Genomic DNA, 72,089 nt, shown 5'->3' on the forward strand with positions numbered 1-72,089 from the left:
CAGCAGATGATACAGAACAGGCTGAATTCTCGCACGGTGATATGCAGTATTGTAATGGAGAGGCAAGAGTCTCTGGGGCAGGAATATGCAACAGGCTAGATACTTTGAAGATGAAATTTAGACCACTTTTTTTTTCAGAGCTGAGGACCAAGCCCAAGTCCTTGTGCTTGCTAGACAAGCACTGTACCACTGAGCTAAATCCCCATTGCCTGACTTTTAAGGACATACTTTAGAGAAAAGTCAGAGGGAAATGGAGGACTTAAGACTACCAATGTCTGATGCCATCTCAAAGACTTCCCTAGAGTGTGTTGGACTGATTGTGTTTGTCTTTGGGGGATGTTATTTTTATAAAGACAACAGACTTAGTAGGGGGGTTGCTAGCATTGAACTCACCAGCACAAGGACACACCACTCAATGATTAGTCTGGAATTCTTTTTTTTTTATTTTTTTTATTTTTTTTTTTGGTTTTTCGAGACAGGGTTTCTCTGTGTAGCTTTGCGCCTTTTCCTGGAACTCAATTGGTAACCCAGGCTGGCCTTGAACTCACAGAGATCCGCCTGGCTCTGCCTCCCGAGTGCTGGGATTAAAGGTATACGCCACCACCGCCCGGCATAGTCTGGAATTCTTTAAGGAAGGAGGAGATGCAGCAAGTTGATGAAATGAAATGAGGAAGTGCCTGCAGTTGAGAAGTGAGTATGAGGTGGGTCACTCCAGAATGTTAACCAAGAAAAGTCAGAATAAGAAAATTTAAATATGGGAGGAACTCTGACAATATGTGGGAAAAGTCTGTATTTGTTAATGCTTTGGTGATTGGCATTACACATCATCCTGGGAATTTAAAAACTAATACGATGGGATCCTTCATTTCCACAATTGCCATAATATTTTATGTTAAGTTCATCTCTCTGAAATCTTATAAGAAAAGAGGAACATTATGGACCATGTTTCTATTAAAAGAAGTAGAAAAGAATTAGTGAAGCAGATTTTGGGTTAATCCGGGCTTCTTGGTAGGAAGGGTTATTCCTGTGTTACTTTTCAGACTTGTTTGTTCCTAAAAATATCACCTGAAGTAAAGATTTGGAGTTTTATCAGACCAATACATCATGCAGTATAACACAATTTGTATTATGCTATGTCCCATCATTGGTTACTCAGATGAGAGCTTGGATCATGATGAATAGCACATCCTGGTTTGCATGTACTGAGGATGATAAGTGTAAATGGAATGTATGTGATCCACACAGTTGGTACTCAGGATGTCAACTTATATCTGTACATGAAGTCTGTGACTCTAAGATCTTCAATAAACATTCTACTGTGTGTCCCTTTTGAGGCCTTGATTGGCTGTAAAACATCGAGTGAAATTGAGGTCTGGGATCAGTGTGCCTCAAGGTTCCCTCTAACTACCAAATATGTTAATGATGTCCATTTGCTTTCATCTGTAAGGGAGCCATCAGCTCAATTGACAATAATTGAGGTGTTTCTGGTTCCCTTTTGTTTAGGGTGTTGGATGAATAAGAGAATATTCTGCCCACACATCCTTAAAGTTCAGGGATTCTGAGTTTAATTCTTCCTCAGTAGGCTGCAGGTCTCCACTGACAGCAGTTTATGGTCAGGATGTTTCTTCTCTTGGATTGCCTGGACTCCTTTCACACAGGGCTTGGTCCTTGGCTACTTGATATCAGGGTTTGGCCTAGGAAGAGTTCTCCATTGTGGTTGGAGCAGGTTCCATTTAAATTGTCTCTTCAAACTGTGCTTCCTAGGGTCAACATTAAGTCTGACCATGTATCTCTCATTGGGTTGGCAGGAGCTCCATTGATTTAAGAGTTTGTGGTTGACCTTCATGAAGGTCAATTGTTGGCCTGTAACATTTCCACTTTTGATTTTGCCTGGCTTGTTCTATGAGTTTTGTATGAGCTCCTAATTTTTCCCAGTCAAAATTTGCCCCAGACATGCTTCTTCATTTGGTCCTTGGAGAATGTGCCAGGTCATCCTCTCTCCCTGTTTTGGTTCATGCTTTTGTCAGGGTTAGTGTTAGCACTCTTGCATTCTCCTTTTCCTGCTTTGCGCCCCGCCCCCCCCGGCCTCTTTCATTTGAGGGATTGGTCCTGGCCCACGTCCTTTCTTAGTTTGGCCCAGTCTTCTTCAGGGTCAGAGGTATGCTGAGGCCAAATTCTCATCTTGGTGAGGGCCCTGGCTTCAGTCCAGGTAAAGTTGGGGCATGGATACTCTCCTTTTCTTTCTTTGAGCCAGGTCTTTTTCTTCTGAGGGATAGCGTAGGACTCATCTCCCTCTTGGTTGGGGCCAGCCTTCTTCAGGGTCAAGGTTAGGCATGGGTGTTCTTTTCTTTTCTTTTTGTTTCATTTCATTTTGTTACTTTTCCTTCTTCTCCTTTGCCCTTGGCTCTTCCATTTAATGAAATGGCCCAGGGATACCTCTGTTTTTCCTCTGAGCCAGAGCTTATGCAGCTGCAGGTTTTGGTGAAGGCCTCTTTTAGGTCAGGTTTGGCCTTTTCATTCCTAGGGTTGGTCCCTGGTCTTTCTGGTTGAGGGAAGCCATTGCTAATGTAGGCATTATTTTTGGTCTTCATCAGGTTCATTCTTAGGCCTTGGAATACTTCTGTCTTGACATCATGGTTTAATGGTTAATCCTGGTCTACTTTCACTTTAGGTGCTTAGCATGGGTCTTTTCAGGGGCCGTGTTGGCATGGGGTACTTTAAGTGTGTGGCTGTGTCCAGGCAGTTTTTGTGTTAGAATTAAGCCTGGTTATATTGATATTCTGGGACTGTTGGTACCTGTTTCTCTTCAGGGTTGAAGCAACAGATACTTTTGAGTGGAGGTTTGACTGAAGCTACTTTTTATTTGTAATTAACCTTGGATTATGCTCAGCCATTCTGAATAAAAATAACATGTGGATATTGATAGAGGACTGTATTCATTGTGCTTCTCTTACATCTCAAGTATATTCTGAGGAACATTGGCTCTTTCTAAGGGAAATGGGCACAGGCACCAACACACAGCACAGACTCCAGATGAAATAAACTACATATTACACAAATAGAAAGGGGAAGTAGGGAAGAGACAGTGGTGCTTGGGAGAGTCCTTGCTGTTGCATTGGTGACTGTGACCATGGTAAAGAGGCACCATGAGATCGTGTGGAAAATTGTTGCTTCTCAATAAAGATAACAAAATAGTGTCCCAACAAGGTCCCTGCTACCTTTCCTTCTGTGATCTGCTCCCATGAAGGGATATCACAGGGAGTTAATATAACAGCAGATGCTGGTCCTCCATTGATCTAGATGCTGCCTTGATAGGCACATGAGGGTTATGCAGATCTTAATGAGACCTCTTATGCAGTGTGGGCATTGTGTCCTCTCCTGTATGTCATTCATGGCATGCACTATGAGCGTGTTCCTATTGTCCTTGCTATGGAAACACTTCTCAAAATGTCATTTGTCTTCTACCTTGAAAACCCCTGGAACAATGAACCATGCCTTCGTGATCCCTTTCAAGAAGGCTCCTTGTCATGTCCACTCACTGATATGAGATCACGTCTTCCCACAAAGAATGTCTGCATTGACTTACCAGATTGATTCCTGCTCATGTTATTATTGTGAATCACAGCCCACTTTAATAGAGTGAGCTGCCATCTTGTCAAGGGCACACATGTAACCATGACAATGATTCCTTGTGTAGTGTCACAGAGGCCAGGCCTCGCTCTGCTCAGGGAAGCACATAGTTGGTGAAGCTATGCAGATGTCTTTGGACTGGTAATTAGGGGAGGTGCCTGAAGGCTTCAGTTATCATCATTCCTTGGGAACAATTTCCCATCCAATCATCATTTCCTACTACAGAACTTCACTGCTGAGAAGTCGAGGGTCATTGGGGAAAGGTCAGACCCAGTCCATATGTACACGGTTCAAATATTGGTCTATCATTTCTGAAGCTCAGTTTATCATTAAGAGTCTCTCATCATGAGGCTTGTATTGTGCCATCTCCAGGACCTGGGTTTGGGGAACAGAGCTGTTTGAAATTTGCCCTCCATCCTGTCCCTTCACCATCATTAAACACACCTTGAAGTGGATTGACCAGAAAGCAGAAAGCCATGAGTTTTTCCCTACCTCCTCTGATCATGGTAGTTGATGACTTCTGAGGCTGTCACTGACTGGATAGCAGTGTAACAGCAGTTCATCCTGTCCCATTTGGAAAGTGGAGTCCTGGGACAGGTGCTGACTCTGCCTCAGCTGTTGTCACCTTTTCTAACAAACACAAGTGGAGATTAGTAGTAGAAAATAATGGACATATCCTACTCTGAGCATATTCATTCCTAATCTCCCACTGTCATTTGCCTCATGCCTCTCTCCTTCCCTGAAAGTTTATCCCTGAAGGCTGGTCTCAGATTTCCAGCAATCCTTCCAACTCAGGGTCCTTTATTGTTGGGTTCCCTTTTTATTATTCTTTTCCATGGATGCTTTTTTCCTGCCCTAACATGACATTTGAAGGCCAATGGGAAGGAGGCATATTAGAGATCTGAGGAGTTAGTCAAGGTATCACAGTGTTCCATTCCTCTATCTTATTGTGGATGGAAACCTACACTTAACAATTGTGGCATGCAAAAAGAAAGAGAACAAAACTAAATTAACATCTTTTTCTATTGGTCCTCAAACAATCAAATCTCAGTTATAAAATAAAAACTGTGGGGAGATTCTTCCTGTGATTTCTAGATGAAGTGTAAGCATTGTGCTACCCTCAATGCCAAACAGGATTTAGGGAAGGGTGGCCTCAATTAAACCAGCTATCTAATCACAGAGCTTGAAATACTTTTCCTGTTTGCAGCAGCAGAATCTGAAAGAGAAGTTATACAGTTACCCAGCAGGGATGCCTCTTTGCTGTCTCAACCTGGATGCCTGTGGCAACAGTTGCAGTAGGAACACCCTACCTGGAAGTCTTCCCGTCAGCATCAGTGGATCCTGGGCACCCACAATTTCTTGCTCTTCACCAAGTTCTGGATAGCCAGTAAGCATAGTTAGACTTACTTGATGGGGGTGATTTTCTACAAAATGTGCAGTGGAAGAGGAAGGAGAGACTGAAAACTTATCTGTGCTTGGTGTCAAATGGTATCTGAGGGACTTAACATGTGACATAGATTGTAGATCTCCATCTAAGAAAGACGCTGAAACATCGACACATTGTTAGTAACATCTTAGATAACAGTGTTCTAGAAGCATGGAAGTTCCATGCACAGAGTGAAGCATGATCAAGCATGCCCCACCTCAATGTAATAGTGCTACTACCCCATCATAAAGCATGAAGTCACCATCAGTGTTGTGTCACAATACACACATGCTTGTTTCCATACAACACACACAAATGTGTGCCCACATTCATACATTTAAGAACATGTATGTGTCTACACCTTTGCATGCACACACACACACACACACACATACACACAGAATTATACTTTGAATTTCAATTAGATGTACAATAAATTGGCATAACAAGAAATTAAATATAAACAAACAACCTTTGTGGCATTGGTATGCATGTGTATGGTATGCAAGTTGTATGCAGAACTATGAGTATAGTTATAAGCATATTTTTATAAGTATCTATATGATATACCTAATATGTACAACCATATCTAACTGCATATACATGTGTATATAAATATAAAGATAAACTGAAATCCCAACTCCCGGACACCAGCCAAGGAGGCAGCAGAACTTTCCTAGTGGCCAGCTTGATGTGTCAGCTCTTTCCTGCCTTCAACTCTGAGTGCCTGTTACGTTTATTAACAGTATCATTCATTTGAAACAAAATTATGCACACATTTTTCATAATGCCATTTAATATTAAAATATTCTCTAGTTTTCAGAACCACAAGAAAACACTCTAAGGCAGAAAGCCACGAGTTGATCATAAAAAGTACCAGGGAAGGGCCAATGAGATGGCTAGTTTGGTGGAAGGAAAACGCTTACTCTTCCTAATTTGTTTATTGACCTCCATATGAACAGAATGACAGAATGGCATGGAGTGTATTGTATGTTCATTCTTTCTCTACCATATGTAGGTATTTATTTCCTCATCACAAAATAGATAGATGTTATTATTTTAAATACCAATCAGAAGATTTCTATACACTTATATGATATAATTAATATTTAAAATAACGAAAAAATCTCATGAAGCTCACAACTGTTTGTAACTCCAGGACCAGAGGAATTGACACTCTCACATAGGCATACATAAAGGCAAAACACCAATATACAAAAAATAGTGAATAAACAATTAAATATTTCTAGGAGCTAGTGGGGTCAGGAGCCCCACAAGCATCCCACAGAACTAACTAACCTAGGCTCATAGTGATTCACAGAATGAACCACCAACCAGGGAGCATGCATGGGACTGACCTTTGTCCTCTCCATTTATTTTACAGTTATATAACTTGTTATTCTTGTGAGACTCCTAACGGTGGGAGCAGGGCTTGTCTCTAATCCCTGCTTTTGGGACCCATTCCTCCTACTGAATTGCTGTGTCCAGCCTTAATGTAAGAAGTCATGCCTAGGCTCACCACAACTTGATATAACATGGCACGCAGATATGCACAGGAGGCCTGTCCATTTCTGAACAGAAAAATACAAAGGAGGAATGGATGGGGAACAGGAAGATTAGAGGGTGGGGGACTGAGAGGAGAGGATGGAGGGGAAATTTTGGTTAGGATGTAAATACAAAAATAAACAAATAGATAAAACTAAATTGATTCCAAAAGAGGGAGAATATTGATGGTTACCATATTTAAATTTGAGATACTAAAAAAAATGTCCCTCCAGGGACATTGCCACTTATTCTAGCTTATGTGTTTGCAGTTGTACAGGGATTGCTGGGGATGTCTTTCTGTATGCTGTGAATGTGTTGCTCTGAGTGCTTGAAAAATAAATGGTGATTTGACACTAGCCAGGCAGGAAGTATACTATAGGCAGGATTAGCAGAGAGGAGAATTCTGGGATTGGAATGCTGAGTCAGGAGAAGCCACCGCCACCATGAGAAGTAAAATGTAAAGTACCTGTAAGCCACCAGCCACGTGGCAACTTATAGATTAATAGAAATGGTTAATTTAAGATATAAGTACTAGATAGTAAGAAGCCTGCCACAGCCATACAGTTTTTAAGTCTCTGTGTGTTTAGTTGGGTCTGAGCAGCTGCAGGAGCTGGATGGACACAGGAAAACTCCAACTACAAGGGATAATTAAATCATGTTAGACATAATTTTGAGCTGGTATAATACATAATGTCTTTGTGTTGTACTTGCAATAATTATATAATATTTAGTCAATATTAATACATGGTTATTGTACTACATTTGGAAATTAATCATGACATAAAAAGATACAATTCTGTGTCAAGTTGACAAAGGTGCAGATGTGATATCTATTTTTGTTTGTCACATTTATTACATCTGGAATTAACTAAAACCCCAAAATGGAGGGGCACACCTGTGAGGTACTTTTGCTTAATTTGAAGAGAGAAGATCCACATGTAGTCCTGATCTTTGCATTAGGGAGATACTCTTTTAATCTGGATATTGATGAGAAAAGAAACACCTATAACTCAGATGTTTTGAGCCCCAAAACCCCACTTGTAATCTCAGCCAGGTCTTGTGCTGGAGGCCCATATAACGAAATGGAGGAAGGGAGCTTTGCTCTTTACCTGCTTGCTCTCACCTTGCTAGCAAGTCCATGCCTTCACTGGCATTGGAGCCAACTTCGTTGGAATTCCAGACTATACTGCTGATGGGCTGAGACATCAAGCATAGTGGACTGTGCAAGTATTGGATTCGAGGACGTTGCCATTATAGCCAGCCAATGTTCACTTAGCTGGACCACAGCCTCTAAGTCATTCTAAAATATAGCCTTTTGTATCTATAGAAATTCATTTTGTTACCCCATAAAATCCTGACCAATGCACCAGACAGGTATAGAACTTTTAGAGTAGTTTGGGCCTGACAACAGCCTTATCTCAGTTTTAAATTCCACATGGTCACATTCCCTTAACCTGCTTTTTAGATGATGCTTTGATGCTGGCCTACTAGGCTTCTATAGATTCTGGAAAAATGTAAAATAACACAATTCTGAAAATAATACAATTTCTCAAATGGAACACACAGTAATCTAACTAAACAAGTTATTATATGAGATGGAGAGATTCTAGCTTAAGTGAGGAATGAAAAACCAGATGTCTTAGCCTCTGTGGGCCAAGACCTGGCATAGCTCCACCACATGAAGACCAGAGGACATGAGGTTCTTTTTACTCTTGATATGACAGCTCCAGTCTGGAGAGCCACGGGATAACTTCTTTTACACATGAACTCTCTGACTCACTGTCAGTCTCAGGAGTCAGATCTATTCCAGAGGAGCTTCACAAGAGTCAATCAGTCATCTGGAAGAACTTTCTCAATATAATCTGAGATCTGCTGTGGTAAAAGAGCAGCATCAACTACCTCCTCCTGTTTTTAGTCTTGCACAGAATCACTCTGCACCAGAGACATGTGGACCCTGATGCAGGCTCCATCCACTCCACATAGTCATGAGGTTCCTCCCAACATTGCTTATCTGGACCATCAAGAGGGAGTCCTCAACCCACCTCCCCCCCAGGACAGTCTTCTAATTTCTGCATTTCATCAGACAGTCTTAATACATGTTGTCAACCTAGAAGAGATCTAGGAAATCAGTTCCAGTCTGACAGTGAGGGATACTGGGGCAGGATCTTGAACCTATGAGAGCCCTGCATGGATGTGTGGCAGCCTAAGACAATTAGCATGCCTATCCCAACAGGTTTCAAGAATCTTTTGGTTGGGAGTGATCTAACCCACCTAAGACAGCTCACCACAAAATATCCCAACATGTCTTGCAGGAAATTATCTCTTCTTCTCGGTTATCATTCATGTTATATTTCAGGAAAACTAGAGGCAGATTGCTTGTCATTTTCTGATTTCTTTTATACAATTTTAATGAATGTTCCTATTTCCTGAGAGGCCTAGAGAAATATACTTGTGTTTTCTTTTAATTTGGTCTACATGATGATTTTGTGAACATGTGTATACAGTGTACCACATTTACAGCTATATATATGATGTCAAGCATACAATATGTCTAGTTTTTCTATTATATAGTGGGTATCCATGGAGTAGGCTATTCCATCCACATCCAAGGTGTCATCATCTTGTGTATCCCTGAGACCCATGGCTGGGAAATCCTTATGCAGCCAAAGCTTCCTGAAACTTACTGAGATACATCTAAGCCTGTGAGTTCTGGGATTACAGAAGTGTGAAACCTCATCTGATGAAAGAAGAGTCTCAGAGTGAAATTTGAAAATGGATTTTATTCATAAAAATACATTCATTTTACTCGATGGGGGCATTCAAAACATCAGTCCTTATATACAATGTATAGCCTTATCAAACTATTAAAATAGTGACAAGAATAAAAGAAATAATGACAATTAACAAAACCTTAAACCAAAATGAAGAAAACCAAAATCCAAAGCATAAATATCCCAACATATAAACAAAAAAATTAAGCAAATTTCAGTATCCTTTAGAATTTCATTATGGAAGAGCAAATGAGGTGAGGAACTGTCTTATTCTCTGCAGTGAATTATCTTCAGCAACAGTAGCATATGACATGGTGTCAGCTTCAGCAATGCACCAGTGAGTATCTTATCCTTTGGGTGTGGTCTGTCTGGATGGCAGTGTGATGTTAACAGTCTTCCTTGTCAAATTTCCTTCACATATGGGGTCAGCTTGTCAAAGCCCTTGATAGGAAGCTGACAGAAGAACTCTTGCTCACCCACAAGTCCTCTTCCATGTTGTTTTGCCCCTCACTGGGGCCACGTGCTGATGGATGTCAGGGTTCTTAGTAATTTGTGTTGTGTCCTCTGAATGTCAGACTATTTCTGATACAATCCTTTCTCTGGGAATAGTGAGCCAATGGATGTGGATCAGATTGTGGCTGGATGGCCTGATGGTTGGTTGATATTTGCCTCACTAGTGAGTTCACAGCTGAAAAGAGGTGGCAATTTCTGAGGAGGCCGTGAACCTGGAATGTAGAATGTCAAGCCTTCAAGGTGTCTCTGCCTTCTTCCAGCCTTCTCAGTTTTCTGAAGAGGTGCTGTCATGGAAAATCAGTAAAGAAAATAGGATTTAGAAACAGTTTTGCTGTGCCACTGGCAAGAACAATCAGGGCCTATTCATCCCTAGTAAAAAAAGTTAAGGAAGAAAACTCACCCCATGAACACCCTGGCTGCTGGGATGGGACACAATGGTGGCTTACTTGCCTGGAACATAGTGTTTCTGCCCCTGCAGCTCCTTCTGCAGGAGGCTCTCTTCCTGGGCTGTGGTCTGCTCCAGTTCCTGCTGGAGATTTTCAAACCTAGGGAAGGAAGGCAGCTGGGGCACAAGTCTGGTGGGGACCTGCCATGTCAGCTTTTGAGACCCCCACCAGCTCTACTCAGCTAGACAATCAAGCATTACCTTTCAGCTGAGTTCATTCCCCGTTTCCCCAAGGGAAAAGGGTCAGAGAGCACATGGGCAAGATTTTTTTCTCAGCTTTTAAAAACTGATAGAAGTTGAACTGGAATATACACACTTTGCTAGATTAGAAAAAAACAGCATATTTCTCCAACAGTCCAAAGACATCATTTTGGAGAAATATTAGTATGTCAAGGTCTGAGGCACAGGTCAGGAAAAATACAACTGGCCTCCATTGGATCCAGGTGAATGTGAACCTCCTGGAAAACTCTCTGCCTGCCCTCTAGTGGAGCCTACACAGCAATACAGAGAAGGCTCTGGTTATTCCTACAGCTCAGAACCCTGCATGGGATTACCTTGTCAGCTCCTACTCTGTTTATGACCAGAGTAAATCTTCTCATGGGAAACTGATAAACACTGCAGAGAGCCTGCAGTCAGCAGGAGTGTGCTTTATGCAAATCTGCAAAGGGTGGACACTTCTCTCTAAACGTGATGTTCCTGATGGAAAAGATGCAGGAGGACACACTTTCCTTCATGATCAGAGATCCTCCTTTCCAGGTTTCTGGCTGCCATGGCAATATTTGTGGGGAGATTTAATCTAAGAGATGAGATACTCAGAGCATACTAGAGGTCTCATAATGGAAGAAGGGGGCAAGTCCCCATAAGACCAAGGAGAAGCATATTGTTTCCTGGTCATAATTCCTGTTGACTGAGCCAGCAATGACACTCTGAGGGGTTCTTTCCCTGGCTGTGGCTGGGAGCTTTGCCAATTGATAAAACTCAAATAGGATGGAGATCAGGTACAGCGGACCCACTTGGATCTACCTGCTTTTGGAAGCCTGGGCTCCTACCTCATCTGGGACACAGTGAAGTGATGCTGCAGCTTTACTGCCAAGTCCCTTTGGCGCGTGCACAGCTCCTTCTGCTTCAGCAGGGACTGAAGATTTTCCTCAAGTCTTTGATGTTCCTGTTCATTAGAAGATTGTGTTTTTAGGGGAGGTTTCCTCACCATGTACATAAACGTGTATGTGTGGGTGCACTCTCTTTGTCTCTGTCTCTGTCTCTCTCTCCAGCACACACATTTATATCCATGCACACATACAAGCACACTACATTCCATCCATGCTTAGTTTCTCAGATAACACTAATGTAAGAAGAGATCACCTGGGATACTATGGAGAAGAAAGTTACCTTTCATTAACCTACATCCTTTCTACCCTTATTCCAGCCCAGCGGCAGGAAACACAGGATGCTCTGAGCACAAGGTTGTGGAGAAGATTGTGTACTTTTACTTGGTTTTGATAATTTTTCAGCTTATTTTTAGTTTATATGTTCAGGTGTTCAGCCTGCCTGTGTGTGTGTATGGCACTGGCATGCCTGGTGACCTGGTACAGGAACTCAGTGGGCAGATAAGTCAATATAGTGCTTCCCTTGAAATCCTGTACACAGACAGGTGAACACCAGGGTTCCTTGATCTGTAATCGAAGCTCTCCTAGCAAGTTCCCCAGTCTGTGCATTGAAGGCTTAGTTCCCCAGCACAGGACCACTGGATGGCAGTGGACCAGCCCCTTGCTCTCACTCAGTGCTTCCCAGTGCCTCCAAGGAGGGCAGCTTCCTCCTAAAGAAGCTCTCTGTACCACAGGTTGCCTCAATTTAGGCCCAAAGGAATGATCTCAGAAAACTAGAAAATCTCTCCAATCAGGAGTCTATAGTAACCTTTCCTCCAAGTAAGATGATTGTGTCAGGGAATTCTATGAGTAAGAGAAGGTTGACTAACTCACAGCCAAATGATTGCATACATTATTCTATACTTAACAATATCCCAAGGACCACATTGTATGTTTGCACTCATCAGTGATGGGTATCTGAAGAGTTTGTATTTGGACTGTTCTGATGAGTCCTGCTGTATCTCTGTTGTCCCCTATTCTCTGTGGACATCACTTTCCATTCTGGAATCAATGCTCCACCCGAAGTCTGCAGTTCCACTTTCTGAATAATTGTACATAGCTTCTCACAGGGCTGCACCATTTTATACTACTAGCAATGTCTGAGAGTTCTCACTTCTCCCAACTCTCCTTCAGGCTGATTTTAACTCAGGATGAAGCAGTTTGGAATAAAAGCAGATTCTGAGTGCTGCAGACACAACATGGAGTGGGTGCTTTAGAGTTTAAAAGCATAAGCAGTGCCCTGAGACAGCCTCTCCTCACACCTCAGCATAGCTGTGGGACTTCTGCTGGGCTGGGATGCAGCCACAAGTACCTTTGCAGTTCAGAATTTCTGAGAATAAAGCCTAGGCCAAGCTCCTAGTACAGGTTAGCTGAACCAAGGTTAGTCAAAGGTGAAAGGAATATGGCAGCAGGCGATGAGAAGAACAAAACAGGATGCAGGGAAGTCATCAGTCGCCAGCCTCCTTTCACCCAGAGTAGAGAAGGACAAAAACCCTCAGGCAGCCTTTCCTTCCTCTCAGTAGCCTCGTTCTCACCTTCATGGACCCCAATTACTTTGTTTTTCTCCAGAGAATTTCTTTGTAGAAAAATAATTCTGTCTCTGCAAATACCTGAAAAAACTTTTAGCTTGCATCAATTTTCTGACTTTTGTTGTAGTTATCTCTGTGGACATGCAGAAGAATGGACAGCTCCATCTGTTCTTTGATGAGGCAACGTGGTACTAACCAGATGAGGCACAGTATTTTTTCATTGAAATCCATGTCTATGATTCTTAAAGATGCTTCATTGTTCCATGAGAGAGTGAAAATGCACATAGAGGCTCAAACACGTTTTCATTCCCCAAAGATACACACAAAAACAACGCACACACACATACACACACACACACACACACACTTTTCTTGAATCCAGGAAGGCAAGAGAGAAGACTAGAATGTTGCAGCACCTTTCCTACTCCGTGCGGAGGTAGTGGGTCCCCCCTGCTCTCTACAAGCCTCTTAGACCCAGCCAAGCTTTTCTGCCCTGGCCTGAACTTATTTCCCTTCACAGGGAAGTTCTTATCACCAGACTTATTTATCATAGAGATAAGTAACAACCTCTGCACCACTGAATTTGACCACACAAGACCAGGTGCTAGGAGAAAAGGGCGGGGCAGGAAGCCTCCTGATAGATTTAAGTTGAACCATCATTATCTCCTCACTAAACTTACCCAACTCTTCCACAGAAGACAGTGACCTCACCAGAGAATAGAAGTCACCCATTGTCATTACCCAACAACTTTTGACCAGATTACAGTGCACATTATATGAAAACAGCCCTAGGCCAGTCAGTGGAAGGCTACTTAGATCATCCACAGCTCTTTTCTAAACTGCAGCACTCCATCCAACTATCAGTTGGAATCTGTCCTAAGACACAGACACATACATGATAGAGTGAGCATCAAAATGTCAGGTTCCATGTTGTAAAGCCAGTAGACAAAACAGACCTTTCCTGGGAAGTTACCTTTATGCCGTGAAAAAAAAAAAGAAATCTACTATTTATTTTTAAATTAGCTCCATTGTTTGATTTTGTTATTTATTACAAGAGGCATTAATTCCAAAGTAATAAAAATGTTTAAAAATTAAGAGAAACCAACAAGTCAATTCTCTTTCTGACCAAATGAACCATTTAGCAAGAAGATGAAACAGAAAAAGACAGGATGCTCTACTGTGAGGAAACAGGAGATCCAAAGATCTGTGGCTATCCAGCTTAGACAGAACAGAAATTTTCAGGTTCAGTGAGAGACCTGGGATGAAGTGAATAAGGGAGAAAGCAACAGGGGACACTCAATTTCATCATCAGACCTTCCAAATCACCAACAGATGTATGCACCCTTAGACAGGCATATTCACACACAGACACACAGCCCTCAAGTAATCAGTGATCAGAATGCAATGAAGAGGACATCACACTGGATGAGGATGACATTACCAGTTGGATTAAGACTCCTCACACTAGCTTTTATAAGTGAGTCCCACAATGTTGCATCATTTTGGAACAAAAATGCCTGGAGAATCATGCTGTGTTTCTGCAGGCTATGTTGATGCAGTTGGCTCAAATCTGCCACCCTGACCCCTGCATGTCATAAGCCCTTGCCACATCCCTGGTCATCCAGTGAGCTTCTGAATGTAAATCCAGGATGGGAGAACTGGCCAAAGGCACTCACAGCAAACAGTACTGACAAACTGTTAATTTAGTTTCATCAACTGTGAGCCAAGGGCTTGGCCAGGTAAAGAGAACACCATGGCCGTCTGGGAACAAGAGGGAAAAATGCCACATGACACCCAAAAAGATGTCTATGAGCCCTAGTCATTTGGCTTTTTCAGGGGGTGTTCCTCGTTCCATGCTGTGTCTGCTCTGATTTCACATGACCCATGGCAAGCAAATTAGACCCAGACCCTTGACCTGACTCACACAAATCTGTTTCGCTCCATCATAGCATGGCTCCTCCCATACTGACATGCAGGTGAGTGGTGTGTGATTGACCTGTCTCCCTCAATGGACTGCAGCTTCCAGCAGAGCAGTAGAGTTTGCTTGCTCTAAGAGGCTAACTCCCAGAAAGACTTGTGAATGATCACAGAAGTAAACTAACTATTGGATGGGTCAGTTGGATAAGTGAGTAGATGGTTACATGTGTGTGTGTGTGTGTGTGCATATGTGTGTGTATGGTCAGACTGATGGCCAGGTTGGCCCTGCTGCTTCAACTTACCTGCAGCTGCCTTGTCCAGAGGTCATAGATCTTCCCATGGGCCTCTTCACAGAGCCTCTTTGCCTCCTCACAGGACTCTTGTAGTAAAATCTGCTCCCCCTGTAGCTTTTTCTTGTCCTCTAGCAACATTCTCACTTTTTCCTTCAGCTGAGTCTGTTCACTCAGGTGCTGACTGTAGAGGGTGCTGAAATATCACCAAAAATGATGAGCTCCACCTCCATCTGCCACTCCTGCCTCCCAATACCATGATTCCTGCAAGGTCCCATGTCCCCATCCCCAACAGCCCTGGCCTGGAGCCCTCATTAGCCATGGCAGCATCACTCAGGTGCAGGCCAACCCAGAGAATAGCCAAATTCCAGAGAGATTTACACTACTTCTGAAGACCCTGACAGCAAAAGGGATCCATCTACCTCTGAAGACTGGATCTGCTGCCTCCCGCACACACACCCTGGTGCTTAACTGTTCACAGTATTGGGAAAACATAAGCAGGTAGAGGGAAACCATGCTATGAGGGAGACAGAAGACCCATCGGGAATACATTCCATCCATGTGTCTCATAGAAAGCAGCTCTGTAAGCTCCTGCCAGAGCCACAGAAACTGTTCATGGTGCAAACTATGTTTTCTGTCTAGAAATTCCAGAAGCTGACAGGAAAATGTTGGGAGGGGCTCTCAGACTCTTAACACTTAGGAGAACTCAGTGTAGGAGGCACAAGTCCAAGAACTATAAGGCAGGCTGCTTGCTAAGGGGTAAACAGACTAGAACCACAGCCCTCACTTTGGTTTAAAGGTGGAGAAGAGGAGAAGATGCTGTGGGATGTCTTTCTGTATGCCGTGAATATGTATTGCTCCCATTGGTTAATAAATAAGCTGTTTTGGCCTATGGCAAGGCAGGAAGGAGCCAGGCAGGAAAATCCAGGAGAGACAGAAAAGAAAGGCAGAGGTGGAGGAGATGCCAGCTGCCACCCAAGGAGCAACATGCCAGCAGCCTGGCAAGCGGCAGCCATGTGGGAAAACACAGATGAATAGAATTGGGTTAATTTAAAATAGAGCTAGCTAGCCTGAAATTTAAGCCCTTGGCCATATAGTTTGTGAATAATATGAGCCTCTGTGTGTTTATTTGGGAAATTTTGCTGTAGGGGGCAGGTGGGACAGATTCCTCCTGACATTGGGGTCAGGCAGGACTGGAGAAACTTCAGACAACAAGAAGCAATCCTTACCAAGTTCTGGAGTCCACCCAAGTCAGGCACTCACCGGTAGATTTTGGTCTTCTCTCTCAGCTCTATGCACTTGTACAAAGCCTCACTAAACTCCTTAGGTAATTTCTTCATATCTGACATATCTGTCTTATGCTCTGTGTTCTGTATCACATTCTCCGAATTCAGCCTGTGGTAGGGCATAGCCCCAGGAGCAAAGAACCCTGTGAACACAGGCCTCAGGGACCCCATAATTAAGGTTGTATTTTGCACTACCCTAGCCTATTGGATGTCACACCCTGAATCCTATGTACTGGGACCTCCTGATGTGCATTAGACTTGCTACCCTGCCCCAGGGCCAGAAATGGCTGGGTGTCAGCAGGGAGGGAGACAGGGCTCGATGAGCTCCCTCAGTAGGCCTGGAGAGGTAGAGTAGCTCTTCTGGAAGGTCCACAGGTGTGGGTCTACCTGAAATCTGTGATGACATTTCCACTGGTGTGAGAACAGAAATGCTTTGTCCTTACATGGATATCCAGAACTCATTATCAGTATTGCCATGCATGAGGCTCTCCATGAGGATGGCTTTATAAACTCCCAACAGGATTCCAGTGAGGCACCAGGGTGAGCACAAAGACTGAGAACAGTGATGCTCAAAGTGGAGCTCCCTGGTCTCAGCACTTAAATCACCTGAAATCTTTGAAACAGGCAAATCCTCAGGCCTACTATCAATCTCCAACCCACAAGATCTGAAGGGACACACACATACCACACACACACACACACACACACACACACACACACACACACACACACTGTATGGGAGCCTCCCAGAGACAGTAGAGAACACACTGAGACACCAAATTCTCAGCAGAAAGAGATGTATTCCCCAGCAGGGCAAGCATGGCATTGGGAACCTGCCTCTGGGTCAGGCAAAGGCAGACAACATGCAGCAGGCTTTTTTTCAGCAGTGGGATTTTAAATAGAAAGGTGAAGTCTGTGCTACCATGAGTTGCTAAGATCTAATTGGACAGTTTGGCCAGTGTAGGCAAGTAATGAATTTGATGATTGGACTTTGGTGTTCAGTATCAGGAATGAGTCAGTTTCCTCAAAAGGGAATGAACTTTGGGAACTAAATTTAGGAATGTAATCTAATGATTTATCAAGGGAGAGGGAACTGAAAAGGGCAAAACCTGCCACTGCCATGTTTGCGATGATTGGGCTCCTGAGAGGGCAATTCACATGCACGCAAACCCACACACAGTATGTCAGAGAAATGCAGGTGGGTGGCATTGTCTCACAGTGCAAGGAACAAGACCAGAGAGCAGGAAGCATGGACACCAGGCCTTCCAGTTACACACAGATGGACCAAGTAGGACCACCAGGCCCTTCAAGCTGCTCCCAGAGCAACAAGCAAAAAAATATCGTGTCAAATACAGAGACTCAGGTTAAACTCAGAGCACCCAGAATCTCCTACAAGCCAACACCTGTCAAGGGCTTTTGAAATGCATGTTGTGATTTACACCCTACTACCCCTCTCTGTGGATTGTGATTCAGGCCACAGGCTCTGGTTTTCATTAGGAGGAATCAGAACAGCCTGTGTCCCATCTCACTCCTACAGGCTTCAGTTCTGCCTCTCAGATGCATTCAGGAAAATTTGCTTGTGCAGGTCACCCTGCAGGTGCAGCTTCCAGTGACCCAAGAACTGCTGGAATTGACACAGTAGGGTCAAAAAATTCACCACAGAACAGGGCATAATGAATACCTGTTGTTCAACTCATTGTTGTAATGGGCCAGGAATTCACGCAGTTCATTCCTGTCATTGTTCATCATCTGTAGCTGAAGTTTCAGTTTTTCCACCTGGTTCAGCTGATGCTCCTGCTCAGTGAGGAAGAAGGGTGTGGATGAAGCCTTCCTAGCAGCCCCTGTAGGTACATAAACACAAGTGAATTTGTACAGATGAATGGCATAAGCCAAGAAGATCAAGTGGATTCCCAAGAGGAGGCCTGAGGAAGAGGAAAAGCATGGAACCCAGTGAAGGCCTCAAAGATCAGAGCAGCTCTTCTTAAGGTGGGCCTCATAAGCCATGTGTCTGTCTCCAATCACTATGGCTAGATATATGCCTCAGCCCCTACTGCAGCCCCACTGGCCCTGAAAGGCATAAGCAAGGCCAGCCATGTTGGTTTGGAATCGTCAGCTCATACCTGATGTGTGGTGGTATTGTGTTCCCCAAAATATTGTGCACCCTAATAAACTTATCTGGGTTCAGAGATCAGAACAGCCACTAGATACAGAGGCTAGAAAATGGTGGCACTCACACCTTTAATTCTAGAATTCCAGAGGCAGAAATCCCTCTGGATCTCTGTGAGTTCAAGGCCACATTTGAAACAGCAACGCATGCTGACTTTAATCACAAATAGTGATGGCAGAAAGCAGAAAGATATATAAGGTGTGAGGACCAGAAACTAGAAGCTTTTGACTGGTTAAGCTTTCATGCTTTTGAGCAGCAATTCAGCTGAGAGCCATTGGGATGAGGACACAGAACCTTCCAGTCTGAGGAAACAGGATCAGCTGAGGAACTGTCGAGGTGAGGAAGTTGTGGCTTGTTCTGCTTCTCTGATCTTCCAGCATTCACCCCAATACCTGGCTGTCATTTGATTTTATTAATAAGAATTGTAAGATTCGTGCTACACTGATGTGATGCAAGGAAGTCCAGGAGTCCCTAGTGGTTTTCACCTCCCAGCCCTGATCACCTGTGTCCATGACTAAAAGGAACTGAGTGTCTCAGACCTGGGTACATGGATGGAAAGTTTCCCTCCTTGGTATTTACACCAGATACAAAGTGCAACAAGATCCCATTCTGATCCTGCATTAGTGGTTCTGGGCCTCCTGTTGCATTCTTTGCCACTCAGAATGACCTGAAGGAGGTTCCTGCACAGCAGCTGCAGCCTTGACCAATCCTAACCCACTGCCAACTAACCATCAGGAATCCTCCACCTTGGATCTGCTCTATAGGACCCTGTATAAGCAGCGTAGGCCCATTGCTTCATGATCACAGCTACTGAACCCAATTACTAGAAGGTCCATTTCTAGCCTCACCTCCTCTTTAGAAAACTAGGGCTCTCTCTGCCAATCAGTGTGATCAGTCTTGCCAACATGTCAATTTGGTGAACAATATAAGCACTTAGTGAATGCCTCAAGGGCAGTTGGCATTGCCACAACACTGGTGATTTCACAGAAGATGCCACGGGCTCTCCAGGATACAATAGAATTTCCAGAGAATGGACTGTTAGGGCCACTGCCAATGGTCATCACCTATCTGATAACAAGCTCTTCCCTAATTCACCAATAGCCAAGCTACCCTTTCCAGGAGCCTTTCCTGAGACAGAGGGGAAGGCCTTCAGCACCTCTTCCTTCCAATCCTGAGATCTCTCTGATTCATTAGAATCTAGTTCATTCTAATTCAATAGTTCATCATGTGTGAAGAGCAAGACTCTTTTTCCAAATACTACACAGAAATGGCTCTTCTCATTCTGATGATCACCAGCTAATAAGATGGGAAATTAAGGATGTGAAGAAATTAGCTCAGGACAATGGGGAAGTAAAATCAGTTCCACAAGGTGAACAAGCACATCAGAGAAGATCTACAAGGCTGTTACCATATATGGGGGTGGTGGGGGATTATGTGGGTCTTGTCAGAACAATGATAAGTCACACAGGTAATGATGAAACTTTTGCCTAAAGCTGCAGCAGAATACATTCCAGCCATCATGATATTAGCAAAGGTGTTATCAAGTACTGATAGGTATGACTGAAAATACCTAAGGATTGGTATATGAGCCCTCAGTCACCAAGAACAAATACAGGAAGAGTGATGTCCCAGTCCTGCACTCAAGGTAGAGGAAAGAGGACTGGCTAGTGAGAGGGCAGGAACTCAGAAACCTTAGGGGTCACTGACATGCAGCAATGCTTTCGGGCTCCTGCCCTGCTAGTGGTTGTTATTTAAAATGTGAGACTCTCTAGCTCTCCCTGTTACTAGTGACACACACCAAAAGAAATCCAGTGTGGGTGAAGTTCAGGGCTGGAAATGAAAACTCTTCAGTCCTTCTGTGCTTCCTTCCCACTCAGAGTGAAAGCAGAGGGCCCTCAACAGAGCAGCTTCAGCCTTGACCATCCCTGGCTCTCTGCCAAACTAACTCTGGGTCTGCCCTTGAAGAACTCAGAGGACCAGGATAGGCCCATCATTGCTTCTCAGAAACTCTCCCCTCCTGAGCCTCACTCCTGGAAGGATCAGCTGAAGCCTTCCTCCTTCAGGAAGCTCCCCATCCCTTTCCCAGGACTCACTGTGCTTTCCCCAGAACCATTTGTTTCTTGATGTGTGACATGGAGACTGAAGGCCATCTTCCTTCTGCCTTCCTCTGATCTCCCTGTGCTCGCCATCCTGTCTCCCAAGAATCCTGTTCAGTCTAGTCAGCATGTCTGTAGGTGAAAGACGAGACACTGCCCCAATGCCCCAATGACAGTTGGTGTTGCCACAACACTGGTGACATCACATGGAATGCCAGGGCTCTCCAGGAGACAGTGGAATGTCTATGTGCTGACGTCACATGGTCTAGCTATTACTTCCCTGCTACCCTTTGCTTTGCATTTAATACCCATCTAAGAGTAAGCACACACCATATTTGTCTTTCTGGATCTCTGTTACCTCCCTGAGTATCTAGTTCCATCTATTTGCCTACAAATTTCATGATGTCACTTTTTTTTAACCACTGAGTAATATTCCATTTTGTAAAGGTACCACATTTATATTATCCATCCTTCAGTTGAGGGCCATCTAGGTTGTTTCCTGGTTCTGGCTATTACGAATAATGCTGCTATAACCATGGTTGAGCAAGTGACCTGTGGCATGATTGAGCATCTTTTGGGTATATGCCCAAGAGTGGTATTGCTGTGTCTTAATGTTGGTAGATTCCTAATTTTCTGAGGTACTGCCCTACTGATTTCCATAGTGGCTGTACAAGTTTGCACTCCACCAACAGTGGAGGAGTGTTCCCCTTGCTCCACATCCTCTCCAACATAAGCTGTCATTAATGGATTTGATCTTAGTCATTGTGACAGGTGTAAGATGGTATCAGTGTCATTTTGATTTGCATTTTCCTGATGGCTAAAGATTTTGAACAATTCTTTAAATTTCTTTTTGCCATTTAATATTCTTCTGCTTCGAATTCTTGTTTAGATCTGTACCCCATTTTTTAAATTGGATTACTTGGTAATGTGATGTCTAGTTTTTTGAGTTCCTTATATATTTTGGAGATCATCCCTCTATCAGATGTGGGCTTGTGAAGATCTTTTCCCATTCTGTAGGCTGTCATTTTGTCTTGTTGACCCTGTGTAGCACAAATCTTAACAGTTCTTATTAATAAAAACAAACCTGGAGCTAGGTATTGGGGTGAATGCTGAAAAATCAGAAAAACAGAACAAGCCACAGCTAACCTCAGCTCGCCAATTTCTCAGCCAATCCTGTTTCCTCAGACTGGAAGCCTCTGAGTCCTCATCTGAATGGATCTCATCTGAACTGCTCCTAAAAGCTAAAAGCTTAAAAAAGGCTATAATACCTGGTCCTCACACATTATATACCTTTCTGCTTCCTGACTTCACTTCCTGGGATGAAAGGCATGAGCACCTGGAACTAGAGCCTTTTTTAAAGCTTTTAACTTTTATAGATATAATCAGGAATAGGAAGCATCCCTTATATACAACTCACATCAGATCCCATATGGGTCTGCCAGGCCCTGTAGCACAAGGTAATAACTAGATCAATAAAGTATGGATAGGAAATGTGCTGGAGGCTAGACAATTTGAGAAAAAATATCATGTCAATAGTAAAGATTTAAAAAAGGATTAATCTATAACCTGGCAACAAGCCAAGGAAATTGTAAGGAAATGTCCTCCTATTTCTTTTTACAATCAGACTCCATTACCAGCAGAATGTAACCCAAAGGGTACTTAGAGGAATGAAATCTGGCAGATGGATGTGTTTCACTTTGCGGAATTTGAGAAACTGAAATATGTATACCACACTATTGATACTTATTCAAAATTTCTATGGGCAATTGCTCTGAGTTGTGAAAAAGCTGATACAGTAATCATGCCTTTGCCAGAAGTTATAGCCAACATGGATATTCCTGGACAAATTAAAACTGACAATGCTCCAGCATATGTCTCTGGTAAAATGAAACAGTTTTTTGCTTATTACAATATAAAGCATATTACAGTTATACCACGTAATCCTACAGGCCAAGCAGTCATAGAAAGATCAAATTGAACTCTAAAGGATATGCTAAATAAACAGAAAGAGGTAACAAAAAACCCAGAAATAGATTACATAATGTTCTATTAACTTTGAATTTTCTCAATGCTAATGAGAAAGGAACAACAGCTGCAGAGAGACATTGGATAATAGAAAAAAAACTACAGGATTAAATCAGCTTATATACTTTAAAGATATGCTGACCACAGAATGGAAACCAAGATATGTTTTCCATTGGGGATGAGTTTTTGTTTTTGTTTCTATAGGAGAAGAAAAGCTATGGATACCATCAAAATTGATAAAGGTTCGATTTGAACAAGAGAGACCTCTTAATTAGAAGAGATGATAGTTCATCAACCAGCATGACCATCCAATTTAAACTAACTTACAACACTAACAAATGCTTTTCATTTAATCAGAGAGAACTTGCTGAAAAGAACCTCTCTAAAGTTAGGCTTGGGGAAGTGTTTTTGTCTTTATCTTTTAGGAGAATGAAGGCTAAGGAATCTGAAAAACACTGGACAAATGAGAAATCTAAAAAGTACAAATCATCTGGGAAAAAATGTCCCAAGAAAAGGAGTAAACTAGCCTATTGGTATATCACATGTAAAATTTCATAAGTCTTCCTAAATGTTAGTTTCTGCTCTTCTCTACACACACTTACCACAAATGGTCTTCTTGTACTTCCAGTTCAATTATAAATTAAAGCTGCCTTTGGAGTTGAAGTATGGCTCTCTCCTTCTCTAACCCCAAACATTTAAACAGAAAATGCTAAATCTCTGTATCATGTCAGAAGAAAGAGCCATCTTCTGATATGGGATAGAAGAAAACCAAAAAAATTAAAGGACTATTCTATTGCCACTAATCTCAATTCTTTTGTTCTATTTTCATTCTTTAAACTTTTTTTATATACGAATTTTATATCAATATAATATTTATATATATGTATTTATCTTTTGTCTTGATATTAATGGTAATATAGAATAATAGCAAATTCTAGAATAAAGGCTTTATTTCCTGCTTATACATGTTTTTGTGTTAGAATCTCTATCAGTTTTCTGCAGGGAATCATGACCAGGCCTAACATCAAATTTGAAGTCTCCAGAAATATGATGGGGCCCCACAACGATGATTCCACATGGACAATAATAATACCACTAAGCTGACAAACATCACCAAAAGATCGGCTTTGGACTACAAACTGCTCAGAAAAATTTCAAGATGGCTAGCTGTGAACAGACTACTCAAACAAGGACTTGAGATAAGCCCTGCACTTTGGCATTATGCAGAGACTGGACAACAAATGATATAGCTACCTCTCCTGGAAGTTGACAATTAACCTAATTTTTTTTTCTTTTCAAGATCCCCTAAAGATGCCTTTGCCCACAAACAGCAGGAATCAATTTTAAGAACATAATGTCCACATTCCCAAGAGGTCAGACAGGTGGTTTTGGTCTTTCAATGGGTTTTGGGTTTGGGATAATTTTCATTGTTTAGGATTTTTGGTTACAAGTTGTTGATGCTAATGGTCAGGAAAAGGGCTAAACAAAGGAGATTATATTTAAGGTTCTTGTTTAAACAAAAAGAAAAGAAAAAGGGGATATAGATAAAAGGTACATTATTGAATATACTCTGAAAAAAAGATATAGAAATGATAGAATAAAGGGTGGTTTTTTGAATCTACTTTTAAATGACAAGTACTAGTTTTAAATACATTACTTTGGATTGGATTTTTATATATTGTATACAAATTTTATATATTTGGATTGATATTGTTAGAAAATGCCATACATATATTTCTAATATTGTTCAAGATAATTGTACTTATACTGTTCATTTAACAATGTAATACAATTTGCTGATCCTTGAGTGTTATTACCAAGTATTAGGATACAAAGAAATGAAAGTTAGTAGTTAAACATTACAATCGAAATTGGAGTTATGTTAGGTATGTTCAAGGTCAAGCACAGATATATTTTAGTTAGACAGGTCATCTTCAAATCCTTCAGAGATCTACAGAATGTGGCATTTAAACTGTTTTAGTAGCAGATTTTATTTTTTTTTTGACTATGAGACATGTCGGCTCCTGGCAGCACCAATCTATTTCAGGGAAGATGTGGGCATTGAAGAAACAGCATATGGAGTTAACTTTCATTGTGGCAAAAGTTAGCCACTGGCAGCAAAGTGCCCTCACATCAACTGCTGACAGTATGCTATCCAAAATGGACAAACAGGACACAAAACAAAGGACTACCAATTCTTGCCAAAACAAGTGTGGTTGTGGCTTTAGCAAAAGGTGTCCTCTGAGGCCAGAACAATATGGCACCATCACTGAAGTGGCTTTGCAATCTGAAAAAGGTACAGTGCCCCCTTTCTTCGAAGGCAGCTGAACAGACAGTGGACTGATGGCTTCTGGTGTACAGTGGAACAGTAGCTGTAACAGTCATTTTTGAAAGAGTACCTAGGCTGATGGAGTCTAACCTCTCAATGGTAGACTGGCATTTAATAATGAAGGTGAAGCTACCCACAAGCCAAGAAGAATGGGAAGCTGAATGCCAAAAACACCAGCAATTTCCAGAATTTAAAATCCTGAATCATGACAGGACACTGATGAAATTCAAGTTTATCTGGTACATGGACTACTTGCACCAAATGTGAGGTCAAGCTGTAGACCTTGCATACATCCTGCTTCCCAAATGATTCTGTCAGATACACCAAGCTTATAGGCTGAAGATCATGCCCCAACACTGCAGAGAAACCTCAGGTGACTGTCCAGGCAGATGGCTGTTTCCATCAACTCACATTTTTTGGAAGTCGCCTTTTGTACTTCCTATTTTACTAGGTAATATTATTTCCTTCTAGGGTCTCAGAGGCAGTTGAAGATTACATAGTCACAGTTATAGTTTTCCTTGTTAAGAATTTCAAAAAAGAAATTCACTAAGGAGCTATAAAATGTAAAAGTTTGAAAGACATCATAGGATAGTTTTCTAATACAAGTTAGGATAGAAAGTGAATTCGGTACATTTTGAACTCACCAAAATAGGATAGATAATGGAATATTTTCTCTAAGTTTGTCAAATGCAAATGGACTAGACATTGTTGATGTATTGTTTGTATGTTGTATATAGTGATTGTACTTATTGTATATAGTTTTTCTTATATTATACTTTTTATTATTTATATTTTTATTAGACAATAAATGTGGTGATTTTTTTGTATGTTAAACAATAAAGCATGCCTGGATATCAAGGGTAAAAAGGCCAGCCATTTTTAAGTAAACATAGAAGTCAGGCAGTGGTAGAAGATGCCCTTAATCTGATCATTTATCAGGCAGAGTCTCTGTGTGTTCAAGGCCATACTAGGGAACAGACTCAAGTGTGGTTACACACGCCTTTAATCCTAATACCACCCATAGAGATCTGGAGGTCTGTACAGATAGGAAGTGACAAGGAAGTGAGGTAGCTGGGCTAAGATCCAGTGAGAAGGCAGCAAGGCAATAATGGCACAGGTAGACAGGAAGTAGCTCATTTTCGAAGCTGCAACATGGTGAGGTATGGTTAGCTGGTGGCTATTCCTCTTTCCCAGATCTCTAAGGCTTTCACCCCTATATTTGGCTATTGTTTTTTATTTAATAAGACTGCTTAGAAATTCATCTACAGCCCTGTCTTTGCCTCACAGAAGTTTCTCGGTTGCAGGAGGTCCCATTTATTAATTGTTGCTCTCAGTCTATGCTACTTCTCTTCTATCAGGTTCAGTGCAACTGGATTTATGTTGAGGTCTTTGATCCATTTGGACTTGAGTTTTGTGCATGGGGATAGATAATGGATCAATTTGCATTCTTCCACATGTCGACATCCAGTTATGCCAGCACCATTTGTTGAAGATGCTTTCTTTTTTTCATTGTGTAATTTTAGCTTCTTTATCAAATATCAAGTGTTCGTATGTCTTTGGATTAATGTCAGGGTCTTTGATTCAGTTCCATTAATCTATGTGTCTATTTTTATGCCAATACCAAGTTGTTTTATATGATAGCTCTATGTTGGAGCTTGAGGTCAGAGATGGTGATGCCAGACATTCCTCCATTGTACAGGGTTGCTTTGGCTATCCTGTGTTTTTGTTTTTCCGTATGAAGTTGAAAATTGTTCTTTCAAATTCTGTGAAGACTTTTGTTGGGATTTTGATGGAGATTAAGGTGAATCTGAAGATTGCCTTTGGTAAGATTACCATTTTTACTATGCTGATTCTACCTATCCAAGAGCATAGGAGATCTTTCCATTTTCTGGTATCTTCAATTTTTTTCTTTATAGACTTAAAGTTCTTATCAGACAATCTGCCTCAAGGTATTTTATGTTGTTTATGACTATTGTAAATGGTAGTATTTCTCTGATTTCATTCTCAGCCCATTTATCATTTATACATAGGAGGGCTACTGATTTTTTTTAGTTAATTTTGTATCCTGCCACATTACTGAAGGTGGTTATCAGCTGAAGGAGTTCCCTGGTAGAATTTTTGTGGTCACTTATGTATACTATCATATCATCTGCAAAAAGTGAATGTTTAACTTCTTCCTTTTCAATTTATATCCCCTTGATCTCCTTTTGTTGTCTTATTGCTTTGGCTAGAACTTAAGGACTATATTCATAGATATGGAGAGAGTGAGCAGCCTTGTCTTGTTCATGATTTTAGTGGAATCCCTTTGAGTTTCTCTTCATTTAGTTTGATGTTGGCTGCAGGCTTGGTGTATGTTACCTTTATTATGTTTAGGTATGTTCCTTGTATCCCTGATCTCTCTAAGACTTTTATCATGAAGGGGTATTAAATTTTGTCAAAGGCCTTTTCAGCATTTAATGAGATGATCATGTGGGTTTTTTTTTCTTTTAGTTTATTTATATGGTGGACTATATTTACAGACTTTCATATGTTGAACCACTGAAACAAAAGGTTATAGAAATGATAGGACAAAGAGTAGATAATTGAATCTACTCTGAAAAGAAAAAGGAGAGGTTATAGATATGATAAGATAGAAAGCTATATTATTGAATCTACTTTTAGAAGGCAACTACTAGGTTTAAATATATCACATTGGATTGGATTTTTGTATATTGTATATAAATTATATATATTGATACAAATTTGAGATTGATATTGTAGAAAATGCTGTACATATATTTCTATTGTTGTTCAAGGTATCATTCCTATACAGTTCATTTCACAATGCAATACAATTTTCTAGTCCTTGAAAGTTATTGCCAACTATTTAGGATAATAAAGAAATACAAGTTAGTAGTTAGTCATTACAATGAAACCTGTAGCCATATTAGGTCTGTTCTCAAGGTGAAGCAGAAATATATTTTAGATAGACAGGTCATCTTAAAGCACTTCAGAGATCTGTAGAATATGGCATTTAAGATGATAACATAGTTTTTTTTTCCTTTGTTTTTTTTAATGACTATGAGATATATCTGCTCCTGGCAGCATCAATCTACTTCAAAGGAGATAATGAGCATTGAAGATACTCAATGAGGTATTCACTTTCTTTGTGGCAAAAGTTAGCCACTGGGCAAGAAAGTGGCCTTACATCAACTGCTGACGATATGCTGTCCAAATGGACAAAAGCAGGATACAAAAGAAAGGACTGTTGAGCCTTGCAAAGACAAGGTAGGACATCCCTTCAGAAAAATCCTGCTTCATAGATGAGTCTGTCTGATATGCTAGACCTGTAGGCCAAAGATAGATGCCTGAATGTTGCAGAAATCTTGAGTGACTGTCCAGGCAACCAGCTGTTTCTGTCATTTCTCACATTTTTTTGGAAGTCGCTTAGTTATACTTCCTAATATTATTTACTTCTTGGGTCTCTGAAGGAGTTGAAGATTAGATAGTTACAGTTTTCCTTGTTAAGAAATTCAGGAGAGGACCTTACTAAAGGGGTGCAAAGTGTATAAGTTTGAAAGACATCAATGGATAGTTTTCGTTTGGTAATGCAAATTAGGATAGAAGGTGAATTAGACACAGTCCTTTGTATTCACAAAGATAGGATAGATAATGGTGTGTTCTTTCAGAATTTGTCAAATGAAAATAGACTAGACATTTTTGATGTATTTAGTGCCTTTCTATGTTATATATAGTTATTGTACTTATTGTATTTATTGCCTATATGTATTGTATATAGTTATTGAACTTATTGTATGTAATTTTTCTTATATTAGTTATAACCTTTTTATTTTAGATAAAAAGAGGGGAAATGTGGTAATATTTTATTTCTGCTCTAATAAAGTTTGCCTGAAAATCAAAAGGAGGTGCTAGCCATTAGTGAACCACAGATGTCTGGAGGTCTGTACAGACAGAAAGGAAGTGATAGAGCTGGGTGGATAGTGATACTGTGGGGTGAGAGAAGCACTAGCTCTCTTTTGGTTGGGGTCCCACAGGGGTGAGAACTAGTGGCTTGCTGCTCTGCCTCTCTGATCTTTCAGCTCTTATCCCAATATCTGACTCTGGGTTTTTTTTTATTATTATTATTATTATAAGACCTCTTAAAATTTCTGTTACATTGAGCTCTAGCTGTGGTCTCAACTAGGTGATAAGCTTTTTATTCCCCATGGTGATTTTTTTCTCTTCTGGAATAAAGTTTGCTTCTAGTTTCATAGAATTTGGTGGTCTGTTCCCTTTTTGCACATGTGTAGATCTAACAAAATATTTTAGTTGCTTTTATAGTCTAAATATTATGCTTATCTCTGATATGGAGCTGGTGAGATTTTTACCTAGGATGGTGGCTTCTTTTTCACTCAAGTAATGGTGATGTTTGCTGTAAATAAACTCTTTAATTCCATGAGGTTTGATTTATTAAGTTTTGTTTTTAATGTCTGTACTATTGCCGTCCTGTTCAGAAAGTCATTTACTCTGTCAGTGAGGTCAAGCCTGTTTTCTACTTTCTCTTCTGTCAGATTCATGGTATTTGGCCACTGAATCCTGTGGAGTTGACTTTTGTGCTTGGTCTGGGTAAAGGATTGAGTTTCATTCTTCTCATTAGAGCTATCGGGATTGATTTGCATAATTTGTACTATTGCTGTCAAATCCCTGAGATGTACTGTGGACTTCTTGTTAAATGACACATGTGTATATGGATATAAATTTATGTATAGGTTCTTACTTATATTTCATTAGTCAATGAATATTTGTGGATGGCAAAGACATACCCTTTTTAAATTCCTTAGGTCCTGTAGTTTAACTGAAAATCTGTGGTAGTACTACTTCAAGTACTATTGTTGTTGCTTATGATCACTTTGACTAATCTGGGTTTTTGTACTGAACTATGAAATTTAAGTTGGGATAAATCAGGAAAGGCATTTGTGTGCTAGAAATATATCCTTAATGTGGTTATGTGAAGGCATTAGGAGTCTATCATCAACGTGTTCAACTATAAACTTACAGGTGAAAGGGTAGCAAAAGTCTGTAGGTCACGAAAAGTTAATATTTTAACTTTCTCCCTCTGCCACCAGTTTCCTGACAGGATGGGGGAAGAGTATTCATAGCTATTCAATATGCATCACAGCTTGAAATGCCTGGTAAGAGGAAAGTCCTTTTTGATCTGAGAGTTTCTCTGGGGCAGTGAGAGAGGGGAGGCCTTAATTTGCACAAGAAACAAAGCAATTAAAAAGGTGAAGGAAACAGTTCAAGACCTGAAAAGGGAAAGAGAAACAATGAAGAAGACACAAACAGAGGGAATGCTGGAAATAGAAAATCTGAGTAAAAAACAGGAAACACAGATGCAAGCATAAGGAACAGAATAAATGAGATGGAAGAGAGAACCTCTGGAGTAGAGGATACAATAGAGGAAATAGATTCATCAGTCAAAGAAAATACCAAGCCAAAAAAGTCATAACTTTGAAAGCCAAAAGGACCTGGACAGATGTAAGCCAGACACTAAGAGACCATGGATGCCAGCCTAGAATAATATACCCAGCAAAACTTTCAATCAACATAGACAGAGTAAACAAGACATTCCAAGACAAAACCAGATTCAAACAATACCTATCCACAAATCCAGCCCTGGAAGAAAAGCCCTGGAAGGAAAATTCCAACCTAAAGAAGTCAGATACACCCTCAAAAACACAGGCAATAAATAACCCCACAGCTGTAAACCCCAAAGAAGAGAAGTACATACACACTACCACCAAAAGATAACAGGAACTAACAATCACTGGTCATTAATATCCCTTAATATCAACAGACTTAATTCACCTATAAAAAGACACAGGCTAACAGGACGGATATGAAAGAAGGACCCATCTTTCTGCTGCATACAAGAAACACACTTCAATATCAAAGATAGACACTACCTCAAAATAAAAGGCTGGGAAAATTCTTTCCAATCAAATGGTCTTAAGAAGCAAGCTGGTGTAGCCATCCTAATATCCAGCAAAATAGACTTCAAACTAAAATCAATCAAAAGAGATCAAGAAGGACATTACATACTCATCACAGGAAAGATCCACCAAGATGAAGTTTCAGTTCTGAACATGTATGCTCCAAATACAAAAGCACCCACATTCATTAAAGAAACATTACTAAAACTTAAAACCCCACACATTTGTAGTGGGAGATTTCAAGACACCACTCTCACCAAAAGACAGATCTAACAGACTGAAACTTAACAAAGAAATAAAGGACCTAACAGATGTTATGACTCAAATGGACTTAAGAGATAATTACAGAACATTCCATCCTAACAAAAAAGAATATACCTTCTCTCAGTACCCCATGGAACCTTCTCTAAATCTACTACATACTTGGCCACAAAGCAAATCTCAACAGATACAAAAAAATTGGAATAACCTCCTGTGTTCAATCAGACCACTGTGGTTTAAAGTTAGATTTCAAAAACAACAAAAATTACAGAAAGCCTACAATCTCATGTTAACTGAATAATGCTCAACTGAATCCCCAATGGGTTAAGGAAGAAATAAAGACTTCCTAGAGATCAATGAAAATGAATATACCACATACCCAAATTTATGGGACACTATGAAAGCAGTGTTAAGAGGAAAATTAATAGCACTAAATGCCCACATAAAGAAGTTGGAGAAATCTCACACTAGTGATGTAACAGCACACGTGAATGCTCTAGAACAAGAAGGAAAGTCAACCAGGAGGAATAGATGCCAAGAAATAATAAAGCTGAGAGCTGAAATCAATAAAATAGAAACAAAGAGAAGAACAATACAAAGATTTAATGAAACAAAGAGTTGGTTCTTTGAGAAAGTCAACAAGATAGACAAGCCCTTATCCAAACTAACCAAAAGGCAGAGAGAGACAAATTAGCAAAATCAGAAATGAAAAGGGAGACAAAACAACTAACAATGAGGAAATCCAGAGAATCACAAAGTCATACTTCAAAAACCTGTATTCCACAAAACTGGAATATCTAAAAGAAATGGATAATTTTCTAGATAGGTACTACATACCTGAGTTAAATCAAGATCAGATAAATTATTTAAATACACCAATAACCCCTAAGGAAATAGATACAGTCATTAAAAGTCTCCCAACCAAAAAAAGCCCAGGACCAGACTATGTCCATGACTAAAAGGAACTGAATGTCTCAGACCTGGGTACATGGATGGAAAGTTTCTCTCATTGGTATTTACATCAGATATAAAGTGCAACAACATCCCATTCTGATACCGCATTAGTGGTTCTGGGCCTCCTGTTGCAGTCTTTGTCACTCAGAATGAACTGAAGGAGGTTCCTGCACAGCAGCTGCAGCCTTGACCAATCCTGGCCCTCTGCCAACTAACCATCAGGAATCCTCCACCTTGGATCTGCTCTTTAGGAACCCAGATAAGCAGCATAGGCCAAATGCTTCATGATCACAGCTACAGGACCCCATTACTAGAAGGCCCAGTTCTAGCCTGACATCCTCCTTAGGAAACGAGGCCTCTCTCTGCCAATCATTGTGATCAGTCTTGCCAACATGTCAGTTGATGAACTCTATAAGCATGTAGTGAATGCCTCAAGGGCAGTTGGCATTGCTACAACTCTGATGATTTCACAGAAGATGCCAAGGGCTCTCCAGCATACAATAGAATTTCCAGAGAATGGACTGTTAGGGCTAATTCCAATAGTCATGACCTATCTGATAACAAGCTCTTCCCCAATTCACCAATATCCAAGCTTCCCTTTCCAGGAGCCTTTCCTGAGACACAGGGGAAGGCCTTCAGCACCTCCTCGTCCCAATCTCGAGATCTCTCTGATTCATTAGAATCTAGTTCATTCTAATTCAATAGTTCATCATGTGTGGATGGCAAGATTCTTTTTCCAAACTGCCCAGGAATGGCTCTTCATCCTGATGATTTCCAGTTAATAAGATGAGAAATTAAGGATGCTAAGAAATTAGCTCAGGATTATGGGGAAAGAAGATCAGTTCCATGAGATGAACAAGCACATTAGAGAAGATCGACTGGGCATTTACAATGTATGGATGTGGTGGAGGATTATGTGGGTTCTGTCAGAACAATGATGTCACATAGGACATGATGGAACTTTTGCCAAAACCTCCAGCAGAATACATTTCAACCATCATGATGTTAGCAGAGGTGTTATCAACTATTGAAAGGTATGACTGAAAATACCTAAGGACTGGGCATCCCCAGGTGAGCCCTCAGTCACCAGGAACAAATCCTTACAAAAAGATTGATGTCCCAGTCCAGCACTCAAGGTAGAGGAAAGAGGACTGGCTAGTGAGAGGGCAGGAACTCAGAAACCTTAGGGGTCAATGACATGCGGCAATACTTGGTGGCTCCTGCCCTGCCAGTGGCTGTTATTTAAAATTTGAGAACCTCTAGCTCTGGCCAGGGGACTGTACTCTCCCTTTTATTAGTGACACACACCAAAAGAAATCCAGTGTGGGTGAAGTGCAGGGCTGGAACTGAAAGCTTTTCAGTCCCTCTGTGCTTCCTTCCCACTCAGAGTGAAAGCAGAGGGCCCTCAACAGAGCAGCTTCAGCCTTGACCATCCCTGGCTCTCTGCCAAACTCACCATGGATAATCCTCATCTCTGGGTCTGCTCTTAAAGAACTCAGAGGACCAGGATAGGCCCATCATTGCTTCTCAGAAACTATCCCCTCCTGAGCCTCACTCCTGGAAGGATCAGCTGAAGCCTTTCTCCTTCAGGAAGCTCCCCATCCCTTTCCCAGGACTCACTGTGCTTTCCCCAGAACCATTTGTTTCTTGGTGTGTGACATGGAGACTGAAGGCCATCTTCCTTCTGCCTTCCTCTGATCTCCCTGTGCTCGCCATCCTGTCTCCCAAGAATCCTGTTCAGTCTAGTCAGCATGTCTGTAGGTGAAACACGAGACACTGCACCAATGCCCCAATGACAGTTGGTGTTGCCACAACACTGGTGACATCACATGGAATGCCAGGGCTCTCCAGGAGACAGCAGAATGTCCATGTACTGATGTCACATGGTCTAGCTGTTACATCCCTGCTACCTATCTCTCCCAACATTGACTTGAAACTAAGATGCCATTTCCATGAGCGTCTGTTGTCACAATGGAAGCCTTTAGGTAGATCTTCCTTCCAAAGTCAGAAATCTAGCCCTCTGCTTCATTAGAAACTTTATCTAAGTGAAGTTGCATCTCATATATTTTCCTTCTTCCCAAAATATTCTTTTTATATTCCCATACCTTAAACCATTATATCTTAGACCCCATATAAACTTTATTTATATTCAAATCTCATAACTTATTATTTTTTATGGGTGCAATGAACTTTATTGATGGTGTTCAAGAGAATAGGGCTCCCTAAACCCCTCGTATTGTTCTGGGGGTCTGGGATGGAAACTGTGAGGGAGATGCTCAGTATCGGGGACTGAGATGGGACAGGAACTGCTCAGCAGCCGAGGGTCTCTCTTGCTGTCCTTGCTGGGGTGGGTGGTCCAGGGTAGGCTTCTTAATCCTTGGAGGCCATGTAGGCCATGGGGTCTACCACCCTGTTGCTGTATCCAAATTCATTGTCGTACCAGGAAATGAGATTCACAGAGTTGTCATTGCGAGCAATGCCAGCCCCAGCATCGAATGTAGAAGAGTGGAGGTCACTGTTGAAGTCACAGGAGACAACCTGGTCCTCAGTGTAGCCCAGGATTCCCTTTAGTGGGCCCTCTGATGCCTGCTTCACCACCTTCTTGATGTCATCATACTTAGCAGGTTTCTGGAGGCGGCATGTCAGATCCATGATGGACACATTGGGGGTAGGAACACGGAAGGCCATGCCTGTGAGCTTCCCGTTCAGCTCTGAGATGACCTTGCCCACAGCCTTGCCGGCAACAGTGGATGCAAGGATGATGTTCTGAGCAGCCCCATGGCCATCACGCCACAGCTTCCCAGAGCGGTCATCCACGGTCTTCTGGGTGGCAGTGATGGTGTGGACTGTGGTCATGAGTCCTTCCACAATGCCAAAGTTGTCATGGATGACCGTGGCCAGGGTGGCTAAGCAATTGGTGAGACAGGAAGCATTGCTGATAATCTTGAGTGAGTTGTCGTACTTCTCATGGTTGACACCCATCACAAACATGGGGGCATCAGCAGAAGGGGCAGAGATGATGACCCTTTTGGCCCCACCCTTCAAGTGGGCCCCAGCCTTCTCCATGGTGTTGAAGACACCAGTGGACTCCACAACATACTCGGCACCAGCCTCACCCCACTTGATGTTGGCAGGATCTCACTCCTGGAAGATGATGATGGCCTTCTGTTGATGACCAGCTTCCCGTTCTCAGCCTTGACTGTGCTGTTGAACTTGCCATGGGTAGAGTCATACTGGAACATGTAGACCAAGTAGTTGAGGTCAATGAAGGGATCATTGATGGCAACAATATCAACTTTGTCAGACTGCAAGGCAGTCCTGGCAATCAGGCATCCAATTCGGCCAAATCTGTTCACTCTGACCTTCACCATCGTGTCTCAGGAACGAGTCTGGCACTGCACAGAAAATGTGCCTGTCTCTGGAACAGGGAGGAGCAGAGAGCCCAAATCTCATAACTTATTTAAGCTGTAAAGTTCCATATTTTTATATCTTAAACAACTTCTTCAGAACCAATACAGAATTCATTCAATCTCTCACGACATACTTAAGCCTTTAAGATTTTATAAACATATTACATCTTAAAATACCCTTTTTTTCTATTTAATTCATTGAGTTATCTTCTGCTTGAAATTTGATCCAGTTTTTTCTTGTTATGCCCAGATTGTGACACCAAAGAGACCACTGAAGACCATAGGTATCCAGAATGCAACAGCAAGGTTTATTCTGTAGATACAAGTCTAGACAGAGAACTCATTCCTACACCCAATACAGTGTGGCAGGGAGGAGTTGCTCTTTCTTTGTGAGGCTAGCTTTTTAAAGGCAAAAACCACAAGCCCTTCATGGCAGTTGGAGTTGTTGGGGGTTTTGCACGGGTGCAACTCAGATTGATTTATTTTTATCCCTGTTCTCTTTTAATTGGGTGAGGGTATGTAACCTTTGATTTACTGGTTGGTGGTTACAATTATCACTTTGGGGGCAGTCCAGCACAAGTCCCAGGCTTTGTCCTTGAGCCATCATGAGGTCTGGCTGGCCTAGGACATATTGACTGTGGGGGCTGGCTCAGTGGTCTAGGCTCAGTCCTTGACTCATGCACATAACTCTAAGTTGGTGAGGGGTCCCAGACAGTAAACATCTGGCTGAACTTTGAGCAGTCAGAGTACATGCAGAAAGGGAGCTATTGCAAGGACTATGTCTTTTCTTTACGGCCCTCCCAGAGACTGCTTGCTCAGTCTCAGGAAACTGAAATTGAGGCCTGATCTCTGAGAGAAGACTGAGCAGCCTGTTATGGCATCTGTTTGGTCAATTCATTTCATTTCTTATCTTAACCAATAATAATTTGTAACCAGTTCTCTTAAATGATGGCAAGTATTTGTAACCATTGAACAGAAATGACCAAAATCCATGTTTTTTTTTGTTTTGTTTTGTGTGTGTGTGTGTGTAAAAATAATTTTTTTTTAAACATAATGTATCCTTAACATTTTTTCTATGCATTACCAGGACAGAGGGGGGTTAAAATGGGAAGTCAATGAAGAACTTGGCTTGGGAAGGAAGGGAGGGGGATTTAGATTCAGAGTGTGCAGGCAGTAAACTCCCAGCCACCCCTAGCTCCCTCACCTCTGCCTGCCTGTAGAGAGTGTGTATTTTCACCTTCTGTGAGAGCCACGGTAGCCTGTCCTGAATGCTAATACCAGCCCTGCCTGTCTTGGCCTTAGTCTGTTCCAAGATTCAGTGAGGGAGTCATTTGCCCACTCAGAGCCTCTTCTGCAGGGTCTGCTGACTCTGGGAACTCACCTTCCAGCTTGGGTAATTAGGGGAGGTGCCTGAAGGCTACAGTTATCATCCTTGCCTGGGGACAACTTCCTATCCAGTCATCCTGTCCTGCTACAGAAGCTCACTGCTGAGAAGAGGAAGGTCAGTTGGGATGGAGCAGACTCAGACCATAAGTACACAGTTCAAATACTGGTCTGTCATTTCTGAGACTGACTTTATCATCAAGAGTCTCTCATCATGAGCTTGTATTGTGCCATCTGCAGTACCCGGGGCTTGGGGAACAGAGCTGTTTGAAATTTTGCCCTTCAGCCTGTCCCTTCACCATCACTAAACACACCTTGAAGTGGGATTGACCAGAAAGCAGAAAGCCATGAGGCTTTCCCTACCTCCTCTCATCATGGTAGTTGATGACTTCTGAGGCTGTCACTCACTGGATAGCAGTGTAACCGCAGTTTTTCCTGTCCCATTTGGAAAGGGGAGTCCTGGTGCTGACTCTGCCTCAACTGTTGTCACCTTTTCTAACAAACGCAAGTGGAGAATAGGAGTAGAAAATAATGGACATATCCCACTCTGAAAAAACCCCTCCTCAATCTCCCACTGTCCTTTGCCTTCATGTCTCTGTCCTTCCCTGACAGTTTATCCCTGAAGGCTGGTCACAGATTTCTAGCAACTCCTTCTAATTCAGGGTCATTATTATTGGGTTTCTTTTTTATTCTTCTTTTCCATGGATGCTTTTTTCCTGCCCTAATTTGACATTTGAAGAATAGTGGGAAGGAGGCATCTTAGAGATCTGTGGAGTTAGTCAAGTTATCACAGTGTTCCATTTCTCTATCTTATTGCGGATGGAAACCTACACTTAAGAATTGTGGCATGCAAAAAGAAAGAGAACAAAACTGAATTAACATCTTTTTCTACTGGTCCTCAACCAATCAAATCTCAGTTACAAAAAAAACTGTGGGGAAATTCTTCCTGTGATTTCTAGATGAAGTGTAAGCACTGTGCTACCCTCAATGCCAAACAGGATTTAGGGAGGGTGGCCTCAATTAAACCAGATATCTAATCACAGAGCTTGAAATCCTTTTCCTGTCCACAGCAGCAGAATCTGGAAGAAGAGAAGTTATACAGTTGCCCAGCAGAGATGCCCCTTTGCTGTCTCAGCCTGGATGCCTGTGGTAACAGTTTCAATAGGAACAGCCCACCTGGAAGTCTTCCTGTCAGCATCATTGGATCCTGGGCACACAGAGTTTTCTGCTTTTCACTGAGTTCTGGATAGCTAGTAAGCATTGTTAGACTTACTTGATGGGGGTGATTTACTGTAATCTGAAAGTGCAGTGGAAGAGGAAGTAGAAACTGAAAATTTCCATGTGATTGGTGTCAAATGGTATCTGAGGGACTTAACATGTGACATAGATTGTAGATATCCATCTAAGAAAGATCCTGAAACATCTACACATTGTCAGTAACATCTTAGACAACATCAGTGCTCTAGAAGCAAGGAAGTTCCGTGCACAGAATGAAGCATGATCAAGCATGCCCCACGCCACTGTAATAGTGCAACTAGCCCATCATAAAGGATAAGGGCACCATCAGTGTTGTGCCACAAAACACACATGCTTGTTTCCATACAACAAACACAAATGTGTGCCCACATTCATACATTAAAAACATGTATGTGTCTACACCTTTGCATGCACACACACATACACACACACACACACACACACACATACACACAAACACACACAGAATTATACTTTGAAATTAAATTAGATGTATAATAATAAATTGGCGCCGGGCGGTGGTGGCGCACGCCTTTAATCCCAGCACTCGGGAGGCAGAGCCAGGCGGATCTCTGTGAGTTCAAGGCCAGCCTGGGCTACCAAGTGAGATCCAGGAAAGGCGCAAAGCTACATAGAGAAACCCTGTCTCGAAAAACCAAAAAAAAAAAAAAAAAAAAAAAAATAAATAAATTGGCATAACAAGAAATTAAAAAGAAACAAACAACCTTTGTGGCATTGGTATGCATGTGTATAGTATGCATGTTGTATGCAGAACTATGAGTGTAGTTATGTGCATATTTTTATAAGTATCTATATGATATACCTAATATGTACAACCATATCTAACTGCATATACATGTGTATATAAATATAAAGATAAACTGAAATCCCAACTTCCAGACACCAGCCAAAGAGGCAGCAGAACTTTCAAAGTGACCAGCTTGATGTTTTTGCTCTTTCCTGCCTTCAACTCTGAGTGCCTGTTATGTTTATTAACAGTATCATTCATTTGAAACAAAATTCTGCACAAATTTTTCACAATGCACTTTAATATTAAAATGTTCTCTAACTTTCAGAACCACAAGAAAACGCTCTAAGGCAGAAAGCCACAAGTTGATCATGAAAAGTACCATGGAAGGGCCAATGAGATGGCTAGTTTGGTGGAAGGAAAACGCTTACTCTTCCTAATTTGTTTATTGACCTCCATATGAACAGAATGACAGAATGGCATATATTGTATGTTCATTCTCTCTCTTATGTATATATATATATGTATTTCCTCATCTCTAAATAAGTAAATAGATAGATGTTATTTTTTTAAATACCAATCAGAAGATTTCTATACACTCATCATATGAAATACTTAATTTTTAAAAGAAAAAAAAATCTCATGCAGCTCACAACTGTTTGTAACTCCAGGACCAGATGTTTTGACTCTCTCATACAGACATAAATGAAGGCAAAACACCAATGTACAAAAATAATGAATAAACAATTAAATAATTGTAGGAGCAAGCATCCCACAGAACTAACTAACCTAGGCTCATAGTGACTCAGAGACTGAACCATGAACCAGGGAGCATGCGTGGGACTGACCTATGTCCTCTGTATATATTTTACAGTTGTATAACTTGATCTTCTTGTGAGACTCCTAACAGTGGGAGCAGGGCTTGTATCTAATGCCTGCTTTTGGGATCCACTCCTCCTACCGAATTCCTGTGACCAGCCTTAATATAAGAAGTCATGCCTAGTCTCACCACAACTTGATATCACATGGCAGGCAGATATGCATAGGAGGCATGCCAATTTCTGAAGAAAAAAAGAGAAGGAAAAATAGATGGGGAACAGAATGAGTGGAGGTGGGGGGAGGGACTGAGAGGAGACGATGGAAGGGAAATTTTGGTTAGGATGTAAAAACAAAACTAAACAAATAAATAAAACCAAATTGATTCCAAAAGAGGGAGAATATTGATGGTTATCATATTTAAATTTGAGACACTAAAAGAATGTCCCTCCAGGGACATTGCCACTTATTCTAACTTATAATGTGTTTGCAGTTGTACAGGGATTGTTGGGGATGTCTTTCTGTATGCTGCGAATGTGTTGCTCTGAGTGATTGATAAATAAACGCTGATTGGACAGTAGCCAGGCAGGAAGTATAGTATAGGCGGGATAAGCAGAGAGAAGAATGCTGGGAGTGGAAGGCTGAGTCAGGAGATGCCACCGCCACCATAAGAAGTAAGATGTAAAGTACCAGTAAGCCACAAGCCACATGGCAACTTATAGATTAATAGAAATGGGTGGATTTAAGATATAAGAACTAGCTGGGCGGTGGTGGCACACATCTTTAATCCCAGCACTCAGGAGGCAGAACCAGGTGTATCTCTGTGAGTTCGAGGCCAGCCTGGACTACCAAGTGAGTTCCAGGAAAAGGCACAAAAGCTACACAGAGAAACCCTGTCTTGAAAAACCAAAAAAAAAAAAAAGAATAAGATATAAGAACTAGATAGTAAAAAGCCTGCCGTGGCCATACAGTTCATAAATAATATAAGTCTCTGTGTGTTTACTTGGGTCTGAGCAGCTGCAGGAGCTGGGTAGACACAGAAAAACTCCAACTACAAGGATAATTAAATCATGTTAGGCATAATTTTGAGCTGGTCTAATACATAATGTGTTTGTGTTGTACTTGGAATAATACCACGTTTAGACAATATTAAGACCTGGTTATTGTTTTACATTTGGAAATTAAACATGACATAAAAAGATATACTTGTGTATCAAGTTGACAAGAGTGCAATTGTGATAGCTATTTTTGTTTGTCAGATTTATTACATCTGGAATTCACTAAAATCCCAAAATGGAGGGGCATGCCTGTGAGGTACTTTTGCTTAATTTGAAGAGAGAAGATCCACATGTAATCCTGATCTTTGCATTAGGAAGACATTCCTTTAATCTGGATATTGATGGGGAAAGAAACACCTATAACTCAGATGTTTTGAGCCCCAAAACTTCAATTGTAATCTCAGCCAGGCCTCGTGCTGGAAGCCCATATAAAGAAATGGAAGAAGGCAGCTTTTGCTCTTTACCTGCTTGCTCTCACCTTGCTAACAAGTCCATGCCTTCACTGGCATTGGAGCCAACTGCTTTGGGATTCCAGACTATACTGCTGATGGGCTGAGACATCAAGCATAGTGGACTGAGCAACTCCTGGATTCGAGGACTTTGCCATTATAGCCAGCCAATGTTCACTTAGCTGGACCACAGCCTCTAAGTCATTCGAAAATATAGCCTTTTGTATATATAGAAATTCATTCTGTTACCCCATAAAACCCTGACCAATGCACCAGACAGGTATAGAACTTTTAGAGTAGTTTGGGCCTGACAACAGCCTTATCTCAGTTATAAATTCCACATGGTCATATTCTCTTAGCCTGCTTTTTATTTTTTTTCTTAAGAAATATTCTACTCATTCCTTTTGCTATCCACAGACCCCCCCCCTCCTCCTACCTCACAGCCCTATTTCCCAAGCCACACCACATCTCCACATCCTACAAATCAAGGTCTCCCATCAGGAGTCAGCAGAGCCCAGCACACTGAGCCTAGGCAGGTCCAAGCCCCTTCCCACTGCAACAAGGCTGTGCAAGATGTCACAACACAGGCACCAGATTCCCAGAAGCCTGCCCATGCACCAGGGACAGATTCCGATACCCCTGCCTGGGTGTCCCCCAATGAGTTCTAGCCAAACAACTGTCTTCCATGTCCAGAGTGCCTAGTCCAGTCCCATGGGGGCTCCACAGCCACCAGTCCACAGTTCATGGGTTTCCACTAGTGTGGCATAGTCCAGTCCCATGGGGGCTCCACAGCCACCAGTCCACAGTTCATGGGTTTCCACTAGTGTGGCGTAGTCCAGTCCCATGGGGGCTCCACAGCCACCAGTCCACAGTTCATGGGTTTCCACTAGTGTGGCGTAGTCCAGTCCCATGGGGGCTCCACAGCCACCAGTTCACAGTTCATGGGTTTCCACTAGTGTGGCCAATCATCTCTGCACATCCTCCCATCATAATCTTGACATCCTTTGCCTGCAGTATGTCTCCTCTCTCTCATCAATTGGATTCTGCACATCCTCCCATCATAATCTTGACATCCTTTGCCTGCAGTATGTCTCCTCTCTCTCATCAATTGGATTCTTGGAACTTAGCCTGGTGCCTGGCTGTGGATCTCTGTGTCTGCCTCCATCTGTCACTGGACAAAGGCTCTATGATGACAGATAGGTTATTTCCTAGACTGCTCACCAGAGTATACTGGTCCAGGAACCTTCTTGACCACTGCTAACAGACCCAGGTGGGGTCAACCCTGTGGATTATTGAGAGTCTCCCTAGCACCCTGCCTCTTCCTATTCCCATAATGTCCTCATCTATCATTGTATCTCCCTCTCTGCCCTCCCACTCTGTCCCTGTTCCAGCTTGACCCTCCCATTTCCCTATGTTCTCATCCCCACTCCCCGCCCTCTGCCACCCCCCCCCACACCCAGTCCACTCATGTAGATCTCATCCACTTCTCCTTCACATGCTCATTCATGTGTCCCTCCTAGGGTCTTTCCCGGTTAGCTAGCCTCTATGGAGTTGTGGGTTGCAGTCTGGCCATCCCTTCCCTCCCATTTAGTATCCACTTATGAGTGAGTACATATTATGTTTGTCTTTCTGAGTCTGGGTTACCTTACTCAAGATGATATTTCCTAGATCCATCCATGCCTGCAAATTTCATGATATCATTGTTTTTTTACCGCTGAGTAGTACTGTGTATATGTACCATATTTTATTATCTATTCTTTAGTTGAGGGTCATCTAGGTTGTTTCCAGGTTCTGGCTATTACAAATAGTGCTGCTATGAACATAGTTGAGCATGTGTCCTTGTGGTAAGATTGAGCATTCCTTGGGTATATACCCAAGAGTGGAATAACTGGGTCTTGAGGAAGACTAATTCCCAATTTTCTGAGAAACCGCCATACTCTTTTCTGGAGAAGCTGTACAAGTTTGCATTCCCACCAACAGTGGAGGAGTATTTCCCTTGCCCACATCCTTTCCAACATAAGCTGTCTTCAGTGTTTTTGATCATAGCTATTCTGACAGGTGTAAGATTAACCTGCTTTTTAGATGATGCTTTGATGCTAGCCTACAAGGTTTCTATAACTTCTAGGCAAGAAAGTAAAATGACACAAGTCTGAAATTTCTCAAATGGAACACACAGTAATCTAATTAAACAAGAAATTATATGAGATGGAGAGATTCTAGCTGAAGTGAGGAATGAAAAACCAGATGTCTTAGCTTCTGTGGGCCAAGACATGGCATAGCGCCACCACATGAAGACCAGAGGGCACGAGGTTCTTTTTATCCTTGATATGACAGCTCCAGTCTGGACTGGAGATCCACGGGATAACTTCTTTTACACATGAACTCTCTGACTCACTGTCAGTCTCAGGAGTCAGATCTATTCCAGAGGAGCTTCACAAGAGTCAATCAGTCATCTGGAAGAACTTTCTCAACGTAATCTGAGATCTACTGTGGTAAAAGAGCAGCATCAAATACCTCTCTCCTTTTTTTAGTCTTGCACAGAATCACTCTGCACCAGAGACATGTGGCCCCATGCAGGCTCCATCCACTCCACCTAGTCATGAGGTTCCTCCCAACATTGCTTATCTGGACCATCAAGAGGGAGTCCTCACCCCACCTGCACCCCAGGACAGTCTTCTCAATTCTGCATTTCATCAGACAGTCTTAATACGTGTTGTCAACCTAGAAGAGATCTAGCAAATCTGTGCCAGTCTGACAGTGAGTGATACTGGGGCAGGATCTTGAACCTATGAGAGCCCTGCATGGATGTGTGGCAGCCTAAGACAGTTAGCATGCCTGTCCCAACAGGTTTCAAGAATCTTTTGGTTGGGAGTGATCCAATCCACCTAAGACAGCACACATGGCTGGGAGGACAAGGTCAATTGCAGGGACTGGAGAGATGGCTCATCCATGAAGAGCATTTATTGATGTTTCAGAAAACCCACAGGACAGCTAACAAACCTCTTTAACATAAATTCCAGGTGAAATCTGCCCTCACCTGGCCTCTGTGGAAATTGCATTACATGGTGGCCAAACACCCTTAAGTATAAAGAAAAACACCACAAAATATCCCAACATGTCTTTCAGGAAATTATCTCTTCTTCTCGGTTATCATTCATGTTATATTTCAGGAAAACTAGAGGCAGATTGCTTTTCATTTTCTGATTTTTTTATACAATTTTAATGAATGTTCTTATTTCCTGAGAGGCCTAGAGCAATATACTTGTGTTTTCATTTAATTTGGTCTACATAATTATTTCGTGAACATGTGTGTACAGTGTACCACATTTTCCTGGCAGCTAAATATATGACATCAAGGATACAATATGTCTAGTTTTTCTATTATGTAGTGGGTATCCATGGAGTAGGCTATTCCATCCACATCCAAAGTGTCATCCTCCTGTGTAGCACTGAGACCCATGGCTGGGAAATCCTTATGGAGCCAAAGCTTCCTGAAACTTACTGAGATACATCCAAGCCTGTGAGTTCTGGGATTACAGCAGTGTGAAAACTCATCTGACTAAAGAAGAGTCTCAGAGTGAAATTTGAAATTGGATTTTATTCATAAAAATACATTCATTTTACTCAATGGGGTCTTTCAAAACAGCAGTCCTTATATACAATGTATAGCCTTAGCAAACTATTAAAACAGTGACAAGAATAAAAGAAATAAAAACAATTAACAAAACCTTAAACCAAAATGAAGAAAACCAAAATCTAAAGCATAAATATCCCAACATATAAACAAAAAAAATTAAGCAAATTTCAGGATCCTTTGGAATTTCATTATGAAAGAGCAAATGAGGTGAGGAACTGTCTTATTCTCTGCAGTGAACAATCTACAGTAACACTTGCCCATGACATGGCGTCAGCTTCAGCACTGCACTAGAGAGAATCTTATGGTTTTGGTGTGGTCTGTCTGGATGGAAGTGTGATGCTAACACAGTCTTCCTTGTCAAATTTCCATCACATATGGAGTCAGCTTGTCAAAGCCCTTGATAGTAAGTCCACTGAACTATGCTTGCTTACCCACATATTCTCTCCATGTTGTTTTGCCCCTCACTGGGGCCACGTGCTGATGGATGTCAGGGTTCTTAGTAATTTGTGTTGTGTCCTCTGAATCTTAGACTATTTCTGATACAATCTTTTCTCTGGGAATAGTGAGCCAATGGATGGGGATCAGACTGTGGCTGGATGGCCTGATGGTAGGTTGATATTTGCCTCACTAGTGAGTTCACAGCTGAAAAGAGGAGGCCGTGAACCTGGAATGTAGAATGTCATGCTTTCAAGGTGTCTCTGGCTTCTTCCAGCCTTCTCAGTTTTCTGAAGAGGTGCTGTCAGAGAAAATCAGCAAAGAAAATATGATTCAGAAACAGTTTTGCTTGCCACTGTCAAGAACAATCAGGGCCTATTCATCCCTAGTAAACAAAAGTTAAGGAAGAAAACACACCCCATGAACACCCTGGCTGCTGGGGATGGGGCTCCATGGTGGCTTACTTGCCTGGAACATAGTGTTTCTGCCCCAGCAGCTCCATCTGCAGGAGGCTCTCTTCCTGGGCTGTGGTCTGCTCCAGTTCCTGCTGGAGGTTTTCAAACCTAGGGGAGGAAGGCAGCTGGGGCACAAGCCTGGTGGGGACATGCCATATCAGCTTTTGAGCCCCCACCAGCTCTAGTCAGCTAGACAATCAAGCATTACCTTTCAGCTGAGTTCATTCCCTGCTTCCCCAAGCAAAAGTGGTCAGAGAGCACCTGGCAGGATTTTTTTTTCCTCAGGTTTAAAAACTGCTAGAAATTGAACTGGATAATACACACTTTGCTGGATTGGAAAAAACAGCATATTTAGCCAACAGTCCAAAAACATCATTTTGGAGAAATATCAGTATGTCAAGGTCTGAGGCACAGGTCAGGAAAGATATCCCTGGCCTTGATTAGATCCACGTGTATGTGAACCGCCTGGAAAATTCTGTTCATGCCTTCTAGTGGAGCCTGCACAGCAATGCAGAGAAGGCTCTGGTTGTTCCTACAGCTCAGAACCCTGCATGGGATTAACTTGTCAGCTCCTACTCTGTTTATGACCAGAGTAAATCTTCTCATGAGAAACTGATAAACACTGCAGAGAGCCTGCAGTCAGCAGGAGTGTGCTGTATGCAAATCTGCAAAGGGTGGACACTTCTCTCTAAACGTGATGTTCCTGATGGAAAAGATGCAGGAGGACACACTTTCCTTCACGATCAATGATCCTCCTTTCCACGTTTCTGGCTGCCATGGGAATATTTTTGGGAGATCTAATCTAAGAGATGAGACACTCACAGCATACTAGAGGTCTCAGAAAGGAAGAGGAGGACACAGTCCCCAGAAGACCAAGGAGAGAGCATATTGCTTCCTGTTGACAGAGCCAGCAACGACACTCAAAGGGTTTCTTTCCCTGCCCGTGGCTGGCAGCTTTGCCAATTGACAAAACTCAAAGAGGACGGAGATCCAGGTACAGCAGACCCACTTGGATCCACCTGCTTCTGGAAGCCTGGGCTCCTACCTCATCTGGGACACAGTGAAGTGATGCTGCAGCTTTACTGCCAAGTCCCTTTGCCGGGTGAACAGCTCCTTCTGCTTCATCAGGGACTGAAGATTTTCCTCAAGTCTTTGATGTTCCTGTTCAATAGAAAATTGTGTTTTTTGGGGAGGTTGTCCTAACCATGTACATAAACATGCATTCTCTTTCTCTCTCTCTCTCTCCTCTCCTCTCCTCTCCTCTCCTCTCCTCTCCTCTCCTCTCCTCTCCTCTCCTCTCCTCTCCTCCTCACCTCTCTCTCTCTCTGTCTCTCTCTCTGTCTGTCTCTCTGTCTGTCTCTCTCTGTCTCTGTCTCTGTCTCTGTCTCTGTCTCTGTCTCTCTCTTTCTCTCTCTCCTCTCTCTCTCTCTCTCTCTCTCTCTCTCTCTCTCTCTCTCTCTCTCTCTCTCTCCAGCACACACATGTATATGGATGCACACATATAAGCACACTACATTCCATCCACACTTAGTTTCCCAGATAACACTAATGTAAGAAGAGATCACCTGGGATACCATGGAGAAGAAAGTTACCTTTCATTAACCTAAATCCTCTCTACCCTAATTCCTGCACAGAGGCAGGAAACACATGATGCTTTGAGCACAGGGATGTGGAGAGGATTGTGTATTTTTATTCAGTCTGGATAATTTTTCATTTTATTTTTAGTTTATATGTGCAGGTGTTCAGCCTGCCTGTGTATCTGTATAACATGTGCATGCCTGGTAACCTGGTAGAGGAACTCAGTGGGCAGATAAGTCAATGCAGTGCTTATCCTGAAAGCCTGTACACACACAGGTTGCTTGATCTGTAATCTAAGCTCTCCTAGCAAGTTCCCCAGTCTGTGCATTGAAGGCATAGTTCCCCAGCACAGGACCACTGGATGGCAGTGGACCAACCCCTTGCTCTCACTCAGTGCTTCCCAGTGCCTACAAGGAGGGCAGCTTCCTCTTAAAGAAGCTCTCTGTACCACAGGTTGCCGCAATTTAGGCCCAAAGGAATGAGCTCAGAAAACTAGAAAATCTCTACAATCCTGCATCTATATTAAACTTCCCTCCAAAGAAGTTGATTGTGTCAGGGATTTATTTGAGTAACAGAAGGTTGACTAACTCATGGCCAAATGACTGCATATATTATTCCATATTTAACAATATCCCATTGACCACATTGTATTTTTGCACTCATCAGTGATGGCTATCTGAAGAGTTTGTAGTTGGACTGTTCTGATGAGTCCTGCTGTATCCCTGTTGTCCCCTATTTTCTGTGGACACCACTTTCCATTCTGGAATCAATGCTCCACCCGAAGTCTGCAGTTCCACTTTCTGAATAATTGCACATAGCTTCTCACAGGGCTGCACCATTTTACACTACTAGCAATGTCTGAGAGATCTCATTTCTCCCAACTCTCCATCAGGCTGAATTAAACTCAGGATGAAGACTTTTGGAATAAAAGCAATTTCTGAGTGCTGCAGACACAATATGGAGTGGGTGCTTGAGAGTATGGTGATCCTAATTGGTGCCCAAAGACAACCTCATCTCACACATCAGCATAGCTGTGGGACTCCTGCTGGGCTGGAATACAGCCACAAGCCCCTCTGCAGTTCAGAATTTCTCTGAGAATAAAGTCCAGGCCAAGCTCCAAGGACCAGGTTAGGTGAACCAAGGTTAGGCAAAGGTGAAAGGAAAATGGCAGCAGGCGATGAGGAGAAGAACAAAACAGGATGCAGGGAAGTCATCAGTGGTCAGCCTCCTTCCACCCAGAACATAGAAGGATACAATCCCACGGCAACCTTTCCTGCCTCTCAGTAGCCTCTTTCTCAACGTCATGAACCCCATTACTTTGTTTTTCTCCAGAGGATTTCTTTGCAGATAAATAATTCTTCCTCTACAAATACCATAAAAACTTTTAGCTTGCATCAGTTATATGGGTTTTGGTTGTAGTTAGCTGTGTGGACATGCAGAAGAATGGGCAACTCCATCTGTTCTTTGACTGAGGCAAAGTCATACTAACCAGATTAGGCACAGTACTTTCTCATTGAAATCCATCTCCATCAATCTTAAAGATGTTCCAATGTTCCATGAGAGAGTGAGCATACACATAGAGGTTCAAACACATGTTCTCATTCCCCAAAGATACACATAACAACAACAAGAAGAAGAAGAATGCGCGCGCACACACACACATACACACACACACACACAAACACACACACACACACACACACACACACACACACACACACAACTTTCTTGAATCCAGAAAGGCAAGGAAGAAGACTAGAATGTTGCAGCACCTTTTCTATTCCAGGGGGAGGTAGTGGGTCCTCTCTGCTGTCTTCAAGCCTCTTAGACCCAGCCATGCTCTTCTGTCCTGGCCTGAACTTATTTCCCTTCCCAGGGAAGTTTTTATCACCAGACTCACTGATCATACAGAGAAGTAACAACCTCTGCACAACTGAGTTGGACCACAAAAGACCAAGTGCTGGGGGACGAAGGCAGGACATGAAGCCTCCTGATAGATTTAAGTTGACCCATTATAGTCTCCTCACTAAACTTACCCAGACTCCTTCACAGAAGACATTGACAGCACCAGAGAATGGAAGTCACCCATTGTCATTACTCAACAACTTTTGACCAGATTACAGTGCACATTATATGAAAACAGCCCCAGGCCAGTCAGTGGAAGGCTACTTAGATCATCCACAGCACTTTTCTAAAATGCAGCACTCTATACAACTATGAGTTGGACTCTGTCCTAAGAGTGAGTATCAAAATGTCAGGTTCCATGTTATGAAGCCAGTAGACAAAACAGACCTTTCCTGGAAAGTTACCTCTATGTCATGAAAGAAAAGAAGTCTACTTTTTATATTTAAAGTAGCTCCATTGTTTGATTTTTGTGATTTATTATAAGTTGCATTAAATCCAAAGTAATAAAAATGTTTAAAAATTAAGAGAAACCAACAAATCAGTTCTCTTTCTGACCAAATGAACCATTTAGCAACAAAATGAGACAGAATAATACAGGACGCTCTACTGTGAGGAGACAGGACATCCAAAGATCTGTGGCTATCCAGCTTAGACAGAACAGAAATTTTCAGGTTCAGTGAGAGACTTGGGCTGAAGGGAATAAGGGAGAAAGCAACAGAGGACACTCGATGTCATCATCAGACCTTCCAAAACACCCACAGATGTATGTGCCCTCAGACAGGCATACTCACACACAGACACAAATCCCTCCAATCATCAGTGATCAGAATGCAGTGAGGAGGACATCACACTGGATGAGGATGACATTACCAGTTGGTTTTAAACTCCTCACAATAGCTGTTATAAGTTAGTCCCACAGTTCTGCATAATTTTGGACTAAAAATGCCTGGAGAAACATGCTGAGTCTCTGCAGGCTTTGTTGATGCAGTTGGCTCAAATCTGCCACCCTGACCCTTGCCTGTCATAAGCCCTTGCCAAATCCCTTGACATCTAGTGAGCTTTAGAATGTAAGATCCAGGATGGGAGAACTGGCCAATGCCACTCACAGCAAACAGTACTGACAGACTGTTAATTTAGTTTCTGTCACTGTGAACCAAGTGCTTGGCCAGGTAAAGAGAACACCATGGCAGTCTGGGAACAAGAGGGTAAAATGCCATGTGACACCCAAAAAGATGTCTATGAGACCCGGTCATTTGACTTTTTCAGGGGCGTTCCTCCTTCCATGCTGTGTCTGCCTCTGATCTCACATGACCCCTGCCAAGCAAAGGAGACCAAGACCCTTGACCTGAAACACTCGATCTCTTTGGCTCCCATCACAGCCTGGCTCCTCCCATCCTGACATACAGGTGAGTGATATGTGACTTATTTGTCTCCCTCAATGGACTGCAGCTTCCAGCAGAGCAGTAGGATTTGCTTGCTCTAAGAGGCTAACTCCCAGAAAGATTTGTGAATGATCACAGAAGTGAACTAACTATTGGATGGGATTGGTCAGTTGGATAAGTGAGTAAATGGTTACATGGGTGTGTGCATATGTGTGTGTATGGTCAGACTGATGGCCAGGTTGGCCCTGCTGCTTCAACCTACCTGCAGCTGCCTTGTCCAGAGGTCATAGATCTTCTCATGGGCCTCTTCACAGAGACTCTTTGCCTCCTCACAGGACTCTTGTAGTAAAATCTGCTCCCCCTATAGCTTTTTCTTGTCCTCTAGCAACATTCTCACTTTTTCTTTCAACTGAGTCTGTTCACTCAGGTGCTGACTGTAGAGGGTGCTGAAATATCACAAGAAATGATGAGGTCCACCTCCATCTGCCATTCCTGCCTCCCAATACCATGATTCCTGCAAGGTCCCCTGTCCCTATCCCCAACAGCCCTGGGCTGGAGCCCTCTTTATCCAGGCCAGAATCACTCAGGTGCAGGCCAAAGAAAGAGAATAGCCAAATTCCAGAAAGATTTATACTACTTCTGAAGACCCTGACAGCAAAAGGGATCCATGTACCTCTGAAGACTTGATCTGCTACCTCCTGAACACACATCTTGGTACTTAACTGTTCACAGTATTGGGAAAACATGAGCAGGTAGAGGGAAACCATACTCTGAGGGAGACAGAAGACCTATCTGGAATATATTCCAATCATGTGTCCCATAGAAAACAGCTCTCTAAGCTCCTGTCAGAGCCACAAAAGCCATGGTGCAAACCATGTTTTCTGTCTAGAAGTTCCAGAAGCTGACAGGGAAATGTTGGGAGGGGCTCTCAGACTCTTCACACTTAGGAGAACTCAGTCTAGGAGGCACAAGTCCAAGAGCTACAAGGCAGGCTGCTTTCTAAGAGGTAAACAGACTAGAACCACAGCCCTCATTTTGCTTTAAAGGTGGAGAAGGGAAGGAGATGCTGTGGGATATATTTCTGTATGCCGTGAATATGTATTGCTTACATTGGTTAATAAATAAGCTGTTTTGGCCTATGGCACAGCAGTAAGGAGCCAGCCAGGAAAATCCAGGAGAGACAGAGAAGAAAGGCAGAGGTGGAGGAGATGCCAGCTGCCACCCAAGGAGCAACATGCCAATAGCCTGGCAATGTAGCAGCCATATGGGAAAACACAGATGAATAAAATTGGGTTAATTTAAGATGATAGAACTAGCTAGCCTGAAACTTAAGCCATTGGCCATAGAGTTTGTAAGTAATGTGAGCCTCTGTGGGTTTATTTGGGCTATTTGCCTGCAGAAGGCAGGAGGGACAGATTCCTCCTGACAGCAGGGTCAGGCAGGACTGGAGAAACTTCAGACAACAACAAGCAGTCCTAACCAAATTCTGGAGTTCACCCAAATCAGGCACTCACTGGTAGGTTTTGGTCTTCTCACTCAGCTCTTTGTACTTGTACAAGACCTCACTAATCTCCTTGGGTAATTTCTTCACATCTGACATATCCTTCTTATGCTCTGTGTTCTGCATCTCATGCTCCGAATTCAGCCTGTGGTAGGGAGTAGCCCCAGGAACAACTAACCCTGTGATCATAGGCCTCAGGGAGCCCATGAATTAAGGTTGTATTTTGTACTACCCTAGCCTACTGGATGTCACACCCTGAATGTACTGGGAACTCTTGATGTTCATTAGACTTGCTACCCTGCCCCAGGTCCAGTAAAGGCTGGTTGTCAACAGGGAGGGAGACAGGGCTCCATGAGCTCCCTCAGTAGGCCTGGAGAGGTAGAGTAGCTCTCTAAGAAGGTCCACCGGCGTGGGCCTCCCTGAAATCTGCAATGACATTTCCACTGTCGTGAGAACAGAAATGCTTTGTCCTTACAAGGGTACCCAGACTCATCATCAATATTGCCATGGAGGAGGCACTCCATGAGCATGGCTTATAAACTCCCAAGGGGATTCGAAGAATCACCAGGGTGAGCACAAAGACTGAGAACTGTGATGTTCAAAGTGGAACTCCCTTATCTCAGCACTTATATCACCTGAAATCTTTGAAACAGGCAAATCCTCAGGCCTACTATTAATCTCTAACTCACAAGATCTGAAGGGACCTTGTGCCCCCATACACACACAATGTAAGGGAGCCTCTCAAAGACAGTACAGAACACACTGAGACACCAAATCCTTAGCACAAAGATATGCGTTTCCCCAGCAGGGTAAGCATGGCATTGGGAGCCTGCCTCTGGATCAGCAAAGGCAGACAACACACAGCAGGCTTTTTTCAGCAGTGGGATTTTAAATAGAAAGGTTAAGTCTCTGCTAGGGTGAGTTGCTGAGATCTGATTGGTCAGGTTGGCAAGTGTAGCCGAGAAATGAATTTTTATGGTCGGACTTTGATGTTTAGTTTCAAGAATGAGTTGGTGTCCACAAAAGGGAATGAACTCTGGAGAATAAATTAAGGAATGTAATCTAATGGTTTATTAAGGGAGAGGGAGGTGAAAAGGGCAAAACCTGCCACTGCCATGATTGCAATGTTTGGGCCCCTTAGAGGGCAATTCACATGCACACAAACCCACACACAGTATGTCAGAGAAATGCAGCTGGGTGGCATTGTCTCACAGTACAAGGAACAAGACCAGAGAGGAGCAGGGATGGACTCCAGCCCTTCCAGTCACACACAGATGGAATAAGTAGGACCACCAGGTTCTTCAAGCTGCTCCCAGAGCAAGAAGCAAAAGTAAATATCTTGTCAAATACAGAGACTCAGGTTAAACTTCAGAGCACCCAGCATCTCCTACAAACCAACACCTGTCAAGGCATCTTGAAATGCATGTTGTGATCTTACACCCTACTGCCCCTCTCTGTGGATTGTGATTCAGGCCACAGGCTCTGGTTTTCATAAGGAGGAATCAGAACAGCCTGTGTCCCATCTCATTCCTACAGGCTTCAGTTCTGCCTCTCAGATGCATTCAGGGAAATTTGTTTGTGCAGGTAGCCCTGCAGGTACAGCTTCCAGTGACCCAAGGACTGCTGGAATTGACACAGTAGGGTCAAGACATTCACCAGAGAACAGGGCATGATGAATACCTGTTGTTCAACTCATTGTTGTAATGGGCCAGGAATTCATGCAGTTCATTCCTGTCATTGGTCATCATCTGTAGCTGAAGTTTCAGTTTTTTCACCTGGTTCATCTGCTGCTCCTGCTCAGTGAGGAAGAAGGGTGTGGATGATGCCTTCCTAGCAGTCCCTGTAGGTACATAAACACAAGTGAATTTGTATAGATGAATGGCATAAGCCAAGAAGATCATGTGGAGTCCCAAGAGGAGGCCTGAGGAAGATGAAAATGCATGGAACCCAGTGAAGCCCTCAAAGATCAGAGTAGCTATTCTTAAGCTGGTCCTCAAAACCCATGTGTCTGTCTCTAATCTCTTTGGCTAGATATATGCCTGCCCCTACTGCAGGCCCCCTGGCCCTGAAAGACATAAGCAAGGCCAGCCATGTATGTTTGGAATTGTCAGCTCATACCTGATGTGTGGTGGTATTGTGTTCCCCAACATATTGTGCACCCTAATAAACTTATCTGGGTTCAGAGATCTGAACAGCCACTAGATACAGAGGCTAAAAATTGGTGGCACTCATGGTTTAATCCTATCCTTCCAGAGGCAGAAATCCCTCTGGATCTTTGTGAGTTCAAGGCCACATTGAAAACAGCCAGGCATGGTGACTCACGCCTTTAATCCCAGGGAGTGATGGCAGAAAGCAGAAAGGTATATAAGGCATGAGGACCAGAAACTAGAAGCTTTTGGCTGGTTAAGCATTCAGGCTTTTGAGCAGCAGTTCAGCTGAGAGCCATTAGGATGAGGACACAGAAGGTTCCAGTCTGAGGAAACAGGATCAGCTGAGGAACTGTCGAGGTGAGGAAGCAGTGGCTTGTTCTGCTTCTCTGATCTTCCAGCATTCACCCCAATACTTGGCTCAGGTTTGATTTTATTAATAAGAATTGTAAGATTCATGCTACACTGATGTGATCAAGGAAGTCCAGGAGTCCCTAGTGCTTTTCACCTCCCAGCCCTGATAACCTGTGTCCAAGAGTAATAGGAACTGAATGTCTCAGACTTGGGTAAGTGGATGGAAAGTTTCCCTCCTTGGTATTTACATCAGATATAAAGTACAACATTCCATTCTGATGCCAAATTAGTGGTTCTGGGCCTCCTGTTGCATTCTTTGCCACTCAGAATGAACTGAAGGAGGTCACAGTACAGCAGCTGCAGCCTTGACCTTTCCTGTCCCTCTGCCAACTAACCATCAGGAATCCTCCACTTTGGATCTGCTCTTTAGGAACCCAGATAAGCAGCATAGGCCCATTGCTTCATGATCACAGCTACTGAACCCCATTAGTAGAAGGTCCAGTTCTAGCCTACCTCCTCCATAGGAAACTAGGGCTCTCTCTGCCAATCAGTGTGATCAGTCTTGCCAACATGTCAATTTCGTGAACTCTATAAGTACTTAGTGAATGCCTCAAGGGCATTTGGCATTGCCACAACACTGGTGATTTCACAGAAGATGCCACGGGCTCTCCAGGATACAATAGAATTTCCAGAGGATGGACTGTTAGGGCCACTGCCAATGGTCACCACCTATCTGATAACAAGCTCTTCCCAAATTCACCAATAGCCAAGCTGCCCTTTCCAGGAGCCTCTCCTGAGACACAGGGGAAGGCCTTCAGCACCTCCTCCTTCCAATCCCGAGATCTCTCAGATTCATTAGAATCTAGTTCATTCTAATTCAATAGTTCATCATGTGTGGAGAGCAATACTCATTTTCAAACACCACCCTGGAATGGCTCTTCTCATCCTGATGATTGCCAGCTAATAAGATGAGAAATTAAGAATGGGAAGAAATTAGCTCAGGACAATGGGTAGGGAAAATCAGTTCCATGAGGTGAACAAGCACATCAGAGAAGATCCACAGGGCTGTTACAATGTATGGGCATGGTGAAGGATTATGTGGGTCCTGTCAGAACAATGATAAGTCACACGGGTAATGATGAAACTTTTGCCAAAAGCCATCATGATGTTAGCAAAAGTGTTAACTACTGATAAGTATGACCGAAAGTACCTAACGACTGGGCATCCATAGGTGAGCCCTCAGACACCAAGGACAAATACTTACAGGAAGAGTGATGTCCCAGTCCTGCACTCAAGGTAGAGGAAAGAGGACTGGCTAGTGAGAGGGCAGGAACTCAGAAACCTTAAGGGTCTCTGACATGCAGCAATGCTTGGTGGCTCCTGCCCTGCTAGAGATTATTTAAAATGTGAGACTCTCTAGCTCTGGCCAGGGGACTTTACTCTCCCTTTTTTTAGTAACACACACCAAAAGAAATCCAGTGTGGGTGAAGTGCAGGGCTGGAACTGAAACCTCTTTAGTCCCTCTGTGCTTCCTTCCCACTCAGAGTGAAAGCAGAGGGCCCGCAACAGAGCAGCTTCAGCCTTGACCATCCCTAGCTCTCTACAAACTAACCATGGAAAATCCTCAACTCTGGGTCTGCTCTTGAAGAAATCAGAGGACCAGGAGAGGCCCATCATTTCTTCCTAGAAACTCTCCCCTCCTGAGCCCCACTCCTGAAAGGATCAGCTGAAGCCTTCCTCCTTCAGGAAGCTCCCCTTCCCTTTCCCAGGACTCACTGTGCTTTCCCCAAAACCATTTGTTTCTTGGTGTGTGACATGGAGACTGAAGGCCAACTTCCTTCTGCCTCCCTTTGATCTCCCTGTGCTCGCCATCCTGTCTCCCAAGAATCCTGTTCAGTCTAGTCAGCATGTCTGTCAGTGAAACACGAGACACTGCACCAATGACCCCAATGACAGTTGGTGTTGCCACAACACTGGTGACATCACATGGAATGCCAGGGCTCTCCAGGAGACAGTAGAATGTCCATGTGCTGACGTCACATGGTATCTGCTACCATTTGCTTTGCATTTAATATCCATTTAAAAGTAAGCACATACCATATTTGACTTTCTGGATCTGTGTTACCTCCCTCAGTATCTTATTCCATCCATTTGCCTACAAATTTCATGATGTCACTATTTTTTTTTAACCACTGGGTTATATTCCATTGTGTAAAGGTACCACATTTATATTATTATATCCTTCACTTGAGGGCCATCTAGGTTGTTTCCTGGTCCTGGCTATTACAAATAATGCTGCTATAAACATGTTTGAGCAAGTGACCTGTGGCATGATTGAGCATCCTTTGGGTATATGCCCAAGAGTGGTATAGCTGTGTCTTAATATAGGTAGATTCCTAACTTTCTGAGGCACTGCCCTACTGATTTTCTGAATGGCTGTACAAGTTTGCACTCCACCAAAAGTGGAGGAGTGTTCCCCTTGCTCCACATCCTCTCCAACATAAGCTGTCATTAATGGACTTGATCTTAGTCATTCTGATAGGTATAAGATGGTATCAGTGTCATTTTGATTTTCATTTGCCTGATGGCTAAGGATTTTGAGCAATTCCTTAAATTTCTTTTTGCCATTTAATATTCTTCTGTTTCAAATTCTCTGTTTATATATATACATCATTTTTTAAATTGGATTATTTGGTAATTTGATTTCTACTTTTTTGAGTTCCTTATATATTTTGGAGATCATCTCTCTGTCAGATGTGGGCTTGTGAAGATCTTTTCCCATTCTGTGGGCTGTCGTTTTGTCTTGTTGACCCTGTGTAGCACAAATCTTAACAGTTCATATTAATAAAAACAAACCTGGAGCCAGGTATTGGGGTGAATGCTGAAAGATCAGAGAAATTCTTTATGTATTTTGGAGATCAGCTGTCTGTCATATGTGGGGTTGGTGAAGATCTTTTCCCATTTTGTAGGCTGTTGTTTTGTCTTATTGACTTTGTCCTTTGCCCTACAAAATTCTCAATTTCAGGAGGTCCCATTTATTAATTGTTGCTCTCAGTGTCTGTACTTCTGGTGTTTTATTTACGAAGTGGTCTCCTGTGCCAGTACATTCAAGACTACTTCCTACTTTCTCTTCTATCAAGTTCAGTGTAACTGAATTTATGTTGAGGTTTTAATCCAATTGGACTTGACTTTTGTACATGGTGACAGATATGGATCTATTTCCAATCTTCTATATGTTGACATCCAGTTATGCCAGCACCATTTGTTGAAGATGATTTCTTTTTTCCATGGTACAGTTTTGGCTTCTTTGTCAAAAATCATATGTTCATAGGTGTGTGTGTGTGTTAATGTCAGCGTCTTCAATTTAATTCCATTGGTCCCCATGTCGGTTTTTATGCCTGTATCAAGCTGTTTTTTTTTTTTTTTTTTATTACTTTGGTCTATCGTAGAGCTTGAAGTCAGGGATCGTGATGCCTGTAGAGGTTGCTTTATTAGACAGGATTCTTTTAGCTATCCTGGGTTTTTTGTTTTTCTTTTTTTGATATTTATTTATTTAATTACTTATTTTTTATTTATTTATTATGCATACAGTGTTCTGCCTGCATATATCCCTGAATACCAGAAGAGGGCACCAGATTTCATTACAGATGGTTATAAATCATCATGTGGTTGCAGGGAATTGAACTCAGGACCTCTGCAAGAACAGCCAGTGCTCTTAACTTCTGAGCCATCTCTCCAGCCCAGGTTTTTTTTTTTTTTCCATATGAAGTGAAGTGTTGTTATTTCCAAGTCTGTGAAGAATTGTGTTGAGATTTTGATGGGGATCGCATAGAATCTATAGATTGCTTTTGGTAAGTACCAATTTTGCTGTTAATTCTACCTATCCATGAGCATGGGAGATCTTTCCATTTTCTAATATCTGCTTTGATTTCTTTTTTCAGAGACCTAAAGTTCTTATCATACAGGTCTTTCACTTGCTTATTTAGAATTACCCCAAGGAATTTTATATTATTTATGGCTATTGTAAAGGGTAATATTTCTCTGATTTCTTTCTCAGCCCATTTATCATTTGTTTATAGGAGGGCTACTGATTTTTTTGAGTTAACCTTGTATTCTGCCACATTACTAATAGGAGTTTATCAGCTGTAGGAGTTCCCTGGTAAAATTTTTGCGGTCACTTATGTATACTATCATATTGTGTCCCATTGATCTCCTTTTGTTGTCTTATTGCTCTAACTAGAACTTCAAGTACTAATCAAGTACATCTAATGAGATGATCATATTTTTTTTCTTTCAGTTTGTTTATGTGTTGTATTACATTGACAGATTTTTTTTGTTGTTGTTGAACCACCCTTGTATGCCTGTGATGAAGCCTAATTGGTCATGGTGGATATTTTTTATTGGGTTTTTGGATTCAGTTTTCCAGTATTTTATTTGTTGAGTGGTCTTCAACATTTGTATAGATAGCAACCCTTCAGCTGAGTCTTCTTCTAGCTATTTCCAAAGTTCCCAAGGTAGAAGAAAACTTTGCTGCTCTGAGCATTACAAAGGAAGTATTTAGTTATGAGTGTTCCTCCTTTCACTGAATTATTCCAGGATTTCTATGTCTGGGTGGTGACATTATATACCGTCTTATTAAATAAGAAAAAAAGAAACAATGTAAAAGAGAAAGCTGAGAGGTCAGAGCTGAGAGCTAAAATCTCACCCTTCCTCCTGCTGTCCCAGCTTCACGAAAGAGGGCTACTTCCTGTCTGTACGCCTTTTTTATAGTATTATTGTTCTGCCTTCTCATTGGTTGTAAACCCAAACATGTGACGGCCTCGTCACTGTCTGAATGTACAGCCCCCTAGGTCTTAAAGGCATATGTCTCCAATGCTTGCTATATCCCTGAACACACAGAGATCTATGGGATTAAAGGCGTGTGCCACCACCGCCACACTCTTGCTATGGCTCTAATAGCTCTGACTCCCAGACAACTTTATTTATTAACATACAATCAAAATCACATTTCAGTACAATTAGATTACCACCACATTTCCCCTTTTCTATTTTAAGAAAAAGAAAAAAAAAAGCAAAAGGTTATAACTAACAAAAGAAAAACTATATACAAAAGTACAATAACTATATACAATATATACAAGTAATAAATACCTAAACAGGTATTGGACAAATTAGAGAAAATAATTCCATTATCTATCCTACTTTGGTAATTCCAAGATGTATATAATGTACTTTCTATCCTAATTAATTTTCGACTATAACTAACTAATCTTCAACCATAACTAACTAATCTTCAACTCCCTCAGAGACCCAAGAAGGGAATAATATTAGCTAAAAAAATAAAAACAGGAAGTGCATGCAAGCAACTTCCAAAAAATTTGTGAGTTGACAGAAACAGCCAGCTGCCTGGGCAGTCACCTGAGGTTTCTCCGAAGTGTTGGGGTATCATCTTCAGCCTATAGGCTTTGTGTATCTGACAGACTCATTTGTGATGTAGGATGTACACAAGGTCAACAGTTCAACCTCACATTGGGTGATAGCAGTCCATGTACCAGAAACATCTGAATTCCACTAGTGTCCTGTCATGATTCAGGATTTTAAATTCTGGAAATTGTTGACAGTTTTTGAATTCAGCTGTTCATTCTTCTTGGCTGTGTATATATGGCTTCATCTCAACATCCCCTTCTTCTCCACATCCCTCTATTAAATACCAGTCTACTATCAAGAGGAGTGAGCTTTCAGCTGCTGTTCCATTGTACAGCAGAAGCCATCGGCCCTCTGCCTGTTAAGCTGCCTTCGAAGAAAAGGGCACCTTACCTTTTCCAGATGCGAAGGCCACTTCAGGGATGGTGCCATATTGTCCTGGCCTCAGAAGATGCCTTTTGATAAAGCCATAACCACACTTGTTTTGGCAAGAATCAGTAGTCCCTTGTTTTGTGTTCTGTCTGTCCATTTTGTCCTGTTGATTCGAGGATACATTGTTGTCCAGTGGCTAACTTTTGCCACAATGAAAGTTGACTCCATATGCAGTTTCTTCAATGCCCATATTTTCTCTGAAGTAGATTAGTACTGCCAGGAGCCGACATGTCTCAAAAAAGAAAAATTTCCTAAGTTATTAAAACATTTTAAATGCCATATTCTGTAGATCTCTGAAGGGTTTGAAGATGACCTGTCTAAAACATCTCTGCTCAATTTTTAAAACATATCTAATATGACTACAAGTTCTATTGTAATGTCTAACTACTAACTTTCATTTCTTTATATCCTAGTAGTTGGTAATAATAACATTCAAGGATCAGAAATTTGTATTACGTTGTTAAATGAATGGTATAAATACAATTAGAAATATACATATAGCATTTTCTAACAATATCAGTTTCAAATTTGTATACAATATAAAACAATCCAATGTAAAGTATTTAAAATTAATAATTGTCTTTTTCTTTTCTTTCTTTCTTTTCTTTTTTTTTAAACAAGAACCTTAAATCTAATCTCCTTTGCTTAGCCTTTTTCCTAACCCTTGACAATAACTTGTAACCAACGCCCCTAAATACTGAAAATTATCCCAGACCCAAAACCCATTAAAAAGACCAAAAAACCACCCGCCCCACACCACCTCTTTGGGAATGTGGGCGTCATATTCTTAAAATTGATTCCTGCTGGGTATGGGCGAAGTTTTCTTTATCCTGAAAGAAAAAATTTAGGTGAATTGTCAAATTCTAGGAGAGGTAACTATATCCTTCATTATCCAGTCTGTGTATAATGCCAAAGTTCAGGGTTTATCTCAAGTCCTTATTCAAGCAGTCTTTGAGACTGGATCATCTCAGCTAGTCATCTCAAAATTGCTCTGAGCACCTTGTAGTTCAAAGCTGATCTGTGGATGATGTTTGTCAGCTTAATGATATTATTATTGTCCACGTGGAATTGTTGTTGTTGTGGGGCCCCATCTTCTTTCTGGAGACTTCAGTTGATGTTAGGCCTGGCCGTGATTTCCTGCAGAAAACTGATAAGAGACTCGAACACAAAAACATATATATGCAGCTAGCCTTTTTTCTAGAATTAGTTAGTACTCTATGTGACCATTCATATCTTAACAAAGTTTAAAATGTATATATATATATATATATATTAATCTTGTAAATTTTTATATAAAATTTATACTTTAAGAAAAGTTTAAAGAATCAGAATAGAATCAAAAGAGTTGAGATTAGTAATAGAATAGTCCCTTAATTAATTTTGCTTTTGTCCTGTACCATAGCAGAAGATGGCTCTTTTATTCTGGCATGATACAGGGAGTTTGCATTTTCCTTTTAACAACATGCTTGAGTTTAAAGAAGGAGAGAGCCATTCTTCAACTCCAAAGTCAGCTTTAAATTTTAATTGAACTGGGACTATTAGAAAACCAATAGTGTTAAATCTTTAGAGAAAAGCAGAAACAAACATTTAGGAAGACATAAAAATTTTTTAGATAATATATACCCATACACTGTTTCACTCTGTTTCTTGGGATAGATGATTTGTCCCTTTTCTTCAGTTGTCTCATTTGTCCAGTGTTCTTCAGATTCCTTAACCTTCATTCTCCTAAAAGACAAAAACAAAAACCTTTCCCCAAGACTAATTTTGGGGATGTTCCTTTTTGGCAAGTTATTATCTGATTAAATGAAAAGGCATGTGTTATTGATACAAGTTAGTTTAAATTGGATGTTCATGCTGGTTGATGAACTATCACCTCCTCTAATTAAGAGGTCTCTCTTGTTCAAATCGAACCTTTATCAATTTTGATGGTACCCACAGCTTATCTTCTCCTGTAGAAACAAAAGCAAAACCTCGTCCCCAATGTAATACATACTCTGGTTTCCATTCTGAGGTTAGCACATCCTTAAAGTATATAGGCTGATTTAATTCTGTAGTTTTTTCTATTATCCAATGTCTCTCTGCAGCTGTTGTTCCTTTCTCATTGGCATTCAGAAAATTCAAATTTAGAAGAGCATTATGCAGTCTATTTCTGGGGGTTTTTGTTACCCATTTCTGTTTATTTAGCATATCCTTTAGAGTTCTGTTTGATCTTTCTATAACTGCTTGACCTGTAGGATTATGTGGTATGCCTGTAATATGCTTTATATTGTAATAAGCAAAAAACTGTTTCATTTTAACAGAGACATATGATGGAGCATTGTCAGTTTTGATTTGTGCAGGTATACCCATGATGGCCATAACTTCTAGCAAATGAGTGATTACAGAATCAGCTTTTTCAGAACTCAAAGCAGTTGCCCATTGAAATCCTGAAAAAGTATCAATGGTGTGGTGTACATATTTCAGTTTTCCAAATTCTGCAAAGTGAAACACGTCCATCTGCCAGATTTCATTTCTCTGAGTACCCTTTGGGTTACATCCTGCTGGTAATGGCGTTTGATTGTAGAAGGAACAAGTAGGATATTTCTTTACTATTTCTTTGGCTTGTTGCCAGGTTATGGAAAAATCCTTTTTTAAACCTTTACTATTGACGTGATGTTTTTTATGAAATTCTGAGGCTTCCAGCATATTTCCTATCAATAATTTATCAATTTCATCATTGCCTTGTGCTAGAGGGCCTGGCAGACCAGTATGGGATCGAATGTGAGTTATATATAAAGGATGATTCCTTTTCCTCATTGTATCTTGTAATTGAATAAATAATGAAGTTAATTCTGAAGCATCAGGGATAAATTCTGCAGTCTCAATATGTAACACCACTCTTTCAGCATACTGAGAGTCAGTTACTATGTTGAGAGGTTCTGAAAAATCCATTAATACCAACAGAATAGCATACAATTCTGATTTTTGAACTGAATTATATGGACTTTGAACCACTTTACTTAAATTTTCTGATTTGTAACCTGCCTTTCCTTCTTTGTTGGCATCTGTATAAAATGTACGAACTCCAGATATTGGTTTTTGCCGTACAATTCGAGGCAAGATCCAATCAGCTCTCTTTATAAGATCAATGCTATTGCTTTTGGGATATTAGCTGTTAAACTCTCCCAAAAAATTACTGCAAGCTCTTTGCCAAGGTTCACTTTCTGTCCATAATTTTTCAATGTCCTCCTTAGTTAATGGTACGACAATTTCTGCTGGGTCTATGCCTGCTAATTGACGAAGTCTCATTTTTCCTTTGTAAATCAAGTCAGAGATTTTTTCCACATAAGTTTTTAATTTTTTATTTGGTTTATTTGGTAAAAATATCCATTCCAATATAATATCTTCCCTCTGCATTAATATTCCAGTAGGAGAACGTCTAGAAGGTAAAATAACCAAAATGCAATCCAGCTTTGGATCAATACGATCCACGTGTCCTTCATGTACTTTCTTTTCTACCAAGGCCAATTCTTTCTCAGCTTCAGGTGATAATTCTCTTGGACTATTTAAGTCCTTGTCACCTTCTAAGGTTCTGAACAAATTAGTCAGTTCATCATTTTTTACCCCAACAATAGTTCGTAGATGAGAAATATCTCCAAATAATCTTTGAAAGTCATTAAGAGTCTGTAGTCTATCTCTCCGAATTTGCACCTTTTGGGGTCTAATTTTTTGTAGCTCTATTTTATATCCTAAATAATTAATAGAATCTCCTCTTTGTATCTTTTCAGGAGCAATTTGTAATCCCCAGCGAGGCAAAATTTTCTTTACTTCTTCAAACATTATTTCTAAAGTATCTGCATTTGAGTCAGCTAGTAAAATATCGTCCATATAATGATAAATTATAGATTTAGGAAATTTTTTACATATCACTTCCAATGGCTGTTGTACAAAGTATTGGCACAGAGTTGGGCTATTCAACATTCCCTGAGGGAGGACCCTCCATTGAAATCTTTTAACCGGTTGAGAATTATTATAAGTAGGTACTGTAAAAGCAAATCTTTCTTTGTCTTTTTCTTGTAAGGGTATTGAAAAGAAACAGTCTTTTAAATCAATAACTATGAGAGGCCATCCTTTTGGTAACAGAGTAGGCAAAGGCATCCCAGATTGTAGAGAGCCCATTGGCTGAATTACTTTGTTAATTGCTCTAAGGTCTGTTACCATTCTCCATTTACCAGATTTCTTTTTAACAACAAACACAGGAGAATTCCAAGTGCTGGTTGATTCTTCAATATGCTGAGCATTTAACTGTTCTTCTACCAGCTCTTCTAAAGCCTGGAGTTTCTCTGTTGTTAAAGGCCATTGCTGGACCCATACAGGCTTGTCTGTTAACCATTTTAAAGATAGAGCTGTTGGTGTCTTTGGAAGATCATCAGTTATTGTGCCCTGTTCTTGTATAATATGGATGGCTGGTGACCACTCATTAGAACAATATCTTCTAATATTTCTCTCAGTAACATGTGCTAGTTTATGATTTGTTTTTGAGATTGGAGGGATGTTAATCTGAGTATTCCATTGTTGCAACAAGTCTCGACCCCACAGGTTCCTAGTTATGTTAGCCACATATGGTTTTAATTTTCCTCTCTGTCCTTCTGGACCTATACATTCGAGCCATCTTGCACTCTGTTTCACCTGAGATAATGTCCCAATTCCTAACAGTTGAACGTTTACCTACTGAAGAGGCCAAGTTGGATGCTTTATGCAAATTTGCAAAAGGTGGACACTTCTCTCTAAACGTGATGTTCCTGATGGAAAAGATGCAGGGGACACACTTTCCTTCATGATCAATGATCCTCCTTTCCACGTTTCTGGCTGCTATGGGAATATTTGTGGGGAGATCTAATCTAAGAGATGAGAGACTAGAGCATACAAGAGTTCTCAGAAAGGAAGAAGGGGACACAGTCCCCATAAGACCAAGGAGAGAGCATATTGCTTCCTGTTGACTGAGCCAGCAATGACACTCTGAGGGTTTCTTTCCCTGCCTGTGGTTGGCAGCTTTGCCAATTGACAAAACTCAAAGAGGACAGAGATCCAGGTACAGCGGACCCACTTGGATCCACCTGCTTCTGGAAGCCTGGGCTCCTATCTCATCTGGGACACAGTGAAGTGATGCTGCAACTTTACTGCCAAGTCCCTTTGCCGGGTGAACAACACCTTCTGCTTCAGCAGGGACTGAATATTTTCCTAAAGACTTTGAAGTTCCTGTTCATTGGAAGATTGTGTTTTTAGGTGAGGTTGTCCTAACCATGTACATAAACATGCATTCTCTCTCTCTCTCTCTCTCTCTCTCTCTCTCTCTCTCTCTCTCTCTCTCTCTCTCTCTCCCTCTCTCTCTCTTTCTCTTTCTCTCTAGCACACACATGTATATGGATGCACACATACAAGCACACTACATTCCATCCACACTTAGTTTTCCAGATAACTCTTATGTAAGAAGAGATCACCTGGGATACTATGGAGAACAAAGTTACCTTTCATTAACCTACACCCTCTCTACCCATATTCCTGCCTGGAGGCAGGAAACAGAGGATGCTCTGAGCACAGGAATGTGGAGAATATTGTGTGCTTTTACTCAGTTTTGATAATTTTTCAGTTTATTTTTAGTTTATATGTGCAGATGTATAGCCTGCTTGTGTGTCTGTATAACATGTGCATGCCTGGTGACCTGGGAGAAGAACTCAGTGGGTAGATAAGTCAATGCAGTGCTTGCCTTGAAAACCTGTACACAGACATGTGAACACCAGTGTTCCTGGATCTGTAATCTAAGCTCTATTAGCAAGTTCCCCAGTCTGTGCATTGAAGGCTTAGTTCCCCAGCACAGGACCACTGGATGGCAGTGGACCAGCCCCTTGCTCTCACTCAGTGCTTCCCAGGGCCTCCAAGGAGGGCAGCTTCCTCCTAAAGAAGCTCTCTATACCACAGGTTGCCTCCATTTAGGCCCAAAGGAATGAGCTCAGAAAACTAGAAAATCTCTACAATCCGGAGTCTATATTAAACTTTCCTCCAAGTAAGCTGATTGTGTCAGGGATTTCTTTGAGTAACAGAAGTTTGACTAACTCACGGCCAAATGACTGCATATATTATTCCATACTTCACAATATCCCATGGACCACATTATATGTTTGCACTCATCAGTAATGGGTATCTGAAGAGTTTCTAGTTGGGCTGTTCTGATGAGTCCTGCTGTATCCCTGTTGTCCCCTATTCTCTGTGGACACCACTTTCCATTCTGGAATCAATGCTCCACCTGAAGTCTGTAGTTCCACTTTCTGAATAATTGCACATACGTTCTCACAGGGCTGCACCATTTTACACTACTAGCAATGTCTGAGAGTTCTCATTTCTCCCAACTCTCCATCAGGCTGAATTTAACTCATTATGAAGAAGTTTGGAATAAAAGCAGTTTCTGAGTGCTGCAGACACAACATGGAGTGGGTACTTGAGAGTATGATGAGCCTAAGCGGTACCCTAAGACAACCTCATCTCACACCTCAGCATAGGTGTGGGACTTCTGCTAGGCTGGGATGCAGCCACAAGCACCTCTGCAGTTCAGAATTTCTCTGAGAATCAAGCCCAGGCCAGCTCAAAGGGCAAGGTTAGCTGAACAAAAGTAGGGCAAAGGTGAATGGAAAATGGCAGCAAGCAATGAGGAAAAGAACAAAACAGGATGCAGGGAAGTCATCAGTCACCAGCCTCCTTTCACCCAGAGCAGAGAGGGACACAAACCTTTCTGGCCTTTCCTGCCTCTCAGTAGCCTCTCTCTCACCTTCATGGACCCCATTACTTTGTTTTTCTCCAGAGGATTTCTTTGCAGATAAATAATTCTGCCTCTACAAATACCTGAAGAACTTTTAGCTTGCATCAGTTATGTGGCCTTTGGTTGTAGTTAGCTGTGTGTACATGAAGAAGGATGTGCAACAACATCTGTTCTTTGATGGAGGCAAAGTGGTACTAACCAGATTAGGCACAGTACTTTCTCATTGAAATCCATCTCCATCATTCTTAAAGATGTTCCATTGTTCCGTGAGAGAGTGAACATACCCACAGAGGCTCAAACACACATTCTCATTCCTCAAAGATACACATAAAAGCAACAACAACAACAACAACAACAACAACAAAACACACACATACACACACACACACACACACACACACACTCACACAAACCTTTCTTGAATCCAGAAAGGTAAGATACAAGGCTAGAATGTTGCAGCACCTTTTATACTCCAGGGGGAGGTAGTGGGTCCTCCCTACTGTCTACAAGCCTCTTAGACCCAGCAAAGCTCTTCTGTCCTGTCCTGAACTTATTTCCCTTCCCAGGGAAGTTCTTAATACCAGACTCACTGATCGTACAGATAAGTAACAACCTCTGCACAACTGAGTTGGACCACACAAAACCAAGTGCTGGGGGAAGAGGGTGGGACATGAAGCCTCCCGATAGTTTTAAGTTGAACCATCATAGTCTCCTCACTAAACTTACCCCGACTCCTCCACAGAAGACATCGACATCACCAGAGACTAGAAGTCACCCATTGGCATTATCCAACAACTTTTGACCAGATTACAGTGCACATTATATGAAAACTGTCCCAGGCCATTCAGTGGAAGGTTATTTAGGTCATCCACAGCACTTTTCTAAAACGCAGCACTCTATACAACTATGAGTTGGACTCTGTCCTAAGAGTGAGCTTCAAATATCAGGCTACATGTTGTGAAGCCAGTAGACAAAACAGACCTTTCCTGGAAAGTTACCTCTACACTGTGAAAGTAAAGAAGTCTACATTTTTATTTTTAAAGTAGCTCCATTGTTTGATTTTTGTTATTTATATTAAGACGCATTAATTCCAAAGTAATAAACATGTTTAAAAATGAAGAGAAACCAACAAATCAGCTCTCTTTCTGAACAAAGGAACCATTTAGCAATGAAATGAGACAGAAAAAGACAGGACACTCTATGGTGAGGAGACAGGAGATCCAAAGATCTGTGGCTATCCAGCTTAGCCAGAACAGAAATTTTCAGGTTCAGTAAGAGACTCCGGCTGAAGGGAATAGGGGAGAAAGCAACAGAGGACATTCCCAAAACACCCACAGATGTATATACACCCTCAGACAGACATACTCACACACAGACAAACACCCCTCCAATCATCAGTGATCAGAATGCAGTGAGGAGGACATCACACTGGATGAGGATGACATTGCCAGTTGGTTTTAGACTCCTCACACTAGCTATTATAAGAAAGTCCCACAATTCTGTATCATTTTGGACTAAAAATGCCTGGGGAAGCATGCTGTGTCTCTGCAGGCTATGTTGATGCAGTTGGCTCAAATCTGTCACCCTGAACCCCACCTGTCATAAGCCCTTGCCACATCCCTGGTCATTCAGTGAGCTTCTGAATGTAAGATCCAGGATGGGAGAACTGGCCAATGCCACTCACAACAAACAGTACTGACAAGCTGTTAATTTAGTTTCTGTTACTGTGAACTAAGAGCTTGGCCAGGTAAAGAGAATACCATGGCAGTCTGGGAACAAGAGGGTAAAATGCCATATGGCACCCAAAAAGATGTCTATGAGCCCCGGTCATTTGGTTTTTTCAGGGGGTGTTCCTCCTTCCATGCTGTGTCTGCTCTGATCACATGACCTCTGCAAAAGCAAATGAGACCCAGACCCTTGACCTGACTCACTCAGATCTCTGTGGCTCCCATCATAGCCCGGCTCTTCCCATACTGACATACAGGTGAGTGACATGTGACTTATTCGTCTCCCTCAATAGACTGCAGTTTCCAGCAGAGCAGTTGGGTTTGCTTGCTCTAAGAGGCTAACTCCCAGAAAGACTTGTGAATGATCACAGAAGTGAACTATTGGATAGGATGGGTCAGGTGGATAAGTGAGTACATGGTTACATGAGTGTATATATATGTGTGTGTATCGTCAGACAGGTGGCCAGCTTGGCCTTGCTGCTTCAACCTACCTGCAGCTGCCTTGTCTAGAGGTCATAGATCTTCTCATGGGCCTCCTCACAGAGCCTCTTTGCCTCCTCACAGGACTCTTGTAGTAACATCTGCTCCCCCTGTAGCTTTTTCTTGTCCTCTAGCAAGATTCTCACTTTTTCCTTCAGCTGAGTCTGTTCACTCAGGTGCTGACTGTAGAGGGTGCTGAAATATCACAAGAAATGATGTGCTCCGATTCCATCTGGCACTCCTGCCTCCCAATACCATGATTCCTGCAAGGTCTCATGTTCCCATCCCCAACAGCCCCGGGCTGGAGCCCTCATTAGCCATGGCAGCATCACTCAGGTGCAGGCAGAAGCTAGAGAATAGCCAAATTCAAGAAAGATTTACACTACTTCTGAAGACCCTGACAGCAAAAGGGATCCATGTACCTCTGAGGACTGGATCTGCTGCCTCCCGCACACATACCCTGGTACTTAACTGTTCACAGTATTGGGAAAACATGAACAGGTAGAGGGAAACCATGCTCTCAGAGAGACAGAAGACCCATTGGGAATACATTCCATCCATGTGTCCCATAGAAACCAGCTGTGTAATCTCATGCCTGCACCACAGAAACCATTCATGGTGCAAACTATGTTTTCTGTCTAGAAATTCCAGAAGCTGACCAGAAAAAGTTGGGAGGGGGTCTCAGACTCTTCATACTTAGGAGAACTCAGTCTAGGATGCACAAGTCCAAGAGCTATAAGGCAGGCTGCTTGCTAAGAGGTAAACAGACTAGAACCACAGCCCTCACTTTGGTTAAAAGGTAGAGAAGGGAAGAAGATGCTGTGGGATGTTTTTCTGTATGCCATGAATGTGTATTGCTCCCATTGGTTAATAAATAAGCTGCTTTGGCCTATGGCAAGGCAGGAAGGAGCTAGGCATGAAAGTCCAGGAGAGACAGAGAAGAAAGGCAGAGGTGGAGGAGATGCCAGCTGCCACCCCAGGAGTAACATGCCATCAGCCTGGCATTCAGCAGCCATGTGGGAAAACACCGATGGATAGAATTGGGTTAATTTAAGATGATAGAGCTAGCTAGCCTGAAACTAAGCCATTGGCCATATAGTTTGTAAGTAATGTGAGCTTCTGTGTGTTTATATGGGACCATTTTGCTGCAGGAGGCAGGAGGGACAGATTCCTCCTGGCAGCATGGTCAGGCAGGACTGGAGAAACTTCAGACAACAAGAAGCAGTCTTTAGCAAGTTCTGGAGTCCACCCAAGTCAGGCACTCACCGGTAGATTTTGGTCTTCTCACTCAGCTCTGTGCACTTGTACAAGGCCTCACTAATTTCCTTGGGTAATTTCTTCACATCTGACATATCCTTCTTATGCTCTGTGTTCTGCATCTCATTCTCCGAATTCAGCCTGTGGTAGGGCATAGCCCCAGGAGCACAGAACCCTGTGAACACAGGCCTCAGGGACCCCATGAATTAAGGTTGTATTTTGTACTACCCTAGCCTACTGGATGTCACACCCTGAATGCTATGTACTGGGAACTCCTGATGTGCATTGGACTTGCTACCCTGCCCCAGGGCCAGGAAAGGCTGGGAGTCCACAGGGAGGGAGACAGGGCCCCATGAGCTCCCTCAGTAGGCCTGGAGAGGTAGACTAGCTCTCTAAGAATGTCCACCAGTGTGGGCCTACCTGAAATCTGCGATGATATTTCCACTGGTGTGAGAACAGAAATGCCTTTTCCTTACAAGGATAACCAGAACTCATCATCAATATTGTCATTCATGAGGCACTCTATAAGGATGGCTTTATAAACTCCCAAGGGGATTCAGGTGAGGCACCAGGGTGAGCACAAAGACTGAGAACAGTGGTGATCAAAGTGGAGCTCCCTGGTCTCAGCACTTATATCACCTGAAATCTTTGAATCAGGCAAATCCTCAGGCCTACTATCAATATCCAACTCACAAGATATGAAGCGACACACACACCCCCCACACACACACACACTGTAATGGAGCCTCTCAGAAATAGCACAGAACACACTGAGACACCAAATCCTCAACACAAAGAGATGCATTTCCCCAGCAGGGCAATCATGGCATTGGGAGCCTGCCTCTGGGTCAGGCAAAGGCAGACAACAGGCAGCAGGCTTTTTTCAGCAGTGGGATTTTAAATAGAAAGGTTACGTCTGTGCTAGGGTGAGTTGCTAAGATCTGATTGGATAGGTTGGCAAGTCTAGGCAGGTAATGAATTTTGATTGTTGAACTTTGGTGTTCAGTTTCAAGAATGAGTCAGTGTGCACAAAAGGGAATGAACTTTGGGGACTAAATTTAGGAATGTAATCTAATGGTTTATCAAGGGAGAGGGAAGTGAAAAGGCCAAAACCTGACACTGCCATGTTTGCGATGTTTGGGCCCCTTAGAGGGCAATTC

General features: G+C 42.0%; 1 protein-coding gene, 1 long non-coding RNA gene and 1 pseudogene across 2 annotated transcripts in view; 1 reads left to right on the plus strand and 2 right to left on the minus strand.

Moving 5' to 3' along the window:
* The window catches only part of LOC143270532 (uncharacterized), a 21,474-nt gene extending 11,910 nt beyond the window's left edge, over window positions 1–9,564 (plus strand). The window contains exon 3 of the long non-coding RNA XR_013047725.1: window positions 4,838–9,564. This is a non-coding gene — a long non-coding RNA (uncharacterized LOC143270532). The remainder of the gene's footprint in view (window positions 1–4,837) is intronic.
* A 24,979-nt stretch (window positions 9,565–34,543) lies between these two features.
* LOC102902903 (glyceraldehyde-3-phosphate dehydrogenase pseudogene) lies at window positions 34,544–35,706 on the minus strand (annotated as a pseudogene).
* A 9,294-nt stretch (window positions 35,707–45,000) lies between these two features.
* LOC143270530 (uncharacterized) lies at window positions 45,001–56,791 on the minus strand. The gene is made up of 6 exons (XM_076560868.1): window positions 56,593–56,791; window positions 53,996–54,155; window positions 51,077–51,260; window positions 46,995–47,110; window positions 45,963–46,057; window positions 45,001–45,795 (listed from the first exon to the last, which is right to left on the minus strand). The coding sequence occupies exons 4-6, from the start codon at window positions 47,072–47,074 to the stop codon at window positions 45,641–45,643; spliced, it is 330 nt and encodes a 109-aa protein (XP_076416983.1). The 5' UTR covers window positions 47,075–47,110; window positions 51,077–51,260; window positions 53,996–54,155; window positions 56,593–56,791; the 3' UTR covers window positions 45,001–45,640.
* Between the last annotated feature and the right edge of the window lie 15,298 nt (window positions 56,792–72,089).

Source organism: Peromyscus maniculatus, chromosome 23, assembly GCF_049852395.1.
Source record: "Peromyscus maniculatus bairdii isolate BWxNUB_F1_BW_parent chromosome 23, HU_Pman_BW_mat_3.1, whole genome shotgun sequence".
In the NCBI taxonomy this organism is placed as follows: Eukaryota; Metazoa; Chordata; class Mammalia; order Rodentia; family Cricetidae; genus Peromyscus; species Peromyscus maniculatus.

Coding starts and splice junctions, on each gene's coding strand:
- LOC143270530 (XM_076560868.1), bottom strand. CDS start 47,074: ATGAAGCAGAAGGAGCTGTTCACCCGGCAAAGGGACTTGGCAGTAAAG. Junction 46,058..46,994: donor TTCACTGTGTCCCAGATGAG/GTAGGAGCCCAG, acceptor TTCCTCCCCTAG/GTTTGAAAACCTCCAGCAGG. Junction 45,796..45,962: donor GCAGAAACACTATGTTCCAG/GCAAGTAAGCCA, acceptor TTTCTCTGACAG/CACCTCTTCAGAAAACTGAG.